This window comes from Gracilinanus agilis, chromosome 2 (genome assembly GCF_016433145.1).
Source record: "Gracilinanus agilis isolate LMUSP501 chromosome 2, AgileGrace, whole genome shotgun sequence".
NCBI lineage: Eukaryota > Metazoa > Chordata > Mammalia > Didelphimorphia > Didelphidae > Gracilinanus > Gracilinanus agilis.
The window spans coordinates 116,560,719-116,625,841 of NC_058131.1; the positions used below are offsets into that span (position 1 = coordinate 116,560,719).

General features: G+C 38.1%; 1 protein-coding gene across 1 annotated transcript; it reads left to right on the forward strand.

Moving 5' to 3' along the window:
• Window positions 1-12,744: 12,744 nt before the first annotated feature.
• Window positions 12,745-35,988, forward strand: MDH1 (malate dehydrogenase 1). Its single transcript, XM_044663379.1, has 9 exons — window positions 12,745-12,843; window positions 19,559-19,663; window positions 23,042-23,138; window positions 25,262-25,437; window positions 28,748-28,870; window positions 33,129-33,305; window positions 34,271-34,384; window positions 34,645-34,734; window positions 35,638-35,988. The coding sequence occupies exons 1-9, from the start codon at window positions 12,841-12,843 to the stop codon at window positions 35,761-35,763; spliced, it is 1,011 nt and encodes a 336-aa protein (XP_044519314.1). The 5' UTR covers window positions 12,745-12,840; the 3' UTR covers window positions 35,764-35,988.
• Window positions 35,989-65,123: the final 29,135 nt, after the last annotated feature.

The window sequence follows — 65,123 nt, forward strand, 5'->3', positions numbered from 1 at the left end:
CACTCTCCTGTCTTAAAAATGATGCTAAGAGGGCAGCTGGGTAGCTCAGTGGAGTGAGAGTCAGGCCTAGAGACAGGAGGTCCTAGGTTCAAACCCAGCCTCAGCCACTTCCCAGCTGTGTGACCCTGGGCAAGTCACTTGACCCCCATTGCCCACCCTTACCACTCTTCCACCTATGAGACAATACACCGAAGTTAAGGGTCTTAAAAAAAATGATGCTAAGATAGAAGGTAAGTTTTAGAAAAAAGAAATGCTTATTGATTAAATTATTCCTTCTAACCCCAGGGAGCTCATATTCTTAAGAGAAAAAAAAATACATAAAAGCAGCTAAGTAGTACAGTGGATAGAGCTCTAAACCTGGAGTCAGTTTAAATCTGGCCTCAAAAACTATTCTAGAGGCATGACATCTGCAGATCTGCTTGTTTCTACATCTGTAAAATAGAGATAATGATAGCAGTTGCCTCACAGGCTTGTCATGAGGAAATGAGATATTTGTAAAATGCTTTACAAATCTTAAGGCACTATATAAATTCTTTATATTCTGTGGCAGTATCCCTCGCCCAAACAAGTCTATTGCTATAACACATACCTTCAAATCCCCAACTCTGAAGCAGGTAGATGTACAGTGGGCCTAGAACCCAGATGACCTGAGTTCAAATTCAGTCTCAAACTCTGTGAAACTACTGGCTTCTGTATATCTCAGTTTCCTCAACAGTAAAAGGGGATTAATAAAAGAACCTCTCTCAGGGCTGTTCTGAAAATTAAATGAGACATTAGCACTAGGATACCTGACACAAAGGTGGCACTTAATAAATGCTTGTTCCCTCTCCTCTCTGGGAGTGGTATTCCTGAGAAGATGGGAAAGGGGGTTGTTTGGTATTTTCTAGTTCAATTTACTTCCATCCTTAAACTCATCAAACTCTCTCTTAGTTTCCTATGTCTTTTGAAGAAGTAGGATTCTTATTTATATTACATTAAGGGCTATCCTTTTGGCATCGGATTAAAACTATTTTCTTTTCAATCCCCATAACCCTTGACTCAGTTGTCCATAAGCTTTGCCCATAGAATTCCTTTTCTCATTTCCCCTTTGCTGAAATTCTTGTTCTGTTCTTGTACTCTGGATTAATCCCATTGCAACACCATGCTTAACCAGAGCACACTCATGTCCTGGACATTTCCCTTATTTCCCTCCAGTGCCTCCCCCTTCACTTTGTCCAATAATCAAAAGTTATTTTGTGTTTTATCATTCTCACAGGAATCCCAATCTCTCTTAAATGATAATGGCTAGCATGGATTTATATTCCCCTTCTTAGGTAATACATATATCACTCTTTGGGTAAAATGATTTTCATTAACTGAGCCTGTATATACTATTAGTCAAGTGGCTGGCTACATTGACACTTCTACTCTTGGCAAGAGCTAATAAAAAAAATAGCAAAATATGTCAATGCAATTTCACTATCAAGCTTGAATCCCCAGGTGGTACTTGAATTCACTGCAAAAAATTATTTTTTGCTTAAGCAATAATCAACAGGACATTAAACCATTATGGCATCTTTGGAGATATACTTCAAAAATTCTGCCTGGCTCAGCACTATTTAAGTAATCTTTAACTCAAATTGCAGGAAATATTTGAAATGCCATTCTAACAATTTCCAACAGAGAATATTAAAGAAGCATTAGGTTTCAAATACCTGAAGCAGAATGTTAGCTAATGACACCCTGGGCATTTTAAAGCTCAAGGGATTATGGCACATTATAGTATATTACTGAGCCTGTCTTTAATTTCAATGGGCAACCTTTTTTTTAATTGGTATGCTTCTAGGGAAAAACATTCATGAGTGTTTTCTTATTATAAAATATGACTAAACTTTAAAGTTTTTCACTTAAGACTTGCAATAATCCAATTCTCCCTATCATTAAACTCTACTTTGGGTGTTTTTCTTCTAATTAAAACTTTTTCATGCAGATTTTAAAAGAAATTTCCATTTGGTTAGAAATTTAGCAGCAAGCTCAGAAACATCTGACTTTGGATTGCTTCATTATAATTGTATTTTCATGTTAGATTATAAATTACATTACAAAATGGCATCCACTTGAACAAGGTGAAATCTACTAAAATAAATAACAGTGGCTGAACATGAAAACTCATTCTTTCTTCATCTGAAATGAAAGATTATGCTGAGAATAAGTGGAACAATTTGACCCACATTAGGAAAGTGATAACACTATAAATCTCTTAAAGAACTAAAAAAAGAAACTCATAAGAGATTAGATAAATATATGGTTCTATTGGCTTGACAAATGATTTTTAAAATAATAGACAGGATTCTCAGAGAGAATAATTTCTGTTCTTGCCATAGTCGTGTTCTCTTATGTTCATAGTTCCTTCTGTTTAGTACTAGAGCTATAAGGCTAATTTTGCAATTGGCCAAATAAAGAATTCTTTCCAAGTCAAAAGCTATGTGACTAACCAGAACTGAATGTATGTATTCAATCCAGACACAATTAGTCCTTAGGCATTTTGGATCACTTGAGACAATCCATGATCTGTGTTGTCCATCACTTTTATGGGCTTATGTGAACAAAGATAACAGGATATTTATGCATATATATATATACACATATGTGTGTATAGGTATATGTGTATACATAATTTATATATATATGTATATATGTATATATATATAGTCAGAAATGTTCTTTATTTTTTAACAAATCTTACAATACAATCCCCAGGAATATATTATATCTAAGAACAGAAAATGTCTATATAAACTAAAATATATTTATGTACTAGAAAAGGTTATTTATTAGTAATTCACATTATTACTTGCTATATCAAGATAAATTTCCTTTAAGTCAACAATATTTACATAAAATGAGTATGCGTATAGCACTTTAAGGTTTATAAAGATTTTGTGTACTCTTTGTACCTATATCCATATGAAATAATGCATGCCAAGAAGGATCTAGAATAGACTTATGGATTCTATTAAGAACCTAATCCAGCTCTTGGTTTTACAGGTTGATTCTGGCTAACAAAAGGAAGAATGAACATTAATTCTGGTAGCACCTATTCACTTTTTGCTGTCACTGGGCCTAGAAAAATGGGAATTCATCCCTGGGTTGCATTCAGAGAAGAAGCTTCTGTGCCCTTAAAATCTCTTGCTACCTGTGAAAGATATATCTGTTCTTTTCTGCAATCTGAGAAAAATATCTCAGTCCCTCCTTAATCACTGAGAACTCAGAAGCTTTCATTTCTCAAGGATCAACCAGGATCAGGCCCCTTAGGTTTGAAAACTTCCAGGGGGTGTTATCCCCAGCTATCTTGAGAAAAGGCAAATGGACTAGAACAGAGCATCAGTTTGATCAGGATCTTGAGGACCAGATCACTAGGTAATTTATTGACCCAAGTATCCACCCTGACTTCTCCTTTTATTTATATCCCCAGCGATCTGGTTTTTAGAAAGAAAAAAGCTGACCCTACTGACCTAGCAGAGACACTAGATTCTGCCAGGAAAAAAAAACCCTAGAGGATGAGAGGCCAAAATAAATTGTATTCATCCTTCTCTAAAGCTAACAAACCCTCACCCTCTTCTCCCCAAGCCCTGTGATTCAAAGGTGAGGCAAAAACATGTTACTACTCCCTGCTATCTCAAAAACCTATACAGCTTGGGACAGCTGGGTGGCTCAAGGGATCAAGAGTCAGATACAGAGATGGGAGGTCCTAGGTTCAAATCTGGCCTCAGACACTTCCTAGCTGTGTGACCCTAGACAAGCCATTTAACCCCCATTGCCTAACCTTACTTTTCTTCTGTCTTGGAACCACCAAGGCAGAGGATAAAGGTTTAAAAAAAAAAAAACCTATACAGCTCACCTCTACCCCTCCAATTCCTGTTCTCTCCCCTACCTTTCCACTGTGCCCTCTAAAAAATGCCATTCTATTATCCACAAACTCCTTTTTTCCAGAACTTTTTTTTTCTGACACTTGTAAAAACCTGATTCCCTCTAAAATCAGTACAGGGCATGCCTTTTCTCATACCCTGTAATTATCCTAGGACAAAAAAAAAAAAAAAAAAAAAAAAAAGGGTATATTTTTTGCTCCTCACTGCCATCACACAATATTATTTCTTCATCTGAAGTTCACTATCTCTGCCAACATTACACTGTCCACATCAGTCTGTTGGTATAATCTACCAGAATCCAGGTCACTTTCCCTCCTTTTCAAAGACTTCATGACCAAGCTCACCTTGTAATCTCAAATTAAATTTACTTCTCTGTGTCCAAGTTGCATCTCAGGCAAAATGTAACCTCTTTGAGGGCAATAAATGTTTCATTTCTGTCTTTGTGTCTGTAGTGAGTCCTTGGCTTAATGTGTGCTGAATTAAGCCAGAAAGAATTATATATTATTCATTGGATTTAATAAATAATAATACAATATAAAATATTTTTAAAATAATAAAATGATGAAGAGGCCAGAGAGGGAACTGTCTAGTAGTTTATTATTTGGTTTTACATCTTTGCCAAAGTCTTGGGTAATTTCCCCTTTAAGGAATAATTTAAAATGTAATGACAATCTTTATTAAAATCCCCATTTTTTTTTTGTCTACAATCTAATTGAAGAGGATAGTTGCTGTATGTGTGGGTAAACCCTGATTCAATCTAAAAAGCTTGGGCTTTGGAATTAAAAGACCTGGGCTAAAATCTTCACTTTGCCACTGCTTTTCTAGGGGGTCTTAAGGAAAGTACTTCGTTTGCTAGGCCTTAGTTCCTTAATATGTAAAGGAAGTAGGTTGGACTTGATGATCTCCAAGGGTCCTTCCAGTTCTAAATACATAATAAGAGTATATTCTCCTCAAAGGAGTCTTTAATCCATTTATTCTTTCTCTACCTGATTGACTGAGGGATCTTCCCAATTAATTACATTTTGACTGGTCTACTAACCTTATGATCTTTCCATTCTTTGTATGAATATCAGGCCTTAACTTTTACTGAGCATTTGAGTTAATAAGGAAAAACATAAAATTTTTAAAATATAATATTACCATTATTCTTTTCTTCATCAAGAAGAGTGCATTATTATAGAAGAAATAATAAATGTGAAGGAACAAGTCTCATTTGGGAATATATTTAAAGTATTTTTTCTAGAAATTCACTTATCTAGGTCTATAATTTAATCAATTTTAATAAATCGATTAGTCACCAATATGAGAACTCTATCTCTTGGTACAGATTGCAACCAGTCCACAGCAGATCAACTTAAATAATTTTTCCCCATGCCTTTTTGTAAATCTTCTCAAGAGCATCTATCTAATATGGTAAAGACCTTCCTCTAAGTTTAAAAATTTTTCACAGCTAACCATGCAATACTTTGGCTTCCCCCATATATGAATTGCTTGTTGCCTTTTCCAGTAAAATTTCTTTGCTAATAACTTTAATACCATTTATTATTCTTAATAAAATAATGTACCTGCTAAAATTTACTGTGTGTGTGTCTCCATTACTTTTTGGATCATTCCTAATAGTGATTCTTCAGAAATGGGGTATTTATTCCATGATTCCATACAAGGAATTTTAAAGGTTTTTGTGATAGGAGCATTATCTTACAGGGTTCCCCTTTTTACCCATGTGGATTGAGGAGTTTGCCCTGAAAAGCAAGACAAATCTACCCCTTGGACTTCACTGACTCAGGGGGCCAAGCCAAAAGTTGCATCTCTCACATCTTCCTGGTAGCTTCAGGATATACTGACATAGTTTCTTTATCAAATCTAAGGGCATAGAGCAGTTTGGGACATTTCAAAGCAAAACAGCTTTGAAAGACTTTGATCAATGAAACAACTAACCATAATTTCAGAGGACAAATGATGAATGCTTGCTACCCATCTCCTGAAGGAAAAGTGATGAACTCAAGATACAGAAAGAAGCATACATTTGAGTCAATGTGGCAATTTGTTTCTGTTAACCATGCACATTTTTACAATGGTTTTATTTTCCTCTTTTTTTTTTCAGTTGTAGAATAGAGAGGGGAGAAAAGGAAAGTATCTAGTGATAGGTCACTCTACTCCCTTCCTACCCAAAAAAGGAAAATGTTCTGAAAATATAGAAAAGCAGGACAGCTTTGAAAGTTAAGTGTTGAAAGTATATAGTCAAAAGGAAAAGCAACCCATATTTAAGATTCATAGTTTCATGCATTCATTTTTTCCCTATTTTACTTCATATATATAAATGTTCATTTTATTTGGTATTTATTATAAAATAAGCCTAACAGGCACATATACATGTGTGGGAGGGTGCACATCTGCCAATAAATCACGATCTTGAAAATCAGATTATAAACACTTTAAGGGCAGAGTTCATGTATTGTAACACATCCTTGCATCTCAAACAGTTGGCACATAATAAGGATTTCTTCATAACTTTAAAACACTGCTAAATTTGATTCAGATTACTATACATTTATGTTCATAGATAAGAGAACAATTTAAACACAATTTGTATATCTAAGAATAATCAAGTTTTGAAATTTTTGCAAGGTGAACAAATCTGATTACTTAACAGGTAGAAAACTGCTTTGAATATGAACAACTTATAAACCTTCTTCAGATTCATCTGCTGCCTAGCAGCTCAAAGAACTTTCATCCTTCTTGTCTCTGTGGACTCAGTGTCTAAATGACAGCAATAGGAACCTCTAGAAAAAGGGCAGATAAAATGGTGAAACGTCTTAAATTCATACCATATAAGGTTCAGTTGAAGGAACCTGGAATGTTTAAAGAGAAGATTTAGGAACTAGAGCATACCTGTCTTGAGGTTTGTGAAAGGCCTGTCATTAGAAAATGGAATTGGACTTATTCTGCTTGATCCCAGACTTCTTCTATACATGTAAGTACTTACCTTTTGTATTATGGTTATTGATTCCATGTCTCATATCCCTCCCAGGCCCAACTACACTGAAAGTGCTATTCCTTTAGAGCAAAGACTGATTTTCGCCCCCTCATCTTTTCTACTACTTATACGCATTATATGCCTACATAATGACTTGTATATAGTAGTTACTTAATAATGTTTTTAAAATACTTATGTTTTTTATTATTATTAATTATGTTTTAAAATGTTTTTTAAAAAGAACAAGGAAGAAAAAAGGAAGGGGAGAGAAGAAAAAGGAAGGGGAGGGAAGAGGAAGAGAGAAGGAAAGTGAGAAGGTAAAGAAGAGACAGAAGAAGAATGGAGGGGGGAAAAGGGTTGAACTAGAGTAGTGGCCATCTGAGTAAAAAGAAGGCTGACACAAAAGATGTTATGGAAGTAAAATCAACAGGCTTCTCCAGGGACCTCTGGACTAGAGGATCAACAAGATGGTGACACATTTTCCTCAGCCTCCTACAAGTCAAAAACTCCCCAAAGGAAAAACTGGGCACCTGATATAAAGAAATTAAAGTTAAATACATAGGATAAAAAGATAGAACCTTGATAAGTTTATAAATTAACATTGAAGATTACTAATACTTAAAATACTCAAGAATCCTTTCCCACATGTCTCTATACTCCAGCAGGGAAGCATACTGAATTGTGCTTGGGGCCCATATTAGGATTTCTTCCTGCTTCAGATATAATCAGTATATCTCACTATCTTCCCAAACCCCACCCCACATCAAATGGGAGACATTGATAGAGGTAGATAGGCCTGGAGACAGGAAGTCTTGCGTTGATATCTGGGTTCCAATACTTCCTAGATGTGTGACCTTTGGCAAGTCACTTAACCCCCACTGCCTAATCTTTATTGCTCTTCTACCTTAGAACCAATACACCCTACAATAGAGAGTAAGGATTTTTTAAAAAGAAAAAGAAAGGCACTGAATTATGCCTAAGCATACGGAAGGGGTGAGGGACGAAGCATGCTACCAGAATTCTCTCTGATACATTTCCTAAGTGATGAAACCCCAAGGCTGCAGAAACTTTGTCCAAAAAATACTCCTCTAATGTTCTAAAAACTGGCTGATGTTGATTCATCCTAGCTATAAAAAAAAAAAAAGGATAGAACAAGAAGAAGTCAATAAGAGTGGCTACACTGGGCCTAAACAGGATTGAAAACTGTCTGAGGTACCCTCACCACCTCTGGATACTAAGATCAAGGCCTGTGAAATATAAATTCCCTAATGTGGGAAGAAAAAGAGGTAACATTGCAGCCTTATCCTGGGAGTGCATCCACTAATAAAGAAGGGGTAAATAGTAACAGGGCAGTGAATATAAGGAATAACATCTATAATCAAAATACTTCAAAAGAGAGAAAACTCAATAAAAACCCAGGACACAAACAGATAAATCAGTACCAAGGATTATAAAACTAAAAGGAAAAATGAATGTCATACTCTCAAAGAGATAAAGCTCTCAACAACTCTCAACAAATATTTCAGTGCCTGATAAAATAGAGAATCTTGTGCAATCCCAAAGGAGCATAGAACATTAAGAAATTCTGAATTAGTTCACAAGATAAATGAAATCTGTAAGAAAATAAATTTTAAATGAATATGTGTCACATTTCATACTAGCCTACAAAGAAGTAAAAAAACAAAATGAGCAAAATAAGAGGAAAATCAATCCATTGTAGAGTGTTTCTTCAGAGAAATGAGTTTGGATACAAAAATACTGAAATAGAGGAAAATCTAGAAGACAAGAAGCAAAAGGCATTAATGTTAAAAGAATAATACATCATCTCTCTAAAACTTGAGCTACTGAACTCAAATGCAAAAAGCACAAGGAAAACTCAAGGATCATAGGTCTCAGAGAACAACATGACAAATCAAAAAACTTAATAATAACATAACAATATGAGAAATAGCACAAGAAAACAAAGCCAACCAAAAGAATTCACACAGAGGAAAGAGTTTAAAACTCCAAGATAACAGTGATTAAATTTAACCATTCCAAAGACCAATAAGAAATTCTGAAAGTAGACAGTAGAAAGACTTTGAAAAAATAAGGGAAATGAAATTTTAGTAATGCAAGATTATTTTATACCCATAAAATTGCAGAAGGGAATGGAATATAATAATATGGAACATAAAGAAGCTCAAGCTACAACCCAAAATGACACCTTGCAAAGCTGAGTAGATAAACCAAGATATTCAACAAAGGAGAGGTATTTGAGGAATCCTGGGGGGAAATATAAAAAAAACAAACAGATTTGAGCACAATATTCAACTTACAATCCAAATAACAGAACCATAAGAAGGATAAGTACAATAACAAAGGAAAGAATAAGTAATGAAATAAATTATTCTATGTTTAAAGGTTATTTTTTAAAGGAACATCAAGAAATTTTAAAAGGATACAAGATGTTAAAATGTAAGTCGAATTTAAAGAAAGAAATGAAATAAGGTAAAAGAACACAACTGAAACACTATGAACCAAATTCTATAATACTTTGACAGGTGAATCAAGATATTTTGTTGGAATTGCATAGCAGAAAGATATGTACTTAGTCAATAAATACTTATTAAGAACCTACTTTACAGAATGCCTGCCCTTTGATCCAGCCATACCATTGCTGGGCTTGTACCCCAAAGAGATCATAGATAAACAGACTTGCACAAAAATATTTATAGCAGCGCTCTTTGTGGTGGCAAAAAACTGGAAAGCAAGGGTATGCCCTTCAATTGGGGAGTGGCTGAACAAATTGTGGTATATGTTGGTGATGGAATACTATTGTGCTCAAAGGAATAATAAACTGGAGGAATTCCATGTGAACTGGAAAGACCTCCAGGAATTGATGCAGAGTGAAAGGTGCAGAGCCAGAAGAACATTGTACACAGAGACTGATATATTATAGTAAAATCGAATGTAATGGACATCTGTACTAGCAGCAATGCAATGACCCAAGACAATTCGGAGGGATTTATGGAAAGGAACACTATCCACATTCAGAGGAAGAACTGCAGGAGTAGAAACACAGAAGAAAAACAACTGCGTGGACACTTGGGTTGATGAGAACATGATTGAGGATGTAGACCTGAAAAGACCACACCCATGTAACTATCAATAATGTGTAAATAAGTCTTGACTGACCACACCAGTGGAAATATGAATTAGCTAGGGCTGGGGGGGGGGGGGGGAGAGTCTGGGGATGAGGCGGGTGAAGGAGGTGAAGGGTAAAGTTAAAACATGACTTATGTAACCAGGGAAATTTTTTCTAAAAATAAAAAATTATTTAAAAAAAAAAAAAGAACCTACTTTACTAGTAACTGTGCTAACTAACAGTTGAGACACAAAAAAGAGGGAAAGTTATTCTCTGTTCTCAAGAAACTCATAGTCTAATAGGAATGAGAATATATGATGTTCAGTCATGTCCCACTCTTAATGACTCCTATTTGGGGTTTTCTTGGCAAAAGTACTGGAATGGTTTACCATTTCCTTCTCTAGCTCATTTTACAGGTGGGGAAACTTGGGCAAGTAGGGTTAAGTGATTTTATTAGAATCACACAAGTGTTCAAATTTGAATTCAAAAAAATGATGACTCCAATAGTTTCTTGAAAGAATAAGGACTGCTGAAGAATAAGAGAAGTGACATAAATGAAGAAAATAGGCAAATGAGAGGGGAGGGTCACAATCACATGAAAGAGAGTTCTACCTTCATCATTTCTTTTCAAGTCTTTATGAAACAAACCAAGTTAACCAAGTTTTCCACAATTAAAATAAAATTTCATAAGTCCTTGAGAATTTTAATGATTATTTTCTGTTACCTTTCTTAATACCACATATTAGTGCAATATGCTTGTGAGAAATACAATATAGAAATAAATGTCAATAACCTAAAAGGTCCCCAAGTTACCTAGGAAAATATCATCAAAATAATTATGTAATTTAACATTAAGTTAAAGTTCAAATTACATAAAATGAGGAACAAAACTTTAAACATCATAGGCCAAGAAAACATTTTGAATGCTAAGAGTATTGATACTTGAGTTTAAATTGAGGGTAAATCCCCTTAATTGCTTAAATATCACAAGTATATCCCATTACAATAAACTTAATGATACGATAAACAATACAATTATAATAAATTAACAACAGATGAGAAAATATGTCATTTTCTTTTTCATAAATATAAAAAAATATTAATCAGTAGTTATCCCTTTTAGTTTCTCTTCCAAAAGAAACTGAACAAAATCAGTTTTACAAATGTTTTAGTTGACGTCAGCATTTTTCAGTTCTACCATATACCATATAAAATAGACAAATTACTTCAGAGTATTCCAATTCTTCTCCTAGCATCCTCATGAAAGAAGTTCGCATAGTATAGCTAACATCTTGGGCAGTATCGCTTCTAAATACTTTTTTAAAGGTTCTGATTATCTAGGACCACCTGGACCAGCCAACTCGAATCTTACTGTCCCCCTCCCCCTCCCCGCCCCCTTCTTGAGAAGAGGAGGTTTTCTTAATTCCTTATTTGGTTCTCAGAAAAAAGACTTCTCTAAGAGGCCAAGAGTGCCTGAAATGAGCACGTCCAGTATGGGTAAAGCCTAGGGGTCATAGAGAATTGTGGTCTTGAGACAACTAGGCTCATGAGAAAGATAAAATTAAGGGTCCCAGCTAGAGTGGATCCCAAGGCACCCAGAAGGTGATGTGAAAGAGAATGGGGGGTGTTGAAAGCATAACTACTAGGTCGATACCGAATTTCAAAATTTCCACCTATTTTGACACAACCTTCAGGAAGAGCAAGCATTGCCCAGGTGGGCTGAGAAATGGGGATGCGCAGAAGTCTAGGGGAAGCAGCAAGATTAGTCAGTCAAACAATTTTTATTAAAGACACCAAGAACTTCCTGACTTCAGGGAGCTGGAAGTCTCCGGGTTGGACCAATCTCACCCTGACAGAAAAGGGGAGGGAAAAGCCCAACCCCATGGAGAAGCTGATAGAGAATCCGAGGCAGCCCACGAGGAGGGTCCTCGCACTTGCTTACCTGTCCCTGGAGTTGAGGGAGGTGCTGGGGCCCCGTTTCCCTGGACTTGCCTCAGAGAACCAGCTCCACTTCCTCCCCTCCTCCCCCGACACTAATCAGTTACTGGGGGTTGCACCCTCCCCGGTGCCCCAGCTTCCAGCCAGGAAGAGGCACCCGAGGCTTAGAGCTTTCAGCGTCTCCTCCAATCACAGAGCCGGGAAAGGCGCAGGGGACGGTGACGTAGCCGCCGCTTCCCACTGGTACCTAGAATCCAGCCAGCGCTCCCGCCGCCCCGTCGCATAGCAACCAGCCAAGCCCGAACCTACCCCCCTCCACCCTCCGACTTCTGCCCACTCAAATGTTCGGTCGCTTGGCACCAAATGATGAGTTTCCGGGTTGAACCTGCTTGGCGCAGCGGAAGCCCACAGATAACCTCTAGAAAAAAAAGTGTCCTAAAGGCTTCGCCTAGACAGCTTCTCCAAGGGGGCTGTCACTCCCTCCCTTTCCTACCCACCTCCCTCTTCCCGCCAATTGCTGAACGCCATCAGGACGCCCTCCAAGTCCTCCGCGTCAATCCCTCTGCTGACCTACCGCCTCCAACCAAGGAGACCCACAGGCGGGGACTATTTGGCTCTGAAATGAACAGCGCAGGTAGAACAGGCAAAAGACAGTCGCTAAGCCTTGCGGGAATTGTAGTCTGAAAGCTAAACGAAATGCTACAGAGTTGGCCCAGAATAGAGAGAGCAAAAAACTACACACCCAGCGGTCTTGGCAACTAGGAATCGCTCCTCCTTCCGGCTAATACCTCTTGTCCCCTGCTTGGGTGCAGCTGCAGTTAGAGGTGACCTGCCTGGTTTACTGTAGGTGAGACTGGTCCGTTAGTCCCTGAAGTTGTCCACCTTCAGCCATGGTAAGTATCCTGGCCATTCTGCCTCCGCAGTTAGCTCTTTCACTGGTAGCCACGCCTGGGGCCTGGTTGGCCCTGAAAAATTGGGGGAGGGGTAGGCAAGGAGAAGAAGACAACTGTGCTAAATCGCTGTCCTCTTTCCCCCCGTCTGAAGCTTAAACCTGGGAGCCTTTGAGCTCATCTTGTCAAGACTATTTGAGTGACTGCTTGGGAAGGGATTGCTTTCTTCTGTTGAGGCTTACGGAGAAAGTGGTAATTCCCCCTTTATCCACCGCCAACCAGGAGGAAGGGTTTCTCCCCCGGGGTGGGGGACAATCTTGCTTCTTAGGACACCACACACATACACCAGGTGTGCTTTTTCATCTCTTTTAGGATTCTGCCCTGTTGGGCTAAAAGAGGTGACTGAAGGTTATTCACTTCGTACCCCGCTACTAGCCAGACATCGTTAAAAAATCCAGCATGCCAAAAGGAAAGATTTGCTTGTGTCCTATCCCCTTTAAGTTTCCATTTTATTTTTTTTCTGTGATATAAATAATAGCAAGGGAGACGGTTCCCGTGGGAAACCTTTGACTTGAGAAGGCGATGAGGTGGCTGTGAAGGTGGCGCTTTCAGGTGCCCCAGATTAAGATCTACATTTGTGGGTGGAAACGTTCAGCCATATCTCATTTCACAAATGTAACCAGATGTGTTCGGTGTGTCTTATTTTTATAAGTCTAGGATGTGTATTAGATTCTTAGTATCACTAAGCGAATATGCACCATTCTTTCAATGACCCATTTGTTATAAATCTGGAAGAAATTTGTTTTCATTGTGATGCTTTCTAATCTTTTAAGATCTGAGCTCTGGTTTCTTCTGATGGAAGGACAAAGGGCGGGGAAGGGAGTCGATGTTAAGTGTGACGTAGTCAGGATCTGCCTGCTTATTTAGGTGATGGGAGTAATTCAATAGAGTCCTAACAAAAAAATGTGGCTCCGGGTTCCAGATATTAGTTACTTGAATTAAACCTACTCTCCATTAAATTCCTACTCCCTGTTGTTAGATAACATCCTAAATGAATGGTATGGTAGTATTCAGCACAGTAATTGATTGGAGGAGCTTGTTATTATAGAATTTAATTTTCATTGTCAAGTAATTCAGAATTATAAAACTTTATAATAATAGGGATCTTAGAGATTATTTAATTCATTCATTTTACAAATGAGAAAACTGATAGTGATTATGTAACTTATCTCAAGGTCATTCAGCTACTTAATGACAAATTGAAGATCAGAACCAAATGTCGCAACTCTTTGGTTTGGTAACTCTTGGCTGCAGGAAACTGTTATCTAGATGGTATTTTTATTTTAGTAGGAGGGAAAAAAAAGAAATGTTGAAAGGAAAGATCCTAATTGTTAAACTTCTTTTATAGATACAAAAGCAGCTAAATATAATATAGTTAGAAAATGATTTAACTTGATTCTTTGCAAATACATCAGTGGAGCTATCCTGTATCTAATTCCTTGAAAGTCATTCTGTCGCAGAGATAAAGCAAAGAAAAAATAGTTAGAAGGGACCTTCAAATATAGTCCAGTTCTCTTCAGTGTACAAATAAGGAAACTGAGACTCAGGGAGAGTTAGGAGATTTGCTCAAGGTCAACTGCATAACATAGCTGGGATATGAATCCAGAATCCTTTATACCACATGACCTCCACAGAAATCCTGCGGAAGATAAGTGCTGTTCCTTGACTTCATTCAGTAGTACTAACTCAGAACTGTAGCTAGATCTCACTGGTTTAATTCCCCTGTTCAAGGTAGCATATGAAGAGAGCTTAATGGAAAAAGGAACCAAACAAACTTTGTACACAATTCACAAATGAATTATTTAAAGAGGAAATTTGTTGTTGGTACCTACTGTGGCTAACAAGTACAGCCAAAAAACAGTAAGGTAAAAGGACAAATAAAATTGCTTGTTCTTTTGGGTATCTTCAAAGGAAAACTGTAGGTAATTAGGAAGCAAGGAATATTTGTTACTGTTATGAGGAAAATTAAAGTTTAAATTAGGTTTTAATTAATTAGCTCTAATTTTCCTCATAACATTTTAGAAACATGATGTTGGTGCTTTAGCTTCAGAAGGCACAAAATATTCCCTTAACAACATATTTTTATAAAAGTAACAAATAATACTGCCCACATCAGAAGGAAGGTCATAAGTTCCATGCTAAATACAGAAAGGCATTCTTAATTTACATTGTGGAAGAATGCCCAGATAGGGTTACTATTATTTTCTACTCTAATTATTGGGCAAAAAGAAAAGGAAAATAATATATTCATTTCTTACCCTATTTTGTTTTTTTTCTTTAAAATTTATGATAGTATATACACACTTATAATACTTTAATCAAGTTGGGAATAAATTCAACATAATGGAAGGATAACTAAGATCTTTCTATTTGGTTCCATAGCCAAGAACTCAATATTTTTGAAATGATGATAATGGGAACTAACTGCATATTCTTATTAAGATAAATTTTTCAAATATAGCATGGATTCTATACATTATTTATGCATGAAGAGAACTGCTGTTAAGTAAGAATATGTGGCCAATATGGTTAAAAATACTTAGCTACATTCACCTTAAAAACTGAGATTTACTACTAAAATTAAGTCCAAGAAATTTGTTTGTCTAACAGTGACATTTTATAAAGGACCATATTTCATTACCTACTTGAGAAGGGGTTGGTATACCATGAAATTGTGTAGGAAAGCTGGAAATGAAACATAAGAGAACAGAATCCTCTGAAAATAGTAAAATGTTCAAAACAATGTAATTTAGTCAACTTTTATTCAAAACTATTTTTAATGTAAAATGAATAACTACCAGTAAATATTTGAATCCTCATTCTAGTATTCTAATACATTCTTGTATAACTTCTTAGAACCTTGTTTACTAACTTGTAAAATGAGGAAGTTAAACTAAGTGGCATTTGAGAGAACACTGGATTTGTATAGTTAGTTACAGGCTCTAGATTTGAGGGCTGTACTCTTCACCTTCCTTGTTCTGGCTGATGTGTGGCAGAGGAAAGAGCTCTTTAAGTGTAAATTCAAAGAATCTAGGTTTAGATCCTTGCTATGCCACCTGCTCAAGCTATGCTATCTAAGCCAAGCCTGTTAGCCCCTTGTGGCTTTCTCCTATAAAATGAAGGAGTTTGAATAAATCATCTTGGACAGCTCAGTGGCCCAGAAAATTGAGTGCCAAACTCAGAGTGGGGGGACCTAGGTTCAAATGTGGCCTCTGACTCTTCCCAACTGAGTGACCCTGGGTAAGTTACTTAGCCCCATTTGCCTAGCCCTTACCCATCTGTCTTAGAGTTGTAACTAAGATAGAAGGTAAAGGTTAATAATAATAATAATAATAATAATAATAATAATAATAATAATAATAATAAATCATCTCTCAGATCCCTTCCAGCATGGCTATGACCTTCAATAAGTCGTTTCAAGTAGTCTTTGAAAAAGGACTTATACTAAATGATCTCTAGGGTCCTTTTCATCCTAGAATATACTTGTGTGTCTGTTAAAATAATTTTCCTAAAGACAAAGAAGGAAGCTATCTGAAGAAGAATTAGTAGTACCCTTACCCTGTCAGTGCCAAGTACTTCAATTTTGAAACATACTCAGAGCATGTGACTGTTAAATTTAGCTTTATTATCCAGTCTCTAATTATCTGGCTGACTTAAATTGAGAGCATTCTCATTCTTAATCAAAAAAGGAACCAACATTTTTGTTTTATTTGCCTATAGAAATATATAATGTCTTTAACTACCAAAATTGGCTTCTTAGCAACTAAATGCTGTAAAAGTCCTTACTGGATAATGTAGAACCTAATAGGAGTTAGGTATGTGTTCTCTAAACGTACTCTGGTTCTTTTGTAATAAGGACATTTAAAGTTTTGTTGGGAGGAAGAAAGGACGGGGAAGGCAGTGAGCATTTATACAACACCTGCTGTGTTCTTTTACAAATATTATTTTATTTGATCCTTATAACAACCCTACTGTATAGGTGTTACTATTATCTTCATCTTATAATTGAGGGAACTGACACAAACAGAGGTTATTTGCCTTAAGTTTCTGGGGCTGGATTTCAAATCTGTTTTTCCTGACCCCATGCTCAAACTATACACTGTGCCATCTAGCTGCCTTTAATTGGAACTACAATGTTCCAACTTCATCTAAGAGGCAGGATTTCTGAAACAGATGTTATAAATACTAGTAGTTGTAGCCCACACTCTGTGATGAACCCCAAGTTTCTTAGTCTTTTAATTCATGTATATCTTCAAGTTGAAATGTTACACAACCATATTGTTTTAAGAGGAACCTTTGAGAATATCTAATCCAGTAGTCTTCAAGATATAGGCCAACAATTCCTAGGGATCCTCAAGTCCCTTCCAAAGGGTCCACAGTCAAAACCATTTTCATAATAATACTAAGACATTTTAATTTCTAATATGATAAATAAACAGATGCATAAACAAAAACTTTTGGAGAGGGAAGTCTTCCAAAATTTTAAGAGGTCTTCTCTAGGATCTTGGCTCTAAAGAGCTCAAGGACAGTATACTGATCTAGTCAGTCATCTCATTTGGCAGATGAGGAAACTGAGACATAGAGACATTAGTTGATTTGTCCAAGGTCACCTCATTAGTAAAAGAGCAAGATCAGTACTAGAACCCAGGCCTTTATGATTCTTCACACCAGGCTCCTTCTACATGTTTCAGAATAGAGACCTTGAAATAATTTCAGTAAACATTATACACCTATTCCAACTAAAACATTTTGAAATTATAATTCTCATTTTGTAATAGGGTGTGGGGTTTTGTTTTTTGTTTTTGCTTAATCATTATTTTCACAAAGTTTTTTTTGTTTGCTTAATTTTTTTCTTCCAATTGAGATTCCAAGTAGATTTTGAGGTTTAGGGAAGAAAAGGAGAATGATAAGAGCCATCAGAGCACTTCCAGTAACACATAATTCAGAGACCAGTAATATAAGTAAAACAATATAGTCACTGCCTTAAGAGCAGAAATGTAATATTTTTGGAAATTTTAGAAGGCTTATGAGAGCTTATAGTGCAGTTTGGGCATACCAAACTAAAGGTTTACTGAAAGGTTCACCAACACTGCCTTAGCACTTATCCTCCAAATGACTGAGGAATTCTGATCAATGGAGAGTTTATTCACTCACCAGGAAGTGAGTTCCCTATGCCTAGTAAATCACTTATGATTCCTATATTCAGGTACATAGGGAAAAATGTTTTGGGAGAAAGTGAAAATAGGTATGATATTTTGAAAAGATTGAAATGTGTATAATATATTTTATTACCCAGGAATATATTATATATGTAATTTGGCTTGCTTATATATCATGTTTAGTATGGAGGTGTGAAGACCTGGAAAAATTCAAAGGGAAAGACTTTTTCCAGATTTTCTTCTGGGATAAATGAGGAATTCCTGGTCTTCAGTAAGTCTCTGGGAGAGAACCATTTTTCAATGTATAAACAACTTTGATCTTCCATTCAACTATCTCTTCCAGTCAAAATTTAAAGCAAAGTGAAACAGTAGAATTCTTTCTCAAGCCCTGGTTAGAATATATTAATGAGACCATGTTTGTAATTTTCTTTCTGTGTGTCACCCTCTTGTATGACCACAGATGGCACTCCTAATACAGTGCTTTCACAGTGCTCCTGCATGAGTGCTTATATCAGAAGAGGAACTAGGCCAGAAGACATTTATGTATCTGTAGAGATTCTTCATGCTAATGGAAAAATATGAAGTATATAAGCCATTAGTGGATCATCTTTATATATATTAAGTTGTTTTCAAAAGGAATTAGACTCTATGATAATGATAAGCCATTTGTTATTGTATTTGATATTTTGTATGTATTATGTTTAATATTGTTCCCTTCCTGTTTTCATGAAGAGGCAACTAAGTGATTCAATGGATAGAGTGCCTGAAATCAAGAAAACCAGAGTTTAAATCTAGCCTCAGACCCTTACTAGTTGTGTGTTCTTGAGCATGTCATTGACTTACCTGTTGCCTGCTTCATTTTCCTCAGCTGTTTGAGTCCCAGAATTCTCAGGAAGAAATAACAAAATTTTGTTTTCAGCATCCAATTTCTATCTTGTGGCTAGCTGCTATAAATAATCTTGACCCTATGAAAACTGAAAAGAGCAATTGAAGAAGATGTGAATTGTTTTGATTAAAACCAATCTGCTCAAGGAAACTAGTGCTTCTAATTCAGTGCAGGGATAAGAATTCTTTTCTTTCTAAAGACCTTTCACTTTCAGTTCATACTGTGGGATGCAGCATTACCGTATTATCCGTCAGCAATCCCTTTCTTCCTAACACATTTTAGCAATAACATTTCAAACAAAAATGCAAATCTGTTTTCCTTCTTCTAAGATGCAGGATTCTATTATACAACAGGGTGGGGGCAGAAATCTGTTTGAAAGTTAAATGATTTAAAGTATAAATAATCACCAAAATTATAAATGTTCCACTATAAATTCTTTAAAGTGCAATCTTTCATAATATGCTTAATGTGAGTTATCATCATTTTTGTCAAAAGCATAAAAATACATAAACATATGTACATGGGGATATATAATTATACTTGTAAAATTTCGAATGTATAATATTACCAGAGCAAAGTAACATTTACTGGAGTGCAATTTGTCTTTTTTAAGGGTGACTCCAGTCCCGTCAGAGTCCTAGTAACTGGAGCAGCTGGTCAAATTGCCTACTCTCTTCTTTACAGTATTGCTAAGGGAGATGTCTTTGGGAAGGACCAGGTAAGAGTACTTAACAAATATTTATTGAATTGAATTTTATCTATCTGTACCTATTTAACTTTACTCTTCCTTAATTTTCTGAGGAGAGAATCCTTCTGGACATACTCCTTGATACTGAGGGATGAAAATGTTCCTGAATAGATGGTTATGAAGTTTTATTTATTTATTGTTGTTATATATTCCTATATAACGTGTATATAATATTTTAAATACTTTTTATTCACAAAACTGCACATTCCTTCAAAGAGAAAAAAAAAATTCAAGTGATGAAGATAAGGACAACTGCTCTTGCCTCCCCAGAGGTATAGATTTAAAATCAGAAAGACAAGTTTGAGTATTGGCTCTGCTGCTTAATATCTGTGTGACTTTTGTAAATCTCTGGAAATATGGAAGGCACAGATGTTTTAGCTATACCATGGATATAGTAATATTCATGCTGCCTAACTTGTTATAATAACTCCTATTTATATAGCATTTGTAAATGACAACTCTGAAGTATAAGTCGAGCATTAGCCTCAAGTTATAACTGAGGAAGCCGAGTCTAAAGGTGATGAAGTGATTGACTTAAGGTCACACAGTTAATAAGTTGCAAAGCTTTGTTTCAGGCCCAGGTCCCCTGACTGATTCCCTGCTCTTTCCCTCTATCTGCCTTGCAGAGTTATTGTGATAATAAAATGGAATGACGTAAACTGTAAAGGACTGTGTAAACTGAAGATCTTGTTATTAACCAGTTCCTCCTGCCTGGATGGCGTGTGCTTGCTGGATCAGGCATTTGCACTAAGAGAGCAAATAGGGACTTATTTCACCCAATATGTAAAAGTTTGCTCTTATGAAATTGCTAAGGAAGAGCCTTCAGTGGTTCAGAAATGTCAAGTCTAAAATATAACTTCCACAATCTTTTTCTTCTCCTCATGGCCAGGTTATAAGATACTGTTACAGTGGGGGATAAATATGTTTCATTAGCCTATATAGCTTCTGCAGCCACTAATGAACTTAGTAGTGACTCCGGAAGTCACAGAAATATTGTTTTGTTGTGTTGCAACATGTGGTCTTCATTGTATATCATAGACTGATTCCACTTCTTTATAGGAAAGTATCCAATGATAGAAAGAGTACCCTGCTCTATGCACAGATAGACTTAATCCAATACCCTAGGTCTAGGCATATACATTAGAACCATACTCATAATATCATCTCCTTCAATGTTCTGAAGAGAGTAAGAGTTTCTAGATTTGGAGGAGAGGAAAACTGGTAAAAAAAAAAATTGGAGGAGAGGACTTCAGGAAAACTAGCAACCCAAAATTCATCAGAATTCATCACCACAGATGAGTATATACCTATCCAAATGCATTTCATTGGAATATGGGTTCACATATACTAAGTCTACCATAAGGACACCCAAAATATCAAAAGTGCCAAGCATTAAATGTATCAAAACAGGTAACATAACAAATAATCTTGAACATTTCAGTATGTTTACTGTCACCAAAACCTGTATTATGAGTTTCTGTTGTACTTACTGAATGTTCTTTTATAGTATTGTATGATGCAATGTGTATCTTGAAAAAATAGTTTTAAATTTTAATAACAATCAGAAACAAAGAAGCCATAGATAAAATCTTCCTTAAATTCACTAGCCTGGAACTGAAAAAAATTGACTAGGCCAAGTTGAAAAGTTTAATAAACAACTAAATATAGTCTGCTTTTTCTGTCACCTTCAAAGCCTACTTGAATTTCCTTGACTTTTTGCCCTGTTTTTCTTCCTTTATTTTCATTTTTTATGTAGTTGTAATCATTATTTATGCAAGTCTAGTACTGATTTTATTCTGTCACCTCACATAGCTTTTTTGTTTCACATTAATCTTAATGGCATTATAACTCCATTAATTTGCCATGTTTTCAGTCATTCTGTCATTGTTGGGTCTATAAATTGTTTCTAGTCTTTCAGTTTCAATAGAGCAAATATGAATACTTTTGCATAGCTAGAATCTTGTATGTTATTTTTGGACTCATCCCAAATCCCAACATTTGGGATAGCTAGGTCAATAGGTGTAATCAATTTTCTAACTCTTATTGAAGATTAGCATATTATATTCCAAAACATTTGCTCCAATCTGCAATCCTACTAGTAATATAGCAGAATTTGTGATTCCCCACAACCTCAAAAAGATGAGGCTATATCATTTTATTGCTATTTTTGCTATTCTAGTACTTATAAGGTAATTGTCCTGATTTGCATTTCTCTGATTATTAGGAAGTTTGAGTTTCGTGTAGTTAATAGAAGTTTGCATTTCTTTTCCTTCATAAATTGTTTTCATGTTTGTTAGCCATTATTCCATAGAGAACGTATATTGTATATATACATTCATATGGATACATGTGTTTATATATAAACATATACAGTTTGTTTTTATACATTCTGGATATTGGACTTTTTCTGATATGTTTTCTTCAGATATTTTCCCCTAATCTGCATTTGCTTGATTAAAAAAAAATCCTTCTTATTCATAATTGAAATAAGCATGTTCTTTTTTCTTCTAGTCTTTAACATTAATTTTAAAATATTTATATTTGATTATCTAGTTATAACTTATTCTGATGCATAGTTTGCAGTATGGACTCAAAGATCCCTCTATTTAACTGCTGTAGTTATAGTCCAGGATGGAATGAGACAATGACTTGCTTACTCAACAATTCTGAAGAGTTCAGCCATACTATATTTTTACTTGTACTTACCTTCTTACTTGTCCAAGATTCCTGTGTTAACCTGAAATCATATTGAGGAGGAGATTCATAACAGAGAGAATAGGGAACTAAGCCAGTTTGGACTTAGGTCAGATGTAGATTAATGACATATTAAATAAAACTTTTTTTTTCCTGGCAGAATGGTGCCTAAACAGAAGATTGTGTGTGTGTGTGTGTGTGTGTGTGTGTGTGTGTGTGTGTGTGTGTGTGTGTTTTTCCCAGTACTGTTTTCTCTATTCTATATTATTGATCTGTTCCTCTCTTCTTTTTTTTCTAGTACCAGATAGTTTTTAAACAATTACTTCTTTGTTAATACATTTTAGTAAGTGATTATATTAGTCCTTCTTTTCTAGTTTATCTACTTGGTATTGTTAGCCACATATTTTTCCTCTGTGAATTTGTTATGATGATATAATTCAGTGAAATAACTTATTTGGATTTTGATTGATAAGCTCTGTAAATTGGTTTGGGAAATAAATATTGTGTTATAGCTCTCTTAGAAAAATTGCCTAGTGTGGAGAATATGATGTAAATTTACATATAAAACATTTGGGAAGAAATGGAATTTTTTATTGTTGTTATTTTAGCAGGACATAACTTAAATATTGGGGTGCTGTCTTTGTTGTTTGCCAGGCTCTTATTCTTGTCTTGTTGGATATCACTCCCATGATGGGTGTGCTGGATGGTGTAGTAATGGAACTGCAAGACTGTGCTCTTCCTCTCCTGAAAGGTTAGTTACTGGACACAAAAGGCTTCTGTGGCAGAATTCATCAGCTTCACAAAACAAGTCAAGTGGTGAATGCCTTAGTTGTTTATTAAAGTATGAATCACAAGACAGTAAGATTTTATACCAGAAGTGAACAGCCTGCCAAAGGGTTCTATTCAGAATTCATCAGTAGTCTCAGCAAAGGACTTGAGCGAAACAATCACAAAATGTCTAAGCTCAGAGGGATTTTATCACTTAACTCCCTCATCTGATAGATAAGGAAACTAAGGCCCATAGAGTCAGTCAACAATCACATATTAAGTACATGCTATTTCCCAGGTTCTGGGGTACCTCTTTGCACCATGGCTCCAGTTCACCGTTCCAGCCTTATTTGACATTATTCCCTTTAAATCCTCTGTGATCCAGACTCCAGAGCATAACTGTACTCCAGTTGTGACATTGTCTCTTGCCTCTGAACAAGCTTCCCTCCATTTCTGTGTTCCCTCCTCCTTTCTACCTTTGAGAATCCTTACCAAGTGCTACCCTCTGTGAAGCCTTCTATGATGCCCTGAATTGTTAGAGCAGTCTTCCTCCTTCATTCCCTACGTTGTATTCTACTTATCTAAGTACGTGTTTTATCCCTCCAGTAGAGTTAAAGCTCCTTGAGGGCAGGGACATTTGTGGCATCATTTAGCCTGATACTTCAAGGATCTAATTTTGTCAACTTGGCACTTCTGTCATAAACACAGTTTGCTCCTCCACTGCTACGTAGATGTCAGACTAAGGAATTCATATTTTATCCTTGAGATAATAGGGAGTACTGAGGATTCTGAAACAGGAGATTAGTAGTGTGAGACTTATGCTTTAGGAATGATTAGGAATTCAAGAAAGAAGTTCATGCTGTGTATGTATAGATTTAAGAATTATTTGGGTAAAAATGATAATTGAACCCATGGGAACTGATGAAATTGTTTAAAGAAAAAGAGAAGAAAGCCCTTAGGGGAAACCCACACCAAGATTGTGGGAGCAGGATTAGGAATGAGTGAAGGAGGCTGAGTGGGGTGGTCAGAACTAGGAGAGGAGTTTCACAGGAATAAGTGTGATCAGCAGTGTCAAATCAGCAAGATCCAGGAGTATGAAAAATGAGACAAGTCCATCAGCATTATCAGTTGAGGTGATTTCTGAAAGTAGTTTCAGTAGAATTGATTGGTTGGTTAGAAACCAGATTCTTAGGAAAACTAAGAAGTTAGTGGGTAGTGAGGTGAGGGGGGGAAGGAGGGAAAGAACAAGCATAAATCACTGGCCTCAAAACTTCTTTGATCTTATACTCCAAACGTAACTCCCCCACAGTCTACTGTAATTTGTGCATTATGAACCATACATATATAGATATTAGAAAAGAATGAAATAAAGTTGAAACAAGCAATTCATCTTATTTATCATACAAAAGCTCATTTTCCCTGAACTGAGGGATTTAAAGGGCATCTACTACTACTGCATTGGGAGCAGGGGCCACGTGAGAAAGACTCCCTGCCCTTCCTGCTGGTGCTGCTGAGGTAGGAGAAAAAGAGAGGAAGAGCAAGGGGCTTGGCCCTCCCACCCAGGTAGAGGAATGCCAGTGACTGAAAATGTGTTGCACAGTTGGGTTGCTCTCAAGTGCTAATAATTGCTTTATGCACTTGGCCTGTGTGCCTCCTACAACATTCAAACTCCCATTTAGAGATAACTAGTATATGTGATTAGGAATTTGGCATTGAAAGGGTGGGAGGGAAATAGAGGGAAAGTGAAGGTAATCAAGGAGATCACAAGATCACAGGGTTAAATTATTTTATTTGTTTTTCTTTTAAGGATGAAAAGGTATGAGCATGTTTGTAGACAGTAGGAAAGAGGGCATAAGTAAGGCAATACCAAAGAAGAGACAAGAAGAGTTTGGGTCAAGGCAAGTGGGAGAAACAGGGAACAGTGGAGAGCTTCTGAGGTGTGGCATAGGAGAGTTATGGAAGCTGGCACCAGATGACCACAATGTTCTTACCCTTGCCACCCCAACCAGTGCACAATGGTAAAATGAAATTGTTGCGAAAGTGTCAGATGAGAGGATCCTATAGATGTTAATTTCTGATGAGCTTTCGTTTTTGTCTGTCTTACAGATGTTATTGCAACAGATAAAGAAGAGGTTGCCTTCAAAGATCTGGATGTAGCAATTCTGGTTGGCTCCATGCCAAGGAAGGAAGGCATGGAGAGGAAGGACTTACTCAAGGCAAATGTGAAGATTTTCAAATCCCAGGGAATGGCTTTGGAAAAATATGCCAAAAAGACTGTTAAGGTGACTTGACTGGTTCTTTTCTTTTCTAACTTGAAACATCTCCTGCTTTCAGCAGAACAGACAGAAATGGTTTTTTGGAGATCTTCTGCATTAGTAAACACAGACAGTACTTAAATAATGCATGGTCTATTTTTTTCATAGTAAGTCATTTCTTTTTCTGTTTTATTTTTATGAAGTTGTGGAAATCCTTTCACAAAGGTCCCAGGAAATGTATAGAGCTTTTTAAAGTGAGGTAACAACTTCAAACCTCTTAAAATTATCCTCAAAGACTTAAAGTTGCTGATATTTTACTTTGCAGTATAACAACAAAGGCAACAAGCATTTACTAAACATTTATGGAATAAAAGGCACTGTGCTAAGTGTTGGGGACACAAGTACTAGCCAAAAGTAATGGAGGAGATTACATGCTAATGGGGGAAGATAACAAACAAAAGAGAAATGAAAGAAGGGCTTGGGGGATGGGAATAGAATACCATGTGGGGACATGGTTTTGAAGTCAAGAAAATCAGGAACGAAAGCCAGAGGAGAATGAAGATTGGCTATCCAGTGTCGTTCCTCAAAATATAGGTGCTAGAAGGCACTCTTCTATGGGAGAAGGGGACTGGATTGGTAAAGGGATATTCTAAAATGAGAAGGCCACGAGGTAGATTGGATATTCCAAAGTGAGATTGTGCTAAGAGCCAGGGGAAATTCCAAGATGAAAGAGCAGCTGAGACATAGTTTTAAAGTCTGAAAAAACCAGTAGCAGAACCAGGAGAGAGGGAATATAGATGAGTTCTTGAATATTACATTATTACAATATTACAGCCAATCAGCTGTACGTTTATTCAGTGGTATAGGTAGCAGACACAGAGTAATAAAAATGAAAAGATCTCATAATTTTCTTCCCCTTAGGCCTTGCTAAGTTATATGAAATAGATCAGTGAATGCAGAAGTAGCATTTCAAGTAATGCCCACGGAGATGTATTCATTTGTCCCTTAAAATTGTCTGAAAGAATTCAGTATGTTTGTTGTAGATTTTGAGAACTCTTATTTTGATGCCTTCGATGAAGGTGACCCTGGGTTCTTAAGGTTTTGCTAGTAAAATTCAGCAGGGTCTGGCTGTAGTAATAATAATGATGATGATGATGATGATGATGATGATGATGATGATGATGATGATGATGATGATGATGATGATGATGATGATAGCAACTAGCATCTATGTAGTATTTTAAGGTTTGTAAAGCACTTAACAAATATCTCATTTGATCTTCAATAACAACCCTGGGAGGTAGGTTCTATTGTTATTCCCATTTTACAGATGAGGAAACTGAGGGAGGCATATGTTAAGTGACTAGTCCAGAGTATAGAACTAGTAAAGTCTGAGGCAGGATTTAAATTCCTTCTTGTTCCAAATCCAGCATTTCTGTCCACTATGTCACCTTGCTAATCTCTACTAAGCTGGAAAGGCTTTGAGTGTAGGTCTAATGTTGGGTTGTTGTGACTTTCACCTAAACACCAGCCCAGCCAAGTTAAGAAAAATTTGTCACCCTGTGTAGCCAAATTGATAATGAACCTTTTAGCCAGAGAGTTGGCCATCTCCTAAAGTATAGAAGAATTGCAGTGGGTCCATGGAGGAAATAAATACACCTTTGTAAATCATGGATAATTGAAGTATTTGATGAGAAGATACTTCATTGTTGGACCATACTGTTTCCCTGTCATTAACACAATAATAATTTATTAGCTTAATATTAATTCTTTAATAAAATAAACCCTTATTTAAGAAGAAGTGAATTGGAACCCACTCTTTCAAAAATGGCAGATTTCAAGAAAGCAAATATAAGTCATCATTAGTTTAGTCCAGTGATGGGTAAACTGCGGCCCCCTGAAATGTTCTATCCGGCTGCCCAACATTAATTCCTAATCTGACTAATACAATGAGTAGGATACAATACAATGAAACTTCGAACGAGTTGTCTTAGAAACAGACTGAGAGATGACATTTCCTTTCCTTTGGCCCCCTCTTTAAAAAGTTTGCCCATCACTGGATTAGTCAAAACTGTAACTTCCCAGAATGAGTCCTGAAAAAACAGACATGATTCATTGCACTGTCTATACTCATGGTCCAGTACGAAAGGTTATTGGCAGCAACCAGTAATATGCTAAAGGCTCTGTTACTAAACAAACATCAAGCTAGGTTTATTGCTATCTACCTCCTAAGGCAAGAAAAAGAACTTCCTCATCCACACACATTTAATTAAGACTCATTTTTTTCAAAACATACTATTCTCTTTCTACTCTTTGATTTGGTTTTCATTGTGTGGCAGGTATCTTAAAATATTTCCCCCCAAAAGGGGAATGTCACATGACATTTAATGAAGTTAATTGTATAATGTTCTCTCTTACTTGCCTTCTAGTTCCTCTTTTGAATTTCCTAAAAAGTTCATTTTTCTCACTTCCTAACTTTTTTTTTTTAACCCTTGTACTTCAGTGTATTGTCTCATAGGTGGAAGATTGGTAAGGGTGGGCAATGGGGGTCAAGTGACCTGCCCAGGGTCACACAGCTGGGAAGTGGCTGAGGCCGGGTTTGAACCTAGGACCTCCTGTCTCTAGGCCTGACTCTCACTCCACTGAGCTACCCAGCTGCCCCCTCACTTCCTAACTTTTTGAAGACAGTAATGAATATTATTGGGATGGATGTCTTTCGAAGAAGGGTATTACTTCAGATTGCTTTATTAAATTGAGATTGCTCAAAGATCAGCACTAGTTAAGAAGCTCATCTTTACTCTTCTTCTGCTTAATTTGTGGGAACCAGATTCATTGCCTTTACTTACACAGTAACCAAAAGAAATTTGATTTCTTAGAAGATAGCCACAAGAAATAGGGTTTTGTGCATGGATCCATTTTTCCAATAGATATGTAAAATCTTCTATGTGTCCATGTACCTTTTATGGCAAGTGGATGGTGATCAATGCTAACTGTTCTCTAGGACCACAAGATACAAAATGGAAAGAGACTGACCTTAGCTCTAAGACTTTAACAAACAGAAAATAACTTGTTGATTAATGGTAGTTTTCTTCTGAGTGTCACAATGACCAAGCACCAATAAAAATGGAGTCAAGTCTTAAGAGGTAAAGCCTGACAGCAAACTAACGTCAATGAACTTATTTTGTTCATATGAGTTTTGTGATAATCATTCCACAGATAATCACATCCCTCCTCTCCAAACTTACTCCTACTCATTAGCTGAGAAGGCTATTCCAGTTCATCAAGATATTGATAATTCTGATTCATGCTTCCTTCTTTCTCTTCTCCTCTTTGCCAGGTTGTGGTGGTTGGAAATCCAGCCAATACCAATTGCCTGACAGCTTCAAAGATGGCCCCATCAATCCCCAAGGAGAACTTCAGCTGTTTGACTCGCCTGGATCATAACCGAGCTAAATCTCAGGTGAGCAGAATTGAGTGCCAAACCAGCCATTTTCGACTCCAGCAAGTAATTAAGAAGGTCATCCACCATGATCAGGTGGGATTTATACCAGGAATGCAAGGATGGTTCAACATTAGGAAAACCATCCACATAATTGACCATATTAACAGTCTAACAAACAAAAATCACATGATTATCTCAATAGATGCTGAAAAAGCCTTTGACAAAATACAGCATCCATTCCTATTAAAAACATTGAAAAGTATAGGAATAGAAGGACCCTTCCTAAAAATAATAAACAATATATACCTAAAACCATCAACAAGCATTATATGCAATGGGGATAAATTAGAAGCCTTCCCAATAAGATCAGGAGTAAAACAAGGATGCCCATTGTCACCTCTATTATTTAACATTGTACTAGAAACACTAGCAGTAGCAATTAGAGAAGAAAAAGAAATTGAAGGTATCAAAGTGGGCAAGGAGGAGACTAAGCTATCACTCTTTGCAGATGATATGATGGTCTACTTAAAAAATCCTAGAGAATCAACTAAGAGGATGGTAGAAATAATCAACAACTTTAGCAAAGTGGCAGGATACAAAATAAATGCACATAAATCATCAGCATTTCTATACATTTCCAACACATTAGAACAGCAAGAGGTAGAAAGAGAAACACCATTCAAAATCACCCTAGACAATATAAAATACTTGGGAATCAATCTAACAAAACAAACACAGCTATTATACAAAAACAACTACAAAACACTTTCCAAACAAATAAAACTGGACCTCAACAATTGGAAAGCCATTAATTGTTCATGGGTAGGACGAGCTAACATAATAAAAATGAACATCCTACCCAAATTAATTTACCTATTTAGCACCATACCTATCAAATTACCAAAAAAACTTCTTTACTGAATTAGGAAAAACTATAACAAATTTCATCTGGAATAACAAAAGATCAAGAATATCAAACCAGCCATTTTCTTGTTAATCTCCTTCCAACTTAAAAAATCCCAGCTAGCAAAGTTGTTTCATACTAACTATTTAAAGTATTTTGTGAATTTTTGGGTAGGCAAGTAGTAACCAGTTTCTGGGGGTTTTGTTAGGTATGTATTACAATCTATATTTTTAAATTTTTAATTGATGCTAAGTAGCTTTTTTACTTTCTGTACTCAAATAAAAGTATTCATCATCATGATACTCTCCTGGCTAATGGAGCTGCAGCTCCTTCTGATGTGCTCTATTCCCTGTACTTCAAAGAGTTCCTCAGTCTTCTTCCTCCAGCATGTCTAACTTAACCTGATCCTTTTTTTATTTTTAAAGATTTAATAGGCTGTGGGTAGTCTGCCAAAGAAACTGAGAACTTTCCTTTTCAAAGCAGAGAATAAGGTGGAAGCTGAGTTTAAAAAAAGTTGAAGAACCACCACATTGGCCACGGTCTGTTCTTTAACCACATGTCAAGAGAAGAGCTGGCAGGTGGGAGGGTAGCAGAGCAGACTCTGGTTTCATCAGACAAAGGAAACCATTTCAGATTTGCTTTATTAAATTGAAGTTGGTCAGAATGCTAGTTTGCATATTGGAATGATCTCAGAAAAATCATAATTTGCCCCAGATTATCTTACTGAGTGGTTACTTTTGTCCAAGTGACTAAAACTATTATCATTATGATGATGATGATGATGATGATGATGATGATGATGATGATGATGATGATGATGATGATGATTCCATAGATTAGGTCAGAGGTTTAATATATGGCCCACACCAGATTAAAATGTAATTGGGAAATATTTGACCAAATTAATAAAAATACAATAATTACCTTTTAAAACTATGTCCGTTTGCAGCCTGCAAGAATCCTTAAGAACAGATTAGTTCCCCATTCTCTGTACCCAATTTCTTTTTGAGTTTGACACGAAAGTAATAAATGACTTGTCCAGGGTCATACAGTCTATCCTTCTAAAGCTAGATTTGAACTCAGGTCTTCCTGACTCCAGGCCCAGTGCTATACTCATGGCACCATCTTTCACTGGGATAACAGGTCTTAGGACAGCCTTGTCAGCACTCATACAAGGATTCTTTTCCCAAAAGGAATTTTTATTTCTGAGTAGTCTGGTGTAGTAGATAGTCTCCTTCCTTAAACACTCACTGTAAGTCACACCACTTCTCCAGGCCTCAGTTTCCACATCTGTAAAATGAGGGAGCAGCCTTAGTCTGCCACAAGATGAAAGGAGAGCCGTCGCATTTCTGCCCCAGGAAGTGTCTGTCTGCCAAACCCTCAGCCCAGACGTCCGGAGAACGTGCCGGCCTTAGTTCCCTGGAAGGCCTTCAGTGTGGGCCGCCCGCACAGTTAGCCCCATCAGCCTGACACAGGCCGGGGGAGAGGCCGCACACCATCCCCCACATGGCAGCTCTGCACCAGAGCCGGGGCAGGAGCCAGGCCGGGAGCCGGAGCGAGGGGGCCGGCGGCCGGCTCCAAATGCCCACTTACACGCCTCCCCTCTGGGAGCCCCCACCGGCCCTGCGGAGCTCGGGAGAATACGGGGAGCAAAGGGGAGGCCAGAAGGAGCAGCGGGAGCGGGGAGGCTCACGGGGAGGCAGGCTGTCTCTGCACCAGGCTCTGGGCCACGTGCTGGGGACACCAGCACAGGCGAGAAAGGCCTCCCAACACTCCCAACACAGGAAACCCGCATCCTGTGCGGGCACCGACAGAGGCACTACCAGGGGTCCAGGCAGACAGCACCGCCGAGGGCATCAGGGAGGCTCCATGTAGCCGGGGGTCCTAGCAGTGTCCGGGAAAGCCAGGCATTGCACTCGGCACAGGGGTGGCCGTGCAGAAGCACAGAGTCTGGGAGACGGAGCCTTACATGGAAGGGATGACAGGTTAGTGCAGCTGAATTCTAGGGTATCTAATGTGCCAGAAAACAACAAAGGGATAGCGAGTCAGGCCTGGAGATGGGAGGTTCTGGGTTCAAATTTGGGCTCAGACACTTCCTAGCTGTGTGGCCCTGGGCAAGTCACTTCCCTCTAGTTGCCTAGCCATTACAGTTCTTCTTCCTTGGAACCCGTGAACTTAGTATCCATTCTAAAATTCTAATGTAGGGTTTTTAAAAAGAAAAAGACTACAAAGGTAGGAAGGGCCCAGGTTATAAAGGATCAGGAGTAGAGTGGGGTTCCTTTTGTTTTAGTGAACTTGTGACTTCAGTGTTTACCAAATTAGCCTCAACCAAGGACAGTGAATTGCAAATATAAAATTTAAACTTAGTTTTGGGAGATCACTATTGAGACCAGGAGTGTCTCATACTTTCCAAATATAAAGCCAGAGAATCTTAGTGCTAGACAGGCCCTTCGAGATGCCTCACCCAGCCCTGTCCTTGTGCATGTGGAGAAACCGGAGCTCAGGAGTCTGATGGGTCACCCAAATGTCCATAGCGGGCAAGGCATAAAACCGATTCTGGAGCATGTGGGATTCATACTCAGCTCCCCATCCTCCTCCCCGTGCTCCAAGAAGTCCTTCCTTTTCCTGTGGAAGGGTCTCTTCCGGCTGACCATTACGGTCTCCTTATACCAGGTGGCAATTTCTAATTTCCACAGTTTTAGAATATAATACACAACACAAAAAGTATCTATAGAGAGAAAAGCTAGACCTGGGGCTTCTCGGCTATAAGGACCACTTGCACCAGTAAACCCTCTATACTGACACAGGGCAGCACCTTCTCCACAACTTTTAGGTTTAGGGGGACGCCTGGGGCACTGAGTGCTTAAGAGACTTGCCTCGGGCAGTGTGGCTCAGAGACAGGACTTGAGCCAGGCTTCTTGTGTCCAAGGCTGGTTTTCTGTATAGTACACAAACTACTACTATGTACAAATCATTTCTTTAGCTGAAAGTGATGGATGGAGTTGAACGGGTTGGACTCTCTAATATTATGAATGATTATTGCATTGTACTATAGAAGTTACAGAAAGTAAAATTGATTTTGCACTGATCATATATTTGTATATGTAAGTATATATTTCTATATGCGGTTTCTTTTTTAAAATCAATTTATCTGTCAAAGTACTACACCAAAAACAAAAACCAAAAAACCAGACTACTTATTGTGAAGGCTACCCCCTAAAACCGATTATTTTCAGATTTCAGCAAAATGCTTAGATGTTCTCTCAAAATTTCAGAATTCTTTTAACCCTCATTTGAAGTAGATTCCAAATATGTATAGCGCATTAAAATAAAAGGAATTTGTCTTAAAATAGATGTTTTACATTCAATTAGATTGCTCTTAAACTTGGCTTGACTGCCAATGATGTCAAGAATGTCATTATCTGGGGAAACCACTCCTCCACTCAGTATCCAGATGTTAACCATGCCAAGGTTAACTTGCAAGGAAAAGAAGTTGGTGTTTATGAAGCTGTAAAGGATGACAGCTGGCTCAAGGGAGACTTTATCACGGTAAGAAAAAATCACTGAAGAACCTAAGCACTATTCTAAAGAACTCTGGGAAGATCCCCTGCCTTGGGGGCTCCTAGAGTTGGGGGACTCTAAATACATGAATAAACACTCGTGACCAGAAAGACACTGAGCCAGTCAGAGTGGTTACCTGGCTCATTTTTCACTGCTCAGTGCCAGTGTAGATGAGATTAGGAACAAAGCTTTCCTCATCAGCAGCAGGATTCTGAGCCTTTGCTCTCCATCCTTTCAGCACAAGTTATCCTTAGTTTACCCTTGTTAGCTGTTTTTGTTCTTAAGTTGTGTGTGTGTCACTAGATTATAAACATCCTTAAGGGAAGGAACTGGAGTGCTCCATGTTTGTTGTCTATGGAGCTAATTCTTGGGACTTGAGAATTTGGTCCTATTTGTGTTCCCAAGACATCTGGGGTTGGGGGAGATTATATTCTAAACTGAAGGGCCATCCCCCTCTCTTTTTGATCCGAACCTGAAGTTGGATCTTGGAAAAGAGATTAGTTTTGGTAGCCCATGACTTGAAATGTCAGGATCCAGTAATACTGTCATGGGATTGGATGTGGTTGAACCCATTGCCTCCATTCAGACTTTATTCCTGAAGTTAGCTGCAGCCCTTGCAAGAACAGGGTAGCTGGGTGGACGCTGCTGCAATTTATCAATCTCTCAGGCCCAGAAGACTCTCACAGGGTAGACACAGAAGAAGGTACCTGGGGGGTAGATCCAATTGTTATTGGGAGGAGACGTTACACACCACACGCCGATGCTTTATCGGCAGCATTTCCGTGTGGGGAAATCTAGATTTCAATCCCTCCCTCCCGGTATCTTCTGGTTAATATTCCTCAAATAATAAAGTACCTATTTGCATTTAGTTCATTGTTTTGTGAGTGACAGCCTTAAATAGATAGGAAATACGAGTAGCACAAGCAAGTAATCCATTTTTCTCCCCACTCCAGACTGTTCAGCAGCGTGGTGCAGCTGTCATTAAGGCTCGAAAATTGTCTAGTGCGATGTCAGCTGCCAAAGCAATCTGCGACCATGTCAGAGATATCTGGTTCGGAACTCCAGAGGTAATCACTGCGGGATTTCCAGAAATCTGAGGCAGGGGCCGGCCTTTATTTGCATATTTGTCACCTGCATTTCTCCAAGTAACCCATTACCTGCCGATTCCTCATCCTCAGGGTTCTACATTAACAAAGAATGTGGGTGGCAAGGGGGGTTTAAATTGTATTAACCCATGATTGTCCCTTAGAAGCAGGCAGCAAAACCGGGAGGCTGCGGGGGGGCAGAAGGGGTGGTGGCTTCCCATAAACTCTCGTGTTCTCTTCAGGGAGAATTTGTCTCCATGGGAGTCATCTCGGATGGCAATTCCTACGGCGTCCCCGAGGACTTGCTCTACTCGTTCCCTGTTGTAATCAAGGTAAGTATTGTGCTGCGGCTGCCTTGTGTTGGGCTCCTGCAGTGAGTCTGCCTGAGTGGCTCCTTGGTCAGAGAAAGGATGTGCCTCAGGCTCGGTGAATCAGAGCCCTAAGGGAGGCCGAGAGGGTCGAGGGGGGCGGGGCGGGGCGGGGCGGGGTGGAGAGCCCTGCGTTGGAGCTTGGCTCTTTGAGGGCAAATCACTGTCCTGGGCGGCTCTGCAGAGAATCTCCTCCTTCGGAGGACCCCACAGCAGGGACCCCATGGAGGTCTGAACAGCAACAACAATCCGACCCAGCAGGAATGTTGGGAGATTGTTTATTTCCTCAGGAAATACTTATTTCTTGAATGTTTACTCAGTATTTTCCCTCATTTCGTGTGCCTCGCTTGTAGATAGAGCACAGGTCGGCCACGAGGCTCCTCTCGTGTGGGGGTGGGGAGGGGAGGTCGGGCCGGGTACTGGGTGGTGAGGAGCTCCCTACACAGTTGCTATCCGACCTGGTCTCAGGTGTCACTGAGGGAAGGGAATAAGTATGGATGTCGCTGCAGGCACCCCTTGTGGGCAGGCCCTGCCCAAAGGGCTTCACTCTGATTATCTGGTGATCCTCTCAAAAACCCTGCGGGGCGCCCTCATGCCATTTTATAGTTGAGAATATTGAGGAGAGCAAAGGTTGCACGATTGACCAGATTTGGACTGGAACTTTCACTGCAGGCACAGCACTCACTTCACTCAGATCCCAGCTGCTTTGGCAGTGAGGTCTGTCATAGCTTTGGAGTTGAGGGGGGACCTTTGCAGTCATCAAATCCAAATGCCCCCTCCCCTACACCCACCTGGGCACCCCTTCCTTCCGGGGGAACTGAAGCCAAATGAGGTTCCATGATACTGACTTGCCATTATTCCTAACAGAATAAATCCTGGAAGTTTGTGGAAGGCCTCCCCATCAATGATTTCTCCCGCGAGAAGATGGATCTTACCGCAAAGGAACTGTCAGAAGAAAAAGAAACTGCTTTTGAATTTCTTACCATTGCATGACTAGACAAATATCATGATATTACAAAACACATAAAGCCCGAAGAATATAAATGTCGTCTTTAAACCTAGTACCAAATAATGATACTGTACTTGACAAAACTACTTATGAAAAACCATGCATTTTAAAAATTGTGTGTGCTTCTTGGTACAGATTTGTGCCTACTATATCATCATGTTATCAAATGGTGTTAGTGATGAAGTATAAATAAAAATGACCGACTCTAATTCAGGCTGTCTTCTTTTCTGTTTTCTCTGCAAGGGAGATGACTGAGCCAGTGGTTAACCCAGGCTGGAAGGGAAGGTTGACCAACTCCATTTCCAACCCAGACCAATTTACCCTTCAGGCATCCTTGTAGCAACCCCCCTCTCTGGTGCCAAATCTGTCATCAGCCCCAAAAACCTAAAGCCAAGCAGTCTCAGCCTCAGCACCCCCTGCTCAGCTGAAAGAGAGAATATTACTAATATTACATTATAGGTGAAATATTCAGATACATTTCAATTCAGAAACATCCAATTTTGGGAGAATTGGTCATTTAAGGATAAATATGTACTCTAAATTTGCATAATTCTTCAAATACCTTCATGGATAGTTTTTTATTTATATGTAATTTTAACTTAATTTTTACAAGACTGATTAACTATACAACTCCCTGAATAGGTTATTAGTCTTTTTTTTTTTTTTTAAACGGGAGGGACTCAAATCTCATGTATTTGATAGAAGTAGAACATAGGGCCTCCCAGTTCAACCTATGATTTTTACAAGTAACTATTCCCTTTGTAGAATTAAAAGGCAAAGACCACATCGCTGAGAATTTGCTTAAGATAAGGTCAAAAATTCTATCTGCGTGGAGATGATTACTAATCCTAAGGAAAAGTGCTGAGTATTTAATTTGTTGCCAGAAATTGTGTTTCTCAGAAACTAAGGTATCATGGTCAAAATCTAAAATTATTTAGTGACTAACTCCCATTTACTGGATATTAAAAGTGTCTGTCTAAATCTAAGTCAAGACTAGGAGAAGGATGATTAGGCAAGTTACGGAACAATACATAGCTGGTAAAACTGCTTCACTTTGCTACCTAGTCTCAGGCTCAGTTGTCTAATAAGATATATCAGCCCCTTATGTTACCTTTAACACGAGAATTTTTTGGTGTGAAGTAGGTTGGAAAAAGTATGGCAACAGTAACTAAATCATCTTGTACTTTAGCAGTCACACTTTGACCTGGTACTGACGCTCTTGGGGAGGTGCAGGGAGGGCCTATGGGCTGCCCTACTTTGTCATCTTTAATTTTTTACTTAAGTTTATGAAATGAACAACTAAGGGCCACAGGCCCATTAAAGTCCCCTTGAATTTTGCTTCTGTCATTTAGATATTCAAGTTAAATTAAACCAAGTCAAGCTAACACATTTTTATGTAATGCTTACTATGTACCATATGGTGAACACTGGAAATATGAATAAGCAGAAAACAAGATGGCCCCTGACTTGAAGAGCTTATATGATACATTCTATTGGAGGCAGATAAGATTGAAAAAGAAGCTGGAAAGGGGAGCAGGATAGAAATGAATGTGTCCAGTCCAATGGCATTGCAGAGAAAGTGTGGGAGAAGAGTCAAGAGTGTATGAAGCCTGAGAAGAAATGAAGAGAGGAGTGAATGGCCTGGACATCTTTCTTGAAATGGAAGTTGTCAAGGAACAAGCCCATCAGAGGACAATACCAAAGGGACCTTCCAACATGTACAGGGTACAGAGGTTTCTGGAGCTGGGCAGACAACCTGAGTGGAATCATTTCCCCTCTAACCACCTGGGATTCTTCTTTATCTCCCTTTTGTATCCTGCATGTCCAAACCTCAGGGACTTTTTTTAAACCTTACCTTTTGTCACAATTATAGTATCAGTGCCAAGGCAGAAAATCGGACAGGACTAGGCATTTTTAGGGTTAAATAATTTGCCCAGATCACACAGGTAGGAAATGCCTAAGGCTAAATTTGAAACCAGGAATTTCAATCTCCAGGCCTGGCTCTATCCACTGAGACATCTACCTGCTCCCCCCCAGCCCCTCAATTGTCATAGACTCTTTAGACTATTTCTTACACATCTCTTCAGTCTCGTGGACTGTCCATTGGATAAACAGCATCCTAGAAGCCATGGCCTCTGAGAAAACCTTCTTCATCTCCTACCAGACCAATTCTAAAATCCTGTTTGACTTTCATTGTCAATTAACTAACATTGTGGCAGGCACCACACCAAGCAATTGGGGATGGAAAGAAAAGCAAAACTATAACCTCATGGATCAGAAAAGAATAAAAATGTTCCGATTTAGAGACAGCCAAGTAGCTCAATGAATTGAGAACTAGATACTTCCTAGTTGTGTGACCTTGGGCAAGTCACTTAACCCCAATTACCTAGCTCTTTCTCTTTTGTCTTAGACTTGTCATTGACAGAAAGTAAGGGTTTAAAAAAAATGAAAGCTCAGAATGAGGAAGTACTGGAAGATAACAAGCAGGTATGGTTGGATTAGAGACAAGTCCAACAACTGGCTATTTCAGGGAGGGTCAGAACCTATCTTTCCTCCTCCTGATTGGTCTCCCTTGAGATCAGGCCCCCCACTTTGGTGATCACTAGTATATTGAAACAGAATGTTGGATTTTTCAAGGAGACTTAGTTTATAATCTTGCCTTCAACATTAATTTTATGACCATGAACAAAACACTTAACCTTTCTGAGATACAAAGGAAGATAGAAAGTGGGACAAAGGGGCCAAGGACCTCAAAGAATGGCTCCCTGGGGCAACTGAATCTTTCCATCCCTCCAGAAACTAGAGCTATGATGTATGAAAGTATATAAATTTCACACAGAAAATTGAAAGCACAGAAAATATTTTATACAGTGAAATTATGTGACTAGGTTAAAAAAACAAAGAAAATCTCAAACTATCGCATTTGTATTCTTTTGTTTTAGTCTAGATGTGTATGTCCTAATTACAGGGACTGCTTTCTGGAAAAGGAACCTGATTACTTTGAGCTTTCAATAAAAATTACAGTATCACCTTGTTCTCTATTTCTTCTACAAGAAAAAAAAATCCAATCCAAATGCAAAATGAATTTTGGACCTACATGTATTTCAACCCAGAAAATTTGAAAATATAGAAAAGGACAGCCATTTGTTAAAGTTCTTCACTTGTACTGCCTTTCTTCATGTGGTTTCTTTCATTTGTTGGGGGAAAAAAAGAAAAAGAAAAAATTACATTTGGCATTTTAACTAGAAAATCCAGGAGGATTAAGACAGATTTAAATGAAAGAGAAGCTTATGTAAATACAACCATCTTTGAATTGGAAATCAGAATAATTTTTTTTCATGATCAGATACAGAAAGTCCTGTTGAGAAAAAGATTCTTCCCCAAATGCTCAAGTGAGCGTTTGGAATGAAAGCTCAACCAACACAGTTGGAGGGCAGAGCTGGGAAAGGCAGGGATGAAGCTTCATTTCCTAGGAGGGAAACTACATATTTGTACTTAATAGCCAAAGTGGACATCTGCAACTTAGGTAGAAATGGGTTTCATTGTGTTTCTGTAACAACAGCCAATGCAGTTGAGTACAACACAATAATTTGTGACTAAGAATTTAATCGTCCAGATGTTACTTCTGGGGTTTTCTCCTGAATCTCTTAACTGCAATCATCAAATGGCAGTGTTTTTCTGGCATCTTCATCCTTTAAATGCTAATCTTTATACATGCTGACTTTAGTTTACACTGTTCTCCTCGTCCTTCTTTAACTACTTGGAGTGCTTCAGTTCCTTTTTAATGTTAGCATTCATTGATCTTGAAAGAAGGAAAGAGAGAAATAATTTGGGTTGGAATTAGTTTAAAATGACATGCCGCAGGTATATGACCCATAACCACCTTGCTCCAAAAAGCTTTCAATTAATAAAGCAGTTTACAAACTTTTCTATTTCATTTTATACAAGGACTAACGGAAAGCAATCTATTCGATAGATACCATAGGATAGGACTTATAGGCAATGAATAAAATCTATTGAGTACCATCTGAGGATAGGATCCGAAATCAAAGAAACAAAGTTCAATGAACTACTTTGACATTCCCCCAGTTCTTTTTTTTTGTATCTGCCACACCACATGTTCACCATCATCTCCACTCTCCATTATATATATATATATATATATATACACCCCATTCCCCATCTCTAAATACACCCACAGCAGTCAGGTAGCCATACAAGGCAGTAGCCTCCAAAATGTTTTGATCAGGCAGCCAAAGGTATGGTGGATAAAACACTGGGACTGGGAAAACCTGAGCTCAAATCTGACCTCAATCAGATTGCCTGCGTAAACCAGGAAAGTCGCTTAACCTCTATTTGCCTCCATTTCCTCAACTATAAAATGGGGATAATAATAGTCTCTACCTCACAGAATTATTGTGAGAATGAAATGAAATGATTTTTGTAAAAAGTGTTAACTCAATCGCACATAAGCCTGGCAAATAACATATGCATATAAATGCTTATTCCTTTCCTAACATTAAAAAATCTCTTAGCATATACCCCCAATATGTATATATTTACTTATTTAGAAATTACATGCCACTAAACTAAGAATGATCTACTTTATAAAATAAACATTAAAAAAAAAATCCTTACCTTCCATCTTAGAATCAATACTAGGTATTGATTCTAAGGCAGAAGAGTGGTAAGGGCTAGGCAATGGGGGTTAAGTGACTTGCCCAGGATCACACATCTAGGAAGTGTATGAGGTCAGATTTGAACCCAGGTCTTCCCGTCTCTGGGTCTGACTCTCAATCCACTGAACCACACAGATGCCTCCAAAATAGACATTTTAAAAAGGCAGAATAATATTTGATCCTGATATCAATATGGGATCACTGACACTTATTGAGGAGGGGGATGACATGATCAGATTGACAATTTAAGAAATTTACTTTGGAAGCTGTGTGGAAGATGAATTGGAATGAGGAAAGACTTGAGTTAAGGAAACCAGTTCAGAGCTGATTATAATAATCACAGCAAAGAATGTTGAAAGCCTGAGTTATCATGGTGATTATGTGATTATATGACTTAAAAGAAGACAGAATTTTGGAGAAATAGAAAAACATTAGTCCTTAGAGGAGCCCATATCCCTCACAAATAGTCAACAAAACTAAAAATTCATCAGAAGGAATAGCGATTTTTTTAATCTAAAAGAATTTTCTATAAATTCATTTTTCCAGTCCAGGATTGCCTGAAAAGACTGCCAGAATTTTAAGGAAAGGCATGTAAGAGAGACAAGCTAGGAGAGGTTGTAGGTAAAGTCTAAAACAACCCAGGTCCACTGCAGGAAAGAGGGCCAGAGCAGTGATCAGATCCACCCAGTTGGTGAAGACAGGGGAGAATGGAGCCCAACACAGGGCAACCATGGAGACCCATCCACAGACAAAAGACAAAGTCCAAGCAATGTCTAGACATCCCAAGCTCAATCCTAGGACCACAGAAATCCTAGGACTAACCCAGCATCCAGGCATCCTGGACCTGAACCACAGCATGAAACAAGCCAGGTAATTTCTACTAAATATAGGCCTACTCTTACTACTGAATTTAATCATCAATCATACCCTACAGTTGTGGACCCACTGACACCATTCAGAAAGACAAGAATGGAGTTTGATCCAAGCATAAGCCTTAGTATTGAAATGAAGGCTGGAGATGTGAGTGAATAAAAGAAAACAAATAACAAAATGAATAAATACCCTGAACTGAGAACACAAGGGGTGAACCCAGAAGAAGAAATTAATCCTATAAGTCCAAAAAGAGTCTCAAAGAAGATATTCTGGCCATAAGGATTACAAGAGGACATCGAATAAATGAAAATAGAGATACAAAATTGAATAACTAAGGAGAAAAGCCTGGCAAGCAAAATTAATACCTTAGGATAAATGGCAGTAAACCAAACCCAAGACCTTTTGTTATTATTTTTTAGATTTGCTAATATTTTATTTTTAACTCAAATACATGAAAAAAAATTAAGCTTCTTTTTTTAAAGTTTGAGCCAAATGTTCACCCTCCTTCCCCTATAGAAGGTAAGCAATCTGCTATAGATTTTATATGTGTAAAATATCTTTCCATATTAGTTCTTTTGTGAAAGAGAATCTGAAGAAATGAAGGAAAAGTGAAGAAATAAAGTGAAAAATAGTGTGTCTCAGACTGCATTCAGACTCATCAGTTCTTTCTCTGGATGAGAATGGCATTTTTCATCATGACTCCTTGAGAACTTCCTTGGATTACTCTATTGCTAGGAATAGCTAAGTCGATCATAAATATTCATCACATAATATTGCCATTACTGTGTACAATGTTCTCTTATCCTGCTCACTTCACTTTGCATCAATTCATGTAGGTTTTTCCAGGTCTTTCTTAAATCATCCTTCATATCATATCTTATAGCATGGTTGTATTCCATGACAATCACATATGACAATTTGTTTAGCCATTCTCCAACTGATAGACATCCCTTTAGTCTCCAATTCTTTGCCACCACAAAGAGCCCTGCTAAAAATATTTTTGCACAAATAGATCCTTTCCCCCTTTTTAAATCTCTTTAGGATACAGACCTCATAGTAGTATTGCTGGTGAAAGGGTAGAGAGAGTTTTAAAGCTCTTTGGGCATTGCTCTAAATTGCTCTGTCAAATGGTTGGATTAGTTTACAACTCCACCAGCAGTGCATTAGGATCCTAGTTTTGCCACATCCCCTTCAGCATTTATTATTTTCTTTTTCTGTCATATTAGCCAACTGTTGTGTTTGTAATAACAGGGATATTGGGAAGCTGATAGTCTGGCCAGGGCCGGATGCCTGCAAAACACCCTTCTCCCACACAGACAGGCTTGAGTGAGTAGGGAGGGGGTTAGGTACTCCTTGATCTCAAAACCCTCCCCCAAGCAGTTCATTTTCAATTGAAGATGGAGACAGAGCAGTGTGTCTTCAAGCAAGATTCAGTAAAGGCAAATCTTTAATGATGTTCTCTTTCTCTAACTTATATTCCCACAGGTCTGATTGGGGACTGAGTAGAAGCTAGATATCTTGTTGTTCAGGACTCAGAAGGATTTGACTTCTTAGGCTGGCAACTGACAGGAACCAAGCTTAATGGCTGTAGTGAGTATCCTCAAATAATACCCAGGCACGGCTATTAAAGATAAAGTTATATTGATAAAAGAAGGAAGGGGAAGGTAAGAGGGGGTAATTAGGATTTGGATAAGAACTGGGAAGCCCTGAACTGTCAGGTAGAAGCTTCCACTCCCCCCCAGAAAGGAATGGCAGACCTTTAGCTAACTTGCCCTCCAAGCTAATAGTTATTATTTCTAATGTCTAAATAACTAAATAATTATTATATTAATGCTGGAAAGGTCTATTCCTACTAGACAGGCAAACTCCTGAGTAGAAACCACAATGGCTTTTGCCACTATGGCCTCCCAGGCGAACCCCAAATCAGGAACAGCCAGCAGAGAGATCTGCTCCCCCTCAACTCCCAGAAAACAACTGTTTAACTCCCTACCAACTGCCCCCTCACCCAAAGTTCTCCGGGGGGGTCCCCTGGAATTCTGGGTGAGGCTTGACCCTGTATTTTGCAGGAATTCCATCCTGCCATTTTCTACATTACACCAACCTGATTATCAAGACAAATTTCCTTATAAATAGGTCAAGAAGAAATTATCCAAGAATCAGCAGACCACCTGAAAATATAAATTAAGGAAAAATGGCATAAAACTTGAATAGTATACTTTCAGAAATAATCAGTGGAAATTGCCCAGATTCTTATAACCAGAAAGCAAAGAAAATGAGAAAAATATTCAACAATGACATCCTGAAATGCCAGAAATATTATGTCCAAAAATCAGAACTTTCAAGTTAAAAAAAATATTTCAAGCAGCTAAACAAAAAAGCATTCAAATACCAATGAGTCACAATCAGGAACACATAGGGCTTGGCAGCTAAAACCTTATAGAAAAGGAGAGTGTGGAATGTAATATTCTAAAAGACAAAATATAAAGCAGATATAGGCATGGGGAGAGGAGGATATAAGATGGTAGGCAGAATAAATACAGATATAGTCATATATAAAACAAACTTCAGTGTACTAAAAGGAGAGCATGGGGAGAGGGAACATAAAGAGAAAAGGAGAGATCCAAAGGAAATAAGATTGAAGCCCATTATCTAGAATTACACATAATATTTCTCCATATAGGAATACAAATAATTTGATCTTATTGAAGCCCTTAAAGAAGCAAATTTAAAAATAAGAGTTTTCTTTCTTTCCCCTCTCTTTCTTATTTACCTTTTCATGTTTCTCTTGGGTTTTGTAGTTGGATATCAAACTTTCCATTTAGTCCTGGTCTTTTCTGTGAAAATACTTGGAAATCTTCTATCTTGTTGGATGCCCATACTTTCCCCTGGAAGTATATAGTCAGTTTTGATGGGTAGGTGATCCTTGGTTGTAGACACAATTCCCTTGCCTTTCTGAATATCATGTGCCAAGCCTTGTGGTCTTGTAATGTAGTGGCTGCCAGATCCTGGGTGATCCTGATTGATGCTCCTTGATATCTGAATTGTCTCTTTCTGGCTTCTTGTAATATTTTTTCTTTAACTTGGAAGCTCTTGAATTTGGCAATTATAATCCTGGGGGTTGTCTTTTGAGGGTTTAGTGTAGAGCAACAATCGGCAACCTTTTTGGCTGTGAGAGCCATAAACAGCTGCAGAAGGAGGAGGATGGAGGTGGAAAGCACTGGAATATGGGGTGGGGGCTGAAGGGCCCCCTGGGGCATATCCTGGGGCTCTGCCCAGACTGGCAGGTCAGGAGGTGGAGCCAGATATGGCTCAAGAGCCATACATTGCCAACCCCTGGTATAGAGGGTGATCTATAGATCCTTTCAATGTCTATTTTGCCCTCTTGCTGAAGAACATCAGGGAAGTTTTCTTGGATAATTTCTTGTAATATGGTGTGCAAATTTCTATTAATTTCTTATTTTTCAGGAAGACCAATGATTCTCAAATTGTCTCTTCTAGACCTTTTTTCTTGATCTGTTATTCTCTCAGTGAGATATTTCATGTTTCCTTCTATTTTGTCATTCTTTTGACTTTGCTTTATTAGTTCTTGCTGTCTTGTGAGATCATTGGCTTCTACTTGCCCAATTCTGGTCTTTAGAGACTGGTTTTTTGCTATAATCTTTTGATTTTCCTTTTCAGTTTGGTCTATCCTGTTTTCCAGCTGTTTAATTTTGGTCTCCAATTTGCTTATCAATTCTTTTGATTTCGAGGCATCTTTCTCCAATTGGGAGTTTCTGTCTTTTAAACTGTTAATTTCCTTTTGAGCTACTTCCTACTTTTCTTGCCAAATCTCTTCCATCTTTCTCATGATCTCAGATTTGAACTCTTCAAGAGCTTGTGACCAATTTTCATTTTTTGGAGAAGGTTTGGATGTGATTTGTTGTTTGTTCTCCTCTGCTGTCTGCTCTGTTGTCTGGATTTTTTTCTGTGTAAAAGTTATCGAATGTTAAAGCCTTCTTCTTGATCTTTCTCTTTGGAGATTCTTGGGCATGGCTTACCATTATTATTAGGTTATTTATCTTTCTCAGTCAGAAGTCTGGCTGAGGCAGGCAGACTCTCTATCTATTGAGCTGTAGGGCAGTTTTTGCCTGAGTTACAGTGCAGTGCTGCCTCTCTCAGCTTTATCCTTGTGCCCAAGGTCTGCGCTCTTTAGGTCCTGGGGTCTCAAGTCTAGCTGTTCTCAGGGTCAGGCCTCCTGGTGGTCCCCTTGCTTGCTCCTCTGCATGAAGTTCCTTTAAGAGTCTCAGGGCACTGCTTCCACTGTCAGGCACCCTTCCATGTTAGGTCCCCACCCAAGGTCCGTGCCCAGGGTCTGCACTTAAGGTCTGCATTCAAAGTCCATGTTCTTTAGCCTCTTGGGGTCTTAAGTCTTGCTGTTCTCAGGAGCAGACCCTGGTGATCCCAGGTAGCTGCCAAGAACTTAATGAATGCCCCAAGGTTGCTCTAACTCTTCTACACTGGCTTTGGCATTGTAGGTGATGTGTGGGGGTGGGTGGGCAAGGTGGGGTTGATCAGCTCACATTTTAGTGAGAGCTATTTCACTCCCTTATCACATAGAAATGTCCAAATCCCATGTACCTTCAATGCTGCACCCTTTTGTGGGGTCCCTTCATTCATCTGGACTTGTTTTTTGTGTTCTTTTGAGGAGTCATGTGTATGTGGGTTAGGAGAGATTAAGTGCCTTGCTTCTATTCTGCAGCCATCTTAACCCAGAAGTCCCTAAAACCCATTATCTAAGACAAAGAAAGGAATAAGTAAAAGGGACAGGATGGAAGGAAATATCTAATTAATGATGTACCTGTGAAATGGGAAAGAATAACAAACTGATTTAGAAAGAAGAATCCAGGACCATATTGTTTATTAGAAAGAAACCAGAAACATAAATATTCTTATATTGAAGATGAAAGGCTAGTGCATAATCTATTATGCTTCAAGGGAACTAAAAAAAAATAATAAAGAGTAGCAAGTATGATTTGAGCCAAGGCTCTAATGAAAACATACAATAAAAAGAGAAAAGCAAGGAAACTATATAATGATTAAAGGCAGAATAGATAACAAATCAATATCAATACATAATATGCATAAAATAAAAATAAAATATAAGATGAATAAGACAGTAAAACAATAATGGGTGGGGGAGACTTCATGTAACTCTTTCAGGCAGCTGTCATTACTTATAGGGCTGACAAGTGCATCATGATGACAGGACTCAGTTCTTTGTGTTGGTTCTCTCTTGCTTATAGTTGGAATATTAGAGATGGTTGTGACCTAGTGAACTTCAAAAAGCTAAAGAGCAAGCTCTTGAAGCCTGGGAGCTGGAGTTCATGTAGGGATTTGCTAGAAGCTGAGCATCAATCAATAAACATTTATTTTAATCCCTCAGCTGCTAGTGTTATAGGAGAGACACAGTTTCTTTATAACTTACTGGTCCTCCAGTCTCTGCCTACTATGTGCCAAGAACTATGTTAAGCATAGACTGACAAAAGACAGTCCTACTTTAAAGTGGCAGCAATGGTCCTGAAGAATGAGCAGCTTGATCCAGCTTGGTGGTAGTGGAGACAGCAACTCATCCAGTGTTTATGTTACATGGTAAAGCAGATGGTTTGTTACCACTCCTTTAAGTGGGAGCCCACTCTTTCCAGGGACTGAAGTGATAGATAGGAAATAATCAACATCTAGTTTGGAGAAAATGCTCTGTAATTTCTGTTCTTGCTTTATCTTTCCAGGAAATATCACTGTGTAAAAGCTAATTGATGTTGTTTGATTGAATTATATTAGGAGATTATCTCTAGAGGGTCTTAATAATATAAGGGAGTTGATAACTGTAACTAGCATTTAACATTGGAGGAATAATAGGGAGTTTCCATCAAACTTATTCTGTGTATGTATAATATACATATATATTTATGTACATGTATGTATAATCTTAGCACATGCTAAGGCTAGGACTATTCTGAAGATGAATATATAAACCCATTACTTATTTCACTCATAATGGATCTATCACAAAGCCTTTAAAGGAAAGCATTTATCTTCTATCATCTTAGTTAATAAAGTAAACTTTCATGCTCTGTTGCTTATAAGTTTGAATAGTATTTAGCCTTTTGTAATGAAACAGGTGTGACTGATAACAGATTCTTACCTTATAGTGACAGGGCATTTTGGTTGTTTTTAAAAATAATTTCCAAGATAAAAACCAGATATGCCATGAAATGCTAAAGTTCTAAAACTAAAATCATAAAAGTGGAAAGAGAATATTGTATTGAGCCAGTATCTTACAAACACAGCCCAATACTTCAAGAGACTATTTCTAGAATTCTGAGGGTTAATATGGGAATCTATATCAGTGTGAATAAGAATTAAGGGATCATCAGAGTTTCCATAAAAAACTATATATGTGTGCAAAGCATTGTATCATATGGCTGCAGATGATATTTTACTACTCATTTCTCTTCCTTGTTAGTAGTATTGTTTAATACTATTAAAATATGTCTGAAATGATTTTGTCATGGATTTATCTAACTCTGTATGATATTGTGTTATTGTTATACATAGAAATATAGAATAAATTGGGTAGGGACTTGGGCCACAAGTTGAATAGCTGACTACTCTAAAAGAGTCACACTAAAACTGGGAGTAGCTAAGGAATGCTTTATCCGTACCTGGAAACACATAGAAAATCAAATTCAAGAATAAACCCTTGAATCAGCTAGCTAAAAATGAAAATATTTCTGCTCTGGGATGAGGTCAGCTTCTCTGGATTACTGGTGTCTAAAAGTTTGGGGATTGGGTGCCAAATCCTCAGGATTAAATATCTCACCATTGATTGGGAAGGAGATGATTTTACTTCCTTCACCTACATCTATGTAACCCTCTTCCCTCATATTAGGTAGTATAGGTTTATTAGAACAGGTCATGGTGAAAAGTTGCAATATAAATTTTGAAGTTTTATTGAACCTCATGGAGACTCCAAGGAACCTGATTTTGGAGTGTGTGTATGGAAACTAGGCCTAAGAGCAATCCAAAGTGGAAAGGGAAGAGTTAAACTTAAAAGATCAAGGGAAAGGTCCTACAGAAACAAAAATACTTATAGTGGCTCTTTTGGTTGTGGCAAAGAACTAGAAACCAAAGGAGTGCCTATCAATTGGGGCACGACTGAACAAATTATAGCATATGCATGTAATGGAATACTATTAAGCTATAAAAAAGTATTAAAGAGAAGATTTCAGAGAAACCTAAGAAGATATATGAACTGAGGCAGAGTGAAATGGCAATAACATCAGCATCGTAAAAAGAAAAATTTTGAAAGATTTAAGAACTCTGATAAAAGCAATGATCAACCATGATTTCTGAAGGCTGATAATGAAAAATACAGCCCAGGGGGCAGCTGGGTAGCTCAGTGGATTGAGAGCCAGGCCTAGAGATGGGAGGTCCTAGGTTGAAATCTGGCCTCAGACACTTCCCAGCTATGTGACTCTGGGCAACTCACTTGACCCCCACTGCCTACCCTTACCACTCTTCTGCCTTGGAGCCAATGTGGGTTGTATTTTTTTAAAACCCTTACCTTCTGTACTGGCTCCAAGACAGAAGGTAAGGGTTTAAAAAAATACAACCCACATCATGAAATAAAAATGATGGGCTAATGTGAGAACGAAATATATCTATGGACATGTTCAAGGTGGGAATTTGTTTCGCATTATTCCATTTATTTGATTATAAGAGATAGAAGTCCAAATGAACCTGTAAGATCTCGATATCTTCATCAAATTGTAATTATCCAACATTTCAGGGATGTTTTTTTTTTATTTCTAGTGGACCTAGAAGTCTTATTCTTACTGACTGAATAATGAACTCGGACAAAACTATTGATATACTTTGAAGTAAAACTGTTCAAAAATTATAGAAATTGTCAAATGGAGACAGAATGTCACAACATGACTTTGTAGCATGCTATGTGTTATAAGGTATATTGTTTAGGTAAATAAATTCAATTATTTTACTTTTCTCCTGTTGATTTGCATGCCACTATAAATCTTAGTCCACTTATCTTTCTAGTATACAACACTGCCTGAGATATAGCTAGATGTTGAGATTTTGGTTCATGTCAACATTAATCATGGTCGATAGGTAATATCTATAGAACATTTGGGTTTGCAAAGAAAGACAAATTCTAGTTCCAAAAAAGCCAACATTTCAATGGGTTAGGGTTAAGGTAAAGATATACTTGTTGAGTTTATGGTCAGGAACAGTTCTCTTTTTCACTAAGCTACGATTTTTTAGTATAAACAAGGATAATGCATTTTACGGTCAAGTAAGCAGTCTCTCTGGACTTATTGGTGACACCATAGAAATTTGGGGAACATAAGTGAAGAAAATCCTGTAGCCCTTTGTTGTATTGACCTGTAGACTTCAGAACACCCACCTTCAGCATTGTGACCTCTTCTGGGTGCATATTTTCAGTTAAGTTTTCCTTACTTCTGTGGATCTGCCTGGCAACACTTCCACTATCATTATTATCTTTTTCTGTCATGTTGCTAAATAATGCACTCTCTCTCAGTCAAACGTGGGCTCTAGGAATAAAACCTACCTTATATGCCACCAGCTATGAACATACGTAAGTATTTTTCTTCCACTGTGGTAGCACCAAATTCTTAGTCACTAACTTTACCAGTGATACAAATGCATTGTTGTCCCATGGTGAGGATAATGGCATCCACGTTAGCCTTAGTCATCCATCCATTCCACAGGTTCTGTGTTCTTTCCACAGAACAACCCTTTTCTTCTTAGTGGATGTATTTTAGTCATTATCTTCTTATCCTAGTTAAAATAAAGACTAACCGATGCTGGTTTTGTATCTATCTGCTCTCCAAGTAGATTATCCTTTTGAAGTTTTTAATTATTGCTGTTGCAATCAGCAGGAATGAGTGTTTTCATTGAGCCCCAGGGTTTACAGAGTTGCTTGCAAAAACAAAGAAGGGGAAAGGTAACATGTAGATACATAACCTTAGTGTACTGTTGGGGGAAGGGAAGGTTCATCAGCTGCCTGAAGCATACAATGAAGAAGCAAAAATATTTTGGTCAAAAATGTCTCCTTGACTCTTCCTACCTGTTAGAGATTCATTGGGGCTTAAGAGTCATTTTATACTAGGGCACAAACATCCCTCTCACCAAGGAAAAGTATAAAACTGTGGGCCATTCTCTCCTTAGTATTCATTGCTTGAATCAGATTAACCCTAGATGATATGGTCAGAGTGCTTCTGAGTCCAAGGTTGGAGGATGGGAAAGAGAAGATAGGAGGAATTTTGGAGCTTAAGGCATTCTGGGAAAAGGAAAAATCTACATATTATATGAGACTTTAGGCTTAGGAAGCCAAGATGGCTTATGGAAAGGAAAATGGAGGAAGATAAAAAGGAACTTTCAACTTTTCCTGCTAGGTGACATAGTGGACAGAGCACTGGACCTAGATTCAGGAAGATCTGAGTTCAAATCTTGCCTTAGATACTTGCTTGTTGTATGATCCTAAGCAAGTTTAACCACCTTATGCCTCAGTTCCCTCATCTGTAGAGTATGGATAATAATAGCATCTATTTTCCACAGTTGCTGAGAGGATAAAATGAGATAATATTTATATAAGGAGCTTTGTAAACCTTCAAATGTTACATAAATGCTAGCTATTATTATTATTATATTATTCATTATCATTATTTGTGATTTTGTCTAAGGGCCTGGCCTAATGAACCCCTGAAAATGAACTTGATTCTACTATCCTAGTCTGTTCATTTAAAATATGAGCACTTGTTTAGTCACAGGGCCATGACTAAGTCATTGACCAAGGGTTTGGCCAAGAGTGCAAGATTTAGAAGATGTCAAATTTAGAGGGCATTGTCTGGATTTAATGACCTTTAGTGCCTTGAGATAAGCTCTTTCCCTTTTCCATTTGTCCTTTTCTCTGCCTCATGGAGCTTTTCTAGCAGTGGTAGTGAGCCAGTATCCTAGGTTTTCTACCATTCTTACCATTGTGAGGAAATGGCTCTTTCATTCTTCCTGCCCCATACCCACAGCTGAAGTGCTACTTGTCCAAGACGTGAAGTTCCATAGAATTATGGTGCTATTTGGAAGATTCAGGTGAGAGTCCCTGTCAAGGATGGTCTAATCTCCTCTGGTATAGTGTCTCCAATACAATCAAATGTCTCTACCTCATCTGGTTTTCACTTCCACCTTTGTGAGGAAAAATATAGGAGGAAAAAAGGGGAAAGATAGATGAGAAAATTTGCACTTACTGTTTGCCACAGAAAAAGCAAGTCATCATTGCTCTCATCTGACTCTCCTTGCCTTAACTTTTCCTGCCTTTTGCTTTCCATCTTTATTATAAGTACTTAGGGATTTCTCTATCCTGAGATCTTCAGAAGCCAAATTAATGAATCCCAAGAGGGTCTTAAATAAACAAATATACATGGCACACACACACACAAAATGAGACTTGGATGATAATCCTAAAGAGGGATATCTGTTAACTCCATGATTTGGGGTCCCAAATAAAATTGGACTTTAGAACTAAGTTAGAAGATTTTTTTTACTAATTTAAAGTCATTCTGGGAAAATATTAACTGAGTGGGGCCCACTAGGGAACACAAGACTTGTGTAATTCATGCATCCTTTTGAAATTCAAGTACATGAACTCTCTGACAGTAAGAAATTAAGTAGACTTCAGGCCAAAAAAAAAAAAAAAAACCCTGAGTATTTTTAGCTGACAAGTATAAACATTAGCCTGATTAATGAATTTTGCTAGAAGTCAGATCTTGCCATAAATCTGCAAGTTGACAACTATTTGATGGGAATTAAGGGTCTTTTCCTATCCCAGGCCCCTCTTAATTTCCATTATCTGCCTTTAGCTTATGATAGAAACTTCATACTCATTGATTTAAGCCTTTAACTTAATTAAAAAAAGTTAATTTGGCATAATGGGATAGCGAACTAGCCTTAAAGTAAGGAATATCTGGGTCCAGGTCCCACGACTAACATATTATCTGTATGATCTTGTGCAAGTCACATCATTTCTCTCAGTGCTCTAGGCAGGGGAGTCAAAAACAAGACCTGCTAGCAGTGCTGCTGAACCAGATTAAAATATAATTGGGAAATAGGTAACAAGATAAATAAAAAATACAATGGAACATTGCTAATGTTAATATGTGATTTTCTAAGCCTTTATGAAAGTCAGCAGGAATCCTTATGTATGGATGAGTTTGACATCATTGCTCTAGGTAACTAAAATGATCAGTTGCAGAGAAAGTGACCTGGATTGGTGCTCAGAGTTTTCTCACCAACAAGTTCTTGATTTCATTGAGTACTTTTGCCTGTACCAGTGAAATGACAGCTCACTCCTCATCCCTAACTTTTTATCTAAGAGGCACTGTGTGCACTTAGTCTTGATACAAGAACAAAAATTTTTTTCAAGTCTGCCTTCAAGAAGCTTACATTTGCTTTTAGATAGATGTTTGTTGAACTGAACTGCAGGATTTGATATTTGCTGAAATATCTGAAAAATGCAAATACTTTTGGGAGTGGTAATACAATCTATTTTAACCATTGTTGTTATTATCCTTGCTGTTCCGTTGTTTCAGTCGTGGTTGACTCTTTGTGGTCCCTTTGGGGGTTTTATTGGCAAAGATACTGGAATGGTTTGCTATTTCCTTCTCCAGATCATTTGACAGATGAGGAAACTGAGGTAACCAGGGCGAAGTGAATTGCCCAGAGTCACATAGCAAGTAAGTGTCTGAGGCCAGATTTGAAATCAGAAGTGACCCTGCACTCTGTCCACTGGGCCACCTAGCTTCTTTTAGCTAATAACTCATTAGCATATTGATTTATGGGTATGCACATGTGCCTATTTGTACCCTGTATATTGCATATATGTAAATCTACAATTACAAATGTGTATGTCTACATATTTCAGATATTTTCTCAAGAGAATTTTTAGATAAGAAAGAACAAAAGAATGACTAAAAGGAGGAAAAGATACAAATCTAAGAAACTCTAAGAAAGCTACAGAGGACAAACTTAACCTGCTCTACAATTTTGCCTCATACCAGCAATATTTGAGTTATGCCTTGGGTAGCTCAAGTTGAAAAAAATCCTTACTACATTTGTTTTTGCTTCAAGCATTTACATACCCATTGTACAGATAGTACTATGTAGTAACAATTAGATAACACTTAGTCCCTACCCTTTTGGAGATCATTGTCTAGAAAAAAGATAAATATATTGACCCAGGCATAGTCGTTTTGTTTACAGGCATTTTAGAAATTTTTTTGCATTTCAGAAATGAGGGAAAATATAAAATGCTTAGTTAAGAGTTTTATAAAACAGCTCAATGTTTAGATGATTGAAGGGATTCTGCTTTGAGGTAAGATAATAGTAGTTACCACTCCTGCTTATTTTTAATGTATTCTTACTATTTCTATGTAAATCTGTCCTCTTTTGCATTTCTTTTGTGTACAGGAATAAAATATCTGTCCCAAAACTGATTTGTGCCATATATGCAATATTTTTTTACTGTTGGGAAATAGCATACTTTTTTATTCTTTGAAAAACCTAACCCACAAAGAATTTCTCCCCAGGGTATCAGGATGAAAGTTTAACAAGCTGAAAAATGTGAGAATAGGAAGCCTCATCTCCTTCTCATAGAGACCAGCATCTCCTAGTACTAAATTTATTTGGACCTTATTAGTGGATCCAGAGTTTGAGGAGCCCCTTAGGGAGAGGAAATGGGTGAAATACTCCAGTCCTTGTGGACCATGGAGTGTTTACTTTATAGTTACATAAGTATATTCAAAACATATGCAATATTAACTAGTAGTGGAGTGAGGAAGAAAAAATCAGAAAAGGTTTCATGTAGAATGTAGAAGTCTTAATTGAGTTGTTTTTTTTTTAACCCAAACCTTCTGTTTTAGAAACAATACTGTGTATTGGTTCCAAGGCACAAGAGTGGTAAGGGCCAAGCAATGGAGGTTAAGTGACTTGCCCAGGGTCATGCAGCTAGGAAGTATCCGAGGCCATATTTGAACCCAGGACCTCCCATCGCTAGGCCTGGATCTCAGTCCACTGAGCCACTTGCTGCCCCCCCTTAACTGAAGAAAACAAGAGACTCCACAAGACAGAAGTAAGGAGAGACTCCATTCCAGTCTTTGGGGACAGTCAATTAAAAAGACACAGAGATAGGGGATGGGGTAACATGTGTGAGAAACAGTAAGAAATCCAGTTTGCTTGTACTGAAGAGGGCACAAAGGGGTATAACATATATTAAGATTGGAAAGGTAAGTTGAGGCCAATTGGTGAAAGACTGTTATTGTTAGAGCCAAATAGAAGAGTTTATATTTGCTCTGAAGCACAATAGGGAGCCTCTGGAGTTTATTGAATAGCTAAGTAGTAAGTATAACAATCAGTGTTGCCTTTGGGAAAATCCTGCTGATAGCTATGTAGAAGACAGTGTATTGAAAGTCCTGAGGCAGGGAGACTAATTAGTCAGTTACTGTAATAGTCCTGATGAGAGGTGATCAGAGCTCTAAAAAGAGTGGTGCTTTTGCGACTTGAAAGGAGTCAGAAATGAGAGCGTTTGTTGGCATAAAAAATGGCAGTATCTGGCATTTGATTGGCTAAATAAAGTGAATGATGGTGAAGATATTGCTGAGGGGGCAGAGTAACTTAGAAAGAGTATGGTCCCTTCAACAGAAGTAGAGAAGTTCAAAAAGAAGAGTGAGTTTGAGGGGAACATTAATGAGTTCAATAAGCATCGATCTAATAGAAAGTTTTGGATGTTACATCTGAGATGACTAAAAAATATACAATTTGGAATGTCCAACAGGCAGTTGGAAGTACACAACTGCGATTTAGGAGAGATGAGGTCTAGATATATAGATCTTAGAGTCATGAGCAAAGAGGTGACAAGTGATAAGACCACCGAAGAAGCAGAAGAGAAGCTTCTAAGACAGAACTTTGGAGTGCACCCCATAGTTAGGTGGCAAAGGAGCCTGAGGAGGAGTAGTCAGATGGGAGCTGGTGTATGATCTGAGACTAGGGAAAGGGATTCTAAGAAGCAGGAGGGAAGAAGGGAGGTGTTTCCCTATTAGAAGAGGAGGAAATGTGCTTATGCAAGGGCACAGAATAAAAGCCATGGAGTGCCTGACAGAGACACTGGCTGACATGGGGAGTACCTAAAAAGAAGCATTGTGCAACAACCAGGAAAAGTTGGCTGGGACCAGATTGTAAAGAATTTTTAATGCTCAAATCCATAGAGGATAATCAAAATCTCGTATCAGAAAGTCTGAAGGTCATTCACAAAGAGGTATAGAGCTCTGCATTAAACAAGGACAGAAAGGGAACGTTAGAAATAACGCGAGTCTTGAAGTAGAAAGGGCAGCAAATGGTCACACCAGAGGCAGAACTCCTAATATGCCACTGATTTTTCTCTTCCAAAAGTTCATAAAAACTAGAAGCTATACCCATCAGACTCACAGTTTTCTTTGCTAGACGATAATGTAGAATTCTGAGGCCAGGAGATCTAGGCTTCGAGACACAACGAATTGGTCAAAATTCTCTCACTGGGTGCCTTCAGATTCTATGCTGCCCTTAATCTGTGCTTGCCTAGTGCTTTGCTGCAAGGCTTTCTGCACTTGTGTCATCCCAAAGCCAGAAAAACCTGTAAGAAAATTACCATAGTCTGGGTTATATTTCTTAATGTAATGGTAAGGAAATGCAAATAGAGTACTGCAAAGAATCTCTTCAAGGACAAACCTGTTCAGATTTAATGGCCTAAGCTCTAGCCCTAGGGCATAGGGCAGCTCCGTTCATAGTTGATAGAGTACCAGGCTTAGAGTTAGGAAGACAGTTTAAATTCTGTCTTAAGATACTTAATAGCTCTGTGACCTTAAGCAAGTAAAGCACTTTACAATCTAGTTCCTTGAGCAAGATAACTATGAACAGAAAATGAGACTATACTCCACCATAAAGGCCAGAGGCAGGTCAGAGGTTAGTACTTAAAAGTTTACTGTACTGGAAAATCACCTAGCAGATGGGACAGGACTAAAGAGGGTTAGGGAGGATACGGGATATCACAGAGATGGTAATTAACAGTTTAGAAAAAGTTCCCTTGGTGATTGTTAATAGTACCTGCTGTCATGGTAGTTTCTGCTTTTGATCAACTTATAGACTTTCATGGAATGGGTGAGGTCCTAGGTGGCTTACAAACACCTTCTGGGGAAATGTTTTATAGAATCAGCATTTGGAAATGCTGATGATAATATCCTCCTCACTCCCTTGAAGATCCACCATACTCTCCCCATTCAGCCAGGGAAAAAATGTCAAGAGTTAGGATACTGATAAAACTGGATAATTCAATGGATAATCGTGCACATTTTGAAATTGTCTTAGGATCATAGAATTTAGCTTTAGAAACAGATCTTAGAAGACATCCAGTCTAATCTCCTCACTATACAAATGAGGAAAATTGAAGCCCTTAGAGGTTAACTGATTTGAAAATGATCACATAGGTTACACATAACAGAGCTGGGATTTGAAATTAGGTCTTCTGATCCCAGATCCAGTATCCATTTTCCATGAGAACCTCTTTCCACTATATCATGAGACCTTGTCACTTTCTTACTCAAGATCCCTTGTTGATTGTTCGTAACCTACTAACTCCAGTATGAACTCTCCAACAAACCTTTCAAGGACCTCCAGAATCTGTTGTTTTCCTTTCCTTCAAGTTAAGAAGAGCTACACACACACACACACACACACACACACACACACACACACACACACACACACACACGGGGGAGAGAGATGCAGGGAGAAATTTAGGTGATATAGATAGATATATGTGTTTGTATGTATATTTACATTTCCATATATGTATTTATTCCAGATTTACATATATGTATATGTACATATATGTATAATCACCTTTATTTCTGGATTTTCCCAGAGAGCCATCTATAACAATAATTTTTTTAAAAGGGGAAAGAAAGAAAATCCAACAAAATCAATCAACACATTGAAAAAACATGACCTTTGACTTACTGTTCCACACCAATAGATTCAAACCTCTGCAAAGGGGAATAAGAAGGAAGAATTTGTTTTCTCATGTCTCTTCCTTGGGGCCAAGCTTGATTCTTTTCAGTGTTGTAACATTCATCTTCAACTGTTTTGTGGTGCTTGTTTTTTCCACCAACATTTTTGTACTTATTGTATGTATTATTTTCTTATCTCTGCTTACTTCACTTTGTATCAATGAATGTCTTGCTTTTCTGTATTTATTATGTTTGTGGTTTCTTATGATATATAGTAATATCCCATTACATTTTTGTGTCACAATTTGTTTCACTGTTCCCCAATTGATTGGCATCTACTTTGCCTCTAGTTCTTTGCTATTCCACATCATATCTCCTTAAATTTCTGTGGTTCCCCAGCATGCACACTTGGTTCTTATCAGGCTAATTTTTTTTATCATCTGATAAACTACATTTTTATAAGAGTAATAACAACACATGATATTTATGTAGTACTTTAACATTAGCAATGGTGCATCCAAAAGTCCATGTTTTTCCCACTGCACAAAACATCACAGTCTTCTTATCCAGGGGCTATCTAGACTGTACAATGCTGCAAACTCCACACTATCCCTTGCATTTACTTTGTATATATTTTATAAATACTTATATGTATGCATGCTGTTTCAATCAATAAAAGGTGTAAGCTCTGTGAAAGAAGATACTGTTTCATTTTTGTCTTTGTATATACCTAGAAGAGTTCCAAACAGTAGGCATTTAATAAATGCTCATTGATTTGATATCCCCAACATGAACAGGCAATGAGGTCACATCCCCTAGGCCAGGAAAGATTGAGAGAGGGAAAACATAATTCACTGTAGGCAATCTAGAAGGATAGATTGAAGTGCCTAATCTTGAATGTTTCAAGGTATGTGTCATGGTATTAGGCATTGGCCCATGGGGAAAAAATCAAGAGATATTATCATCGATGGCAAATGTAGTTATAGGAATTGTGCAGGCATAGGCAGCTACCTTTCCAGGGCAAAGAGAAGTCATGATTTTTCTTAACAAAAAAGGCAAGCAGAGGCAACCAGTTCTGCAGCAAATGCAAGGTGCAATAGGATGTAATCTCTTTATTACTCTGGGAACCCATTCTGTTTTTCCATTTACTTCAGATAGATACACCATAATCAGGAAAACCTGAGTACATAATATTTTGCATATCCACAACTGAAATCAAGTTGTAAACTATGGAATGCTGCCCATAACAATCTTGGACCAAGAACTCATGAAGCCATTTTGCTTCCTTTAAGAAAGGCAGTAATGATAGATGGATAGTGTTTGAGTTGGAGTCAGGAAGAGCTCAGTTCAAATCCTGCCTTAAGCCTCTTCCCCAGCCCCCCACACATAGTCTACCTCCACTCAGTTATAAAAGTGATTTTTTAAAAGAAGGTCTGACCCATTTCACCCTGCTATTATTCATTTATCTCTAGTGGTTCCCTATTAGCTCTAGGATCAAATCTAAAATTCTTTATTTGGCTTTTAAAACTCTTCATAATCTGCCTTCTTCCTGCCTTTCTAACCCTCTTATTGTAACAATGTGGATGGACTGAGTTTTGCAAAGGAGAGCAGGCAATTGGAGTTGAAGCTCACATACATTATGACTTACTCTTCTCCATAAATTCATGATACAGTGCATTTCTGTATGCTCTCTCCTTCCTCTCCCTCTCCTCCTATCTTCCTTCAAGTTCCAGTCACCTTCTACAAGAAGCCTTTCCCCTTAATGCAAATGTCTTCCCTTTGAGGATACCTCCAATTTTTCCTATATATATTTTAGTTGTACAATTGTTCACATATTGTCTCCCCCATTAGACACTAAGCTCCTTGAGGACGGGGACTGTTTTTACCTTTCCTGATATCCCCAGCAGTTGGCACAGTGCCTAGTATATGATAAAGCACTCAATAAAGGCTTATTGACTTGCCTCAGCTACTATCTGTGTGACTTTGGGCAAGTTAGTCCTTTAATAGACCTCAGACTTTCATTTGTAAAAAGATGGGGTTGGACTAAGTGGTCTTTAGAGGCTCTTCTATATCTAAATCTAAGATCTCTAGGTGACTGATTAAAACTATGGTACGAGACTGAAAAGCCCAATTGTTCTGCACATCGCCAGAATTGTCATGATGCCCATCAGTCTATACGGGAACAAAGTGAGTCTATAACCAAATCCAAGTCCACCCAAAATGGAATGAATCAAGCCACAGGTTGAATGACCACTTGTCTCGCAATTTTCTAGAGGGGATTCATGAGTTAGGAAGGAAATTGAGTTAAATAACCTTGAAGATCCCTTGCAACTAGAAGATTCCACGATTCTGTTTTCTACATATAAAGTCCTTTAAAAACTTTCATTTAATGAGAAATGTCTGATTTTGTGCAGACATCTGCATTCATGGGGAAGGGTTGCCATAGTGATCATTAAAGAAATGCAGTATATCTGCTCTAGGGAAGGATGTTTACAGCACAGCTTTTGTGTAGGAACCAAGAATGGAGGCAATTGCACACACAAGGGGCCCTTATATATTTCCCTTCTGAATGCTACTATTAACTGAAGTTGTATTCAAAAGATTCTTCTGCCACTTTTCCTTCTTGAAACGTAAAGGCCTTATTTTTCAGCAGTCAGGGGTTGATTTCCAAAATGAAAGGGCTCAAGTTACTGCACATTTCAGGGCAATTTTTGAGCTGTAGAGGAGGAGGCCTCTCTGATTTAAGATGCTGGCTTCTGTGCAGGCTGCTCACTTCCTGCTGCAGTTTGGTTACCTTATTGCTGAAATAGAGTCACTCTGGAAACAAGTGAGAATGCAGAATTGGGTTTTTAGCTGTCATCTTTAAATCCCAGCTGAAAGAAAACATCTTCTTTTCCTTCAAATTCCCTATAACCTGGGATGAGCTCGATATCTCATGCCACCTCCAAGGCCAGATGGATTCCTCAGTTTGAAGGCTCATGTTGCCAGGTTCCGGAGCAGAACATCAGAGATTTCAAGGATAATCTTTGAGCTTCTCCAAGGAGATTTTTTTTATTTGTAAGGGCCAGCAGAGAGCAGCAAAATTCCAACCAAACTGGGACAACAGCAGCCTGGGCAGAGTTTTGGGGGACTGACAGCATCTGGGGAAACACTAGTCACAGAAAATGACAAATAGAAGTTGGCACATAAATATGGGTCTGGGAGGGTGATAGAGTTATTAAATGAGTACCTGGACTTTAGAAAAATTATCAGGACATCAGCTGGAGATGGTGCAGTGGATAGAGTATTGGACCTGGAGTCAGGAAGATGGGTTCAAATTTTGCCTCAGATATTTACTAGCTATGTGATCCCAGACACGTTACTTAATCTCTGTTTGCCTCAATTTTCTTATCTATAAAATGGGGTTAAAAATAGAATCTATGTCTAGGGTTGTTGTAAATATTAAATGAGATAATAATTAAGGGGTTAGCGTAGAAAAAAACATCATTTTGGGATATTTATAGTTTAAATAACAAAATACTACCTGGAACGTAAGTCCTGTTAAATGTTAGCTATTGTATTATGATTATTATGATTATTATAGGGGAAACAGGATCAGACAAAGGCAAAAATAACAAACTGGAATGAAGAAGAATACCTTCCAGATGGTCCAGAAACCTGAGTTAGAAACCAAAGGCAAGTAGGGCCAGGGGGATAATCATGATAGAAGTAAGCTGCCTGTAGAAGAGGAGGCATCCATTGAGCTGCTGCCAAGGGCACATGACTGAGATGCCCTTCCCAGTACCTTAAAGTATTTCTTCCAAGTTGAGTTACTTCCAAGTTTCGAATGTAACCCTTATTGCCATGTCCGCAAGGCATGCTGTGGAAACTTAGAAGCAGGAAGGGATCTGCATGCTTTCTGGGTAGACTACCTAAAGTTTCTGAGGTTCTTAAAGTATTGCTTCTAACCTTAAAAGCCAACAGATTTTTTAGAAAGAAGCAGGCGAAGTTACTGTGGTGCACTCCCTGACTAGCAGACAGCTGCCTGGGTCATCAAGTCTTCTTTGGCCATGGCTCTGGGGGTGGGTCAAAAGGCAAATTACATGCCATCTTGTTGTTGAGTCATTTCAGTTGTGTCCTACTCTTTGTGACCCCATTTTAGGGTTTTCTTGGCAAAGATACTGAAATGGTTTGCCATTTCCTTCTCCAGCTCATATTATAGATGAGAAACTACGGCAAACAAGGTTAAATGACTTGTCCAGGTTCACATAGCTAGTAAGTATTGGAGGCTGAATTTGAACTCATGAAAATGAATCTTCTTGATTGCCATCTCAGTGTTCTATTCCTTGTACCATCTAACTGCCCCTGACATACCATTCTAGGATCAAAAATTTTCCATGACACTGTCCAAAGACATGGCAAAAACAGGTTACAAACATGAATGCTACAGTTCTTCCATACAGAATGCTACAATTCTTCCCTCTAGCACAAACAGGTTAATAATACTAAAATTAAAATTTAATAATAGCTAATATTTATATAGCACTCAAGGTTTGAAAAATGTTTTAATTAGCAAATTTAAATGATCATATTATTATACTTAATTTGCAAATTTAAAAGCTTCCCACCTCTCACCCCCAAATCATCCTTCCTGAATGTTGTGGGGGGACTTGAAATGAACCCCAAGTTCAGGACAGGTACCCTTGGCAAGAATGCAAGACTCCAAAACTTAGCCACAAAATAAAAAGAGAAATTTATGAACTTGGTATTCATGTTGAATTGACTGGGAAGAGCTGGAGTAAGGATATTTTATTCCCCTTTCACAGCAGGGGTTAAAGAATAAAGTAAGGGGGATGGGGGTGAGTTAGGAATGAGGTAATTTAATTAATGTTGGGGTATAGGGGATGGTCTATAGCAGTGATGGGTAACTTTTTGAGCTTCGTGTCGCCAAAAAACTGAACGTAACTCAGGTGGTGTGTTACTTCGAGAAAAAAATACCATTTCGCAATATTTATAGTTTAAATAACAAAAATGTATAATTGTAATATATAACTGTATTTAATAAACCAAAAACTAATTATTTAACTTACCTGCTTAGTGGCAGTTGCTTTGGCCTACAGACCTTGGGCACAGAGTGTCCACACTACACTACAGCAAATGTTTCATCCTCGGCATGCAGCCTTATACTTCTCTGTATGCAGCTGCATATGGCTGGGTGTCATCGAAAATGGTTATGTGTGTCAGCACTAACACATGGGTTTTGCAATCAGGGGTCTATAGGATTCAAAGGACAATTAGATTAGGTAAGATCAGGTGTTCTATCAGAGAAGAGCCCAAAGGTGCATATCTGTGTTAATTGAAGATCTAGGGGAAAGTCCAGAGGGGGTTGGATGCTCTTAAAAGGGAATTTTTCATGTCCCCTTTGACCTAGAAAACTTTTTGGAGTGTGGTGTGTCCAGAGGGAAACCTGTACCCCATATCATGACCTATCTGTAGTATTTGAAACTGTTAACTATTCTCCTCTTGGATATTTTCTCCTCTCTGATTTTTCATGACCCTGAAATCTTGGTTCCCCTCTTACCTGTCTGACAGTTCCTTCCCAGTCAACTTTGCTGGATTGTCATCCTCCTTCTATTCCCTAACTGTGGATGTCCCTCATACAGTTCTATTCTGGGATGCCTTTTCTTCTTGCTCTACTCTCTCTTTCTTAGTGACTTGATCACATGCCCAGGTCTTAATTATGGACTTAATTATCATCTCTAGGTAGATGACTCCCAAATCTTCATGCCCAACCTGACTCCCTCCTGAGTTCTGGTCCTGTATCACCAACAGCCTATTGGATATTTCAAACTAGACATCAAATAAGCAACTCGAATGCAAGTTTCAAATCATGATTTATCTTTCTTTTCCTCAAAAATCTCCCTTCTTCTCAGTTTCCTTATTTCCTTTGAGGGTACCATTATCATTCCAGTCACCAGTTCTTAATCTTGGCATCATCATCAGTTGCAAGCATTCCCTTATCCCACACATCTAATTCATTTCCAGGCCTGGTTGATTATGCCTCCACCACAGGTCTCACATCTGTCCTTTTTCTCTCCATTCACATAGTCACTACTCTAGATCAGATCTTTAACAGCTGCTGATTGGATTATTGTAAAAGCCTCCTGGTTGTCTCTTGGCCTCAATATTCATTGACTAACTTCCTAAACAAAGCAAAGGTAGAAAAATTCTGCAAAGAACTCAGTAAAACCCTCCAAATGACATCAACATGTACTTTACTACTTGGGACTTTAGTGTATTAAACTGGAAAAAACCGCTGAACTATTAACCAGTCAGAAAAAACCCATGTTTAATGAGGAGAGGGATAATGGTACAATCCTTAGGCCACCACACTGAGTCACACACTCAAAACACATACAGAGCCCAAGGCTCTGGCTACTCTGGCTACCCTTCCCTGGGAGTGCCATGGGACTAGATGACAGCTCCAGGGAGCAAAAGAATTTGGGGAACTGATATACCTTTTTGGAGAACTGAAGAACAGGGAAATATGATTGGTGACATTACCATGGCTACAAGGAAATGGGAGTGTCCAAACTATACTGACAGGCTTGGGAATAGAACTATAGCCAGAGGCTAGAGTGTCCCAGAGTAGACTACTTATAATGGATACTAAAAGGCTAGTCCCTGTAAAACTAAAAGGATATTCAGCAAGCTAGCTCCACCTAAGCTAGTATTATAATTTACTTTAAGGTCTATGGTCCAGTCTGAGACTGGCTGAATCTGAAATAGCTAAGTCTGAAATTTCCCTCGAGATGTATTCTCATGGGAACAGGGACAAATTTGGGGTCTCCAGCTTACAAGCTAACCCTAAAACTTGGGGTTTTCAGATCTCATGCTGCTACAAAGTGAGGTTCCTAGATTCCAAGTTGACAAGTGCAAAGATGACAATAGGTGAAGATTGTGAGAAATAGACAAAAAAAAAACAAACCCCAAAGATCATCAGCAAGAGAAATGCAAGAAATCAAAGATTTCTTAGAAACTTCACATCTTTATATCATGAACATTTTTTTTCACATAGAAGAATTATTAGGTACAGACATGGTCAAATGACTTCACATGAAATTAAATATATGTAAACATATGTGCATACATATGTACATATATATTATTAGTCAGAAAAAAATAAGAGAGCCATCCCTAATCATCTATGTTGTCAGACCATTCATTGTAAAACAGAGATCAGTCATTAAAAACGCACGCGAAATCTGAGCGCGCGCGGGAGCAGGACTCTGGGCGCAGAGTGCCGGCTGAGCAGAGGCGTGGGTGGAGGCAGACACAGCCTGGAACTAAAGCCTAAGTGGGGAACCAGTGCAGACGGGTATATGACTGTGGAAGTAGCTCCCTGAGACTTGTAAAGGAACCTCCTGCAGAGGATCAAGCAAGGGAATCCACCAGGGGGCTTGACCTTGGAAAAAACTAGAACTCAGACCTCAGGAGCCAATAGATCTTTGACAGACACTGAGCGCGAGGATAAACCTGAGAAGCTGCTGGGCTAATGATGGCTAATCAGTCACAGGAAGTTCAGAAGAGAAAGAATAATAACAAAAAAAAGAAGTCTTTAACACTCGACAGCTTTTACACAGAGAAAATCCAGACAACCGAGCAAACAGAGGAGGAGAACAAACAACCATCCAGACCCTCCCCAAA

Excerpts from the sequence above, each read along its gene's own strand:
- MDH1 (XM_044663379.1), top strand. Across the intron at positions 23,139-25,261 it reads TGCTCTTCCTCTCCTGAAAG|ATGTTATTGCAACAGATAAA; the intron begins GTTAGTTACTGG and ends TCTGTCTTACAG. Across the intron at positions 28,871-33,128 it reads ATAACCGAGCTAAATCTCAG|ATTGCTCTTAAACTTGGCTT; the intron begins GTGAGCAGAATT and ends ACATTCAATTAG.